General features: G+C 40.6%; 2 protein-coding genes across 2 annotated transcripts; one reads left to right on the top strand and one right to left on the bottom strand.

The window, feature by feature from the left end:
• Positions 1-20,403: 20,403 nt before the first annotated feature.
• Positions 20,404-62,094, bottom strand: LOC119731896. Its single transcript, XM_038205183.1, has 17 exons — positions 61,962-62,094; positions 50,455-50,543; positions 43,972-44,033; positions 42,978-43,014; positions 40,883-41,061; positions 40,301-40,399; positions 38,822-39,019; positions 38,445-38,555; positions 37,864-38,004; positions 36,356-36,556; positions 31,038-31,193; positions 28,438-28,615; positions 27,870-28,039; positions 27,489-27,563; positions 26,711-26,951; positions 21,927-21,980; positions 20,404-20,684 (listed from the first exon to the last, which is right to left on the bottom strand). The coding sequence occupies exons 1-17, from the start codon at positions 62,087-62,089 to the stop codon at positions 20,404-20,406; spliced, it is 2,400 nt and encodes a 799-aa protein (XP_038061111.1). The 5' UTR covers positions 62,090-62,094.
• Positions 53,935-55,343, top strand: LOC119732469. Its single transcript, XM_038205993.1, has one exon. It carries the CDS (start codon positions 54,052-54,054, stop codon positions 54,940-54,942), a length of 891 nt encoding a protein of 296 aa, XP_038061921.1. The 5' UTR covers positions 53,935-54,051; the 3' UTR covers positions 54,943-55,343.
• Positions 62,095-72,089: the final 9,995 nt, after the last annotated feature.

Here is a 72,089-nt window from a genome sequence, read left to right as displayed (position 1 = left end):
GAGTTTGTTTCCTAAACACCATTCTTTTATTTTTTGGAATCTCACTCTTTCATGGCTCCCAAAGTTAGTTTTGACAGTTGTTTTATAATACAACACAATTTTACAATACATTTAAGCGAAAAATGAAGTTAAGAATCAGCTTTTAGAACGTTTTTTTCCTTAAAGCTTCAAAACCGTGTGCAGATTTGTCAATTTTTTTTTTCAAATGAATATATTGCCTTTTATTATTCTTGTAAACTCTTTTTGGTGTGTTTTGCTGCCTTTTATGTGTATTCTTTAAGTATCTGAAGCCAAATTCAAATTTGTGACACTAAAATTCTTTTTTGTTTCTTTTATCGCTGTTGATAGACGAATCAACCAGTTTTAAGCGTGAATTAGAAGAAACTTTGAGAACGGAAGCAACTTTCAACTTTCATGATTTCATCATGCAAAACTATCCAGTTGATATCGGGGTACGAACTACCTTCTTTGACACTTGTACTTTTTAAGGTTGTACTTTAAAAGACTTATTAATTTTAGGTCATACCACCTTTAAACATACTTTTGCTGTGAAATATTTTTATGAAACGAGAAATTTAATTTTTGAAAGGACGTGATGCAAAATACAAATGTTAATGACCAAATAATGTCCTTTCGGCAGATCAGAATATTTCAAAGACATTTTGAGAAGTTGCTATCATGCATTTCATTGTCACAGTTTCGTAATTAACTTTTAAAAGTGTTTTTTTTTTACTTTTCTAATTATTTTTTAAGGAATAGTTATTTTGTTTGTTGCCTAGTATGGATCTATCATCTTAGCATTAACCACTATTTAGTGTTGTGATTAACATTATTAAGGTGCCTGGGGCAACAGTAATGCCAACATATCCAATGGACCAGCCAGCAATTTATGGAGCAGGTAAGAGTTTTATAAAATTTGAAGAAAAACAAGTTTCAAAAATGCTTGCTTAAGCCGTACCATGGATTCTGCCGTTTCATGTGTATCTATAGCTACATTTGTCATCGTCACTTGAAATGATACAGGGTGCTCAATGACAATGTGATTTCCGTTTTTGAGGTTTGTTTTTGATTTCAAAAAGCTGCATGATGGTTCCATAGAATTGTCTGTATTTCAGATCGTTTGCAGAAGTGACAATCATCAACATAATTATCACTAAAAATGTGTTAACCACTGCACTCCATCACAGCTTCTATTCCTCAGACTCAGTGTCTTGTGCAAGATTTGTGGCAAGGGTGATTATAAGCCTTTGTCGTTTCACAGCCTCGCCACCTGGGACATCTAGCCCGCAGCAAGAGGGCAAAGGCAGAAACTCGCCAGAAAATGAGCAAGCCAAGAAACCACAGATAATGGTTAGAACAAGGCACGTCTCCGGTGCAGAGGAACCAATAGTTCTCAGTCTCTGGGACTTCGCTGGTCAAGACTTGTACTACACATTACACAAGGTCAGTTGAATACGATACAGTGTTACGGGAAACAAAGAAATAGTCGTGCAGTTACCAACATGATTTCCTTTCAGAGGTTAGTGCATTGTCATGCATGCTCAGTGTATGAAACATATTATTACCAAGTTGAACTGTACAAGCTGGTTCAAATTTTAAATGCATTTGTTTATTTAGTTTTTAATCCTGTAGAATCCGAACTGAGATCTGCAACAAGCCGTACTTCAGATTTGTAGTTCAAAACTTCTACGCCATTGAGAACTCCTTAGAAACCACCAACATCAAGTATGAATAAAAAAGTTTAATTCTACTTCATTACACTATTATCAAATACTTTTTCGGACAAAACCTCAAAAATTGACAACCCATCAAATTTCTGACAACTTTGTTTTACCATTCATCTCCATGTTTTGCCATTTGGGGTTTTTTTGCGGGCGGTTGAAATTAATATTGATCAGTTGCTCTGTATTCTTGATTTCACCAAAACACTGCAACACTTTGGAGAGAACTTTGATGGATGCAGGGAAGTTAGGGTTGCATTCAGTCACCTGAATTCAATCTGAAATGAAGATATAACTTATCAAAGGGTTTTACAATTTTTTAGTAAACATAGAATCAATTAAATGTTGACATAATATGGCTGAACAATTCGGAGGCATGCATCATATACATGTACCTGCATATGGAGCAAACCAGCATTGGCTGACGTGCATATAATAAAAGTCAGGAATTCTGCTTTCATTAATTTTCAATGTATTGATAAACAGATTGCCAGACTAAGAGACCATATACAAAGCACAGCAAGGAAAGAGCCTTACATGGGTCAATTGATCCCGTTGCGCTGGCTGCAGTTTGACGACAAAAAACTTAAGGAAGTCGCCAAGAAAGATGGAATACCCGTTTTGACACTAAAGCAGGTAATGATTGTACTGCAGTCTGACACAGTATCTCTGCCCGGTAAACCACGTTTTGAAAAAGGTTGCTCAATTGTATCATTGCCTGGGGCGTAGCACGGTCATTTTTATTTGGGGGGGGGGGTAAATCTTTTTTGAAAAGGGCACTTGCACATCCGTTGTTAAATGTAGACTGGTTTTTTTCTCCGGACACTTGGCCTCCGTAAAATGAAAAAGCGGGGGATGGGGTGGGTACCATTTGTCCATGGGGCGCTGTTCAAACCCGGCAATAATGCACACAAAGGGCCAATACATGGTGGGGGGTTAAGCCCCTTGAAAAAAAGGGCATTTAAATGTTAAAAGGCAGTCTTTACAAAATGTGTGTGTGGGGGTGGGGGGGGGGTTAAATACCACCCTAATTATCCCCCCCCCCCCCCAGTGTCTGAATCTAACATGATCAATCTTGCATTGGAAGTAATGCCGTAAATGGTTTAAAGAAATCGAAATGGGCAAAATATACAACTAGAAGGAATAAAGGATCAGATTCCCATCACGTCAATCATCGGGACACGACGTCTCATCCTTTTACATCAACATCCCACATGAGAAAGGTATTCGTACTTGTTCCATGGCCTTGACCAAGACAGGACGCATGACTCCTCCCATCGGTTCGCTAGGTTACCCAGACCTTAACAAGATGTCTTTTGTACGCGAAGGTGTCAAAATTATATAATCACTTAGAAACATTTTTCAAAATGTTTTTGTGTGATTGTAATCGTTTATAATCTATATATGTGTTTATCCTTGGTTCATCACTGCAGCATTTTATTCCTCCAATTTTTGTAAATCTTATTATTTAATGATACCCATTACCATGTTTGTTCCCATGGCCATCTTTGCCAAAAACAAACTCTTCTATCATTCTACAACATGCTGATTGGCTATTCCGAAGGGAAGGTGGTTTCATTAATGTGCTTAATTTGTACGTCTTGGTGTTAGGTAAAGGATGACTTCGGTTTAAAAGACGAAACAGAACTATTGACGATGCTGAAGTTCTACCACGATCTTGGCCACATAATATACTTCGGCGGGGATGGTGACAAGAAAAGCCAGGCACTTAAAGATGTGGTCATTCTGGATCCACAGTGGCTGATTGATGCACTCAAGAAAGTCATCACCATTACACCTCCACGAAAACAGGTACACACTGCTTATGAAAAATCCCAGTGATTTTCTCAACATTTGTATTTATAACTGTCAGGTTGATTTGATTGAGTGAATGTGATTCATTGGGTGAAATCGGACACAGAATTATTAACATAAGCAGAACTATCACAGTAATGTTTGATGTGTCACATTCACACTGCAGTGTGTCAAAGGCCTTCAAAATATGACGTTTGAGAAGACAACAGTATCCGGTTTGTTAGTGACGTCATCTCAACTTAAAGATACATTCATAATAACTGTACCGGCAACTTAATTACTGGAACACGGGCTGCGCCATCGCCGTGCATGTCACGTCGACCGGCCACTGAGCGAACAGGCCTGGCGGGCCCAACGCGAAAAATTACGTTGCGCAGCATCGGTCAGCGGCAAAAAGGGGCAACATTCCCGATCTCGATATTTACAAAGCAAAGCCCATTAAATCAAAAAACTCAAAAGGCATGGCATTTTTTAGATAAATTGTCAAATATTGCTTGCAATTTGTATCTCAGAAGTCAATGATGTGAAACACTGCTTTATCAGTTAGGAGTTAAATGAATTTTGAGAGTATCGCAAAGTTATGCATCCCGTTTGTTGACACTTACAACTATTCCTAACTAAAAAGATTCAAGTTTTTCCAGCAACATTTTGAAGGATTTCCGGTTAAACTATGAATTACTATCGATCATTTTTATGACTTCCGATTCGAAATGTCTTCGCAATTCAAAAGTATTGATTGACGGGAATGTTACCACTTATTGCATGACCTTCCGTGCACAGCAACTCTATTCGGCGAGAATTTTGGTAGGTTGTACCCCGAATCGATCGCATGGGACGAAACGATATTAAAAGAAGTCTTTATTTTGTGCATGGAAAATAACACTTAAGCTGGATAGTATTACCTTTGACACTTTAGAGGCTTCTCTCAAGAAAAAAACGACAAATCAGGGAGAAATGGGGGAAAAAATTACCAGAATGTTTGTGCCCTTGTACATTTTCATTAGACCATTTTCGCGTCTTGCCTCGAGACTCTTTTTGCGCACACGCACAAAAGATTGTCATTTATTAGTGAAAAAGAATGTAGACTGGGTGACTTGCGTCATTTAACTTCATCATATAGCTTTTCTTTCAATCAAGACATTTGTTCTCTCAATGTAGATGTCAGAGCATTGCCGGGCTTGGGAACGTCTCAAAGAAAATGGCATTTTGGAGGATATGCTCATTGAATACATGTGGCGAGACATACTTGAGCACAAAAAGGCGCTGCTGGATCTGATGGACAAGTTTGACCTACTCTGTGAGCGAGTTGATCAGGTATGTCTTGGTTTAGGTACACAGTTAGCAGGGTTATAGTTCTCGTTCTCAAGTACATTTTTTCATACTCATACACATACAACAAAACGTTTCCTGTATGTGTGCTCATACCCATGGAAAAATGCTCATGGAATGATGTCATCCCGTTCGGACTTAAAAAACAATAAAAAATAAAAATTAAAAAAACACCCAAATTGTTTTCTACTGTTTTTCTTTTTTGGTTTCCGTTTATATGTAATGCCTAGTCTGACAGCAGAAATCTTCGGGAGCATTTTTACCCACTGAAATGCAGTAGTACTCGTGGAAAAAAGGGGGCTCTTTACCTGTTCACATACTTTTACTTGCTGGTGGAAAATCACTCATATTCAAATTACAACACTGATAATTCAGTGTAACAATTCACCAAAAAGGGAGTCTGAGATTAATGCAAAAAAAATAAACCTTGTATTCATGCAAATGTCTAAACTCAATTCAAATCCTTTGTGCAGATTCAGATGAAAATTGTCTGTACTCTGTTCCATTCTCACCTAAAGTAATGTAGACAGGTGGTGCATCCATACTGGAGCAGTCATGACACCACCTACTAGCTTTATGTTGAGTCCATTTTGGAGTAAATGAATGTAAATATATGTTTACAGTGACAGTTCTATTTTAGTATTTTTGTGTTTCCATAAAGACACAAGAGGAAGATTGCAGTGGCCCCTCTGCAGCTGTTACTTCACCCCCTAAATATCAGCGACAGCATTCAAAGACCAGTCCTAAAGATGATGTCTCGTACTACGTGCCTTCAATGCTGCAACGGCAGACACCAACAGGCAGCCAATCGCAACCTATTAACGCAAGCGTGTTCTATGTGGACTTCTGTGGATTCCTCCCAGGTTAGTAAAATCGCACAGGTTTTTGAAGTTTAAAATGGAATTATATAATTCAAAAATACAACGTAATTACAGACACCCCTACAACTGCTTTCTTACAGTTTAGAACATGCTATCCATATCTAATTTGCCATGTCGGTTGTCGGGATTGTCGGTGTGAAATGTAAAATTGTGGACACTGCTTCATTTCAAGTTGACTTTGTTGGCACCCTAAAGAATTCATCAACAAAAGTATCTTCTGAAAAAGAATTCTCTCAAAGTTTTAATCAGTACTCACCATGCACAAACCAAATTGCTATTGCCTTAGCAGCTCAGAAACGTCCTGCATATATTTGGCAATAAATTAATTGACCCGTCTCATAAAATAAATACTGCAAATATTTCCTGTTGTTTTCTATAGATGGGTTGTTCCATCGATTAGTTGTACGAGCATTGAGATGGTCTCAAAGGTTAGGTGGAACCAATCCTGGGCTACAGTACGATACGGCGAATTTCTTCGTAGATCCCCAACATGAATTCGTACTGAAAATGGTGCGCAAGAAAGATCTTGCATACGTCAAAGTAAGTAACTGGCTCATGAGTTCGTTCCAGTTAAGCCAGTTGAATGCATGTGTAGAGGTGTGATGATCACCTCATCTTTGACCAAATGGTTCAACGTGATCATTATATGAGACTCTTGTGGATTATCTCAGATTAGGTTATGTTTAGCACATACATGTACATGTTAAGGCTGTACATGACCTTTACCGCACTGTACTTAAGAGTTACAGGGGCAAGCAACCCTTATGCCCGTCTTTGTTGTTCAAGTAGCCCCTTAGCTTGGGTGCAGACCTATTAGAGTCTCTAAACATCGAGTCAAAATTACCGAATCCTGAGTCATGTAGGTTGAGTCGGAGTCCAAGCCAAGAGTCCAAAAGATCAAGTCCGAGTCTGAGTCACCGTTAAGCACCATATATTGAAAATAATATTTTGAGCTGCACGCATTGTGTATGTGAGGTACTAAAATGCATTTTTTTGGTACCGCATTGACTGTATTGCTTGCTCAGGAAAGGATTGTCTTGTAATTATATTGTTTTTAAAAAATGGTGATTTGTGGTAATTTTTGGTCGAGTCCGAATCCTCACTCCTCAGGGTCGAGTCCGAGTCCTCAGGGTCGAGTCCAAGTCTGAGTCTTTGTCATTGTGACTCGAGTCATATAACTCTACTTGAGTGTCTTTTAGCCTTGTAACAGGAGACGTCTCTTGTATCCAACCTTTGCACGAAGATGTTATGCATGTTATTGTAAATGCATGTATAACACTGAACTATCTTGGATCAAAATAATAAACCATAAAAAGAACTTAGTAGGCTCATTTTCAATCAGCTAGGGTTTTAAACATAAGTTTCTTAAATGAAAAGGAAATCCTATGTTTTCTCATTATCAACAGTTTTGAACAACCTTCCCTGATTTTCACAGGTGAGTGTCATGCGGGCACGAGTCATTCACACGAGGAGACGACGCTCAAAAGATGAGAAGACAAACATTAGGAAAACGCCCTCACCGGATGCCACATCCAAGGTACTTACGCCAAAACAAAAATGTGCACGTAGGCTTAACTAGACATAATTATTATAAACTTTCTAAGAAATGCTCCGCTAGTTCATTTTGTTCTGTATTGTAGTTGGTGATATTCATTTTGTTTTTAACCCTCTATCACAAAAATCATCAAAAGAATATGAAATAACCTGCCGTAATTTCCTAGGGAAATAGCTTAGAAGCAAACTTGCAGTACTTTATCTACAAAACTCTTGAAAGATTTTTTTTTTCCTTTTTGGTCACAAATTGTTTTCAGAGCAGGCATAGCAAGAATTTTAAAACGTTTGATCATTCATGAAGCATTTAGAATAGTTGAAAGCTGGATGCCAAATTCCTTTGAATTTGGGGCACTTTGACATTGATAGGGGATCTTGTTTTAGATTTAATTTAATTATGTCTGTTGTAGTAAGACTATTTTTAATTAAAACCTTGTAACACACATTTCAGGGACTTGTTTATGCATTATCAAGGTGCCCACAATGTCTAATCAGTTAACAAAATTCAACATTTGTAAATATGTGTTGTGCAATAGGTACATAGCTTTGTGGAAGAAAATCTTCAAAATTTGAAAAACATGTGGATAAAGAGGATCAACTTCTGCATTAGTGTCCAGTGTCCCAACAAACATAAGGTTCCCCACTTTCTACCACTGGATGAATGCTTGAAAAAGCCAGAAGTTGTCTGCCGCTTTGAGAATCCTCAAGCTCTCATCAGAACAGACAAATATCAAGCCATGTTCAAGCAGGAAAGCTCCGAGGAAGAAGCTTCCCCTTACGGTGAGTGGATGCCTTTGATGATTGTGCTGCTGATGATAATCATGCTGCAGTTGATATTATAAGCGGACATTATGGTGTGGGTACAGAATGTTGTGGGTAAAGAATATGCATAGCACAGGAAAACAAATGTTTGAAGCACTACGTTATGTGCCCATAACATTCCGCACATTATAAGCCATGTAAATCTCATGGAATAATATTAATGATAAGTGTCTGGGGTTTTGGCAACAAATTATTCTCAGACATATTTGTCTCCTTTATTGATCCAGTAATTTCTGTAATTATACTGGTGCCGACGCTTTGTAGATTATGCCGATGACTTTATACAGACTTGACACTTCTTTTGCAAAAAGTAACGTTACATATTATGTTTGTTATTTAATCAGGCAAATGTTTTAGAAGCCACGGGGTGCGGGCAAACATGAATAATCGGTGCATGATTCTTCGATTTTTCTTTTTTCATCCTGCTTTAATAAGTCAAATGGCTTGCCTTCATACTGCATTTATATAGTGTGCTGTTGTACCAGATGAAGCTATTTCTAATTTTACTTTGCGAACTGAATTGATTGAATTTGAAGTGAGGATTCTGAATGAATATATTCTTGCAATGTGTAACTTTTTTTCTGCACAGAGGATAGACAGCCCATGAGTGATGGTCATTTCAGAGATGTAGCAAAAGACCTGGGTGGAGAGTGGGAGGAGGTGGCCTCATACTTAAAAATCAAAAAAGAAGTCGTTGAAAAGATTCAAATAGACCATAAAAGGGTCAATGAGCAAATATTCCAAATGCTGGTACAGTGGAGGAAAAACCGTGCAAATAAGGTAGACAAGATGAGAACAGAGCTTATCAGTGCACTTAGGAAGGTAGAGAAACCTAAGCTAGCACACAAAGTGCAGAAGTACTGACCTGGAAGGCTAACTTGTTGTTGCAAACCTATATCAAATCTATCCACTCAGAGGAGCAGATCTTTATTTTGGATTGTGTAGTTGTTGTTTTTTTCATAAGAAATCTTCTCAGACTACGAAGAGGGATTTGTGAGAGAATGTTCATGCAATAACAGATTTGTCAATAACAACACACGAGAAAGTATATTTTAAAAATGTAATGTGAAATCATTTGTTTTTGACGCATCACACGAACATGTAAAACCGTATTCAGTATGGTAGAACATTTTGAAAACTCGTTAGTCTTCCATACAACTAACTAATCAAAAGTCTCAGATTTTCCATCATGTATATCGTTTCAGCCTGTTTCCATTTCATTTCCGTTAAATTAGAAAACACAGCTAGAAAGAGCTTGTAGTTGCATCATTCGAAACCCAGTGTATGACAAAAAAATATGAGATGAGGATGATAAAGACACTTATTTCATAAACTATTTATTATTTTCTTTTATCAAAGATGCTTACTACCTAACTCGTGATGTGACTGTGAGCAACCCATCGTTTAATGCCCTGTGTTCTTTCTTCACCTAATTTAATTTGAAATGTTTGTCTGTATTATTCTTTAAATTTGTCCCAATGGTACATTATCCATTTTAAAAATGGTGCTTGTGGTTAACATAATGGGCCACATGTAGCCCACTCATTGTCTTTAAGAGGTAATCCTATACAATAGCACTGCCCAACTCCGAGACAAAGACACGTATATTTTCAGCCAAAGTATATCTTTAAATACCACAAATGTATTAGCCCTTTATATCGACAACTAATTTTCCAGCACAGATATCTATGCATTTTATATTTCAATGATGTTTATTATACCTGAGGCATTGTTCTAAACTCTTTGTCTTCAAGCAAGCTTGAATCATAGTGGTTGGTCCATACACCACCCGAAGTATTGCACTTACGCTACGACGTGTACGCAGTTGCTGTTGCGCATGTAATAGGACTCCCACTGAAAGGTACAGCAAATGCATTCCATCTTTACAGTGTGTCAAGTCTGCTTGAACATAGGTTCGTTAATATCCTCCTCACGATCGTGGAACACAGTATGTGTAGGGCAAATGAATGCATCTCATGTGCCCTTTGGCATTCTGCCTTGTGGAATATGGGGACACAGATGCACTAGATTATTAACTCTTTTTTAACTTAATTAAGAATTGTGTCTATTTACATTTTTATTTAAATTATTGAGCACTATGTTTCCTAAAGCAGGCTCTATTTTAAGGCGATTTTATACATTGCATTTAAAAAAAAATGTTAACAAAAACATAATCTGTATCTTTAAGAGAACATAATCAATTTAGTTTCTTTTAAAACATATACAAAACAAAACTTGTTTGTTTTTACCAAACAAAACCCAGAATGGAAATCAACACAATTTTCAAATTAACCCTGCCCTTTTACTTCTTTCAAAAACTTTTAAAATTGTCAGAAAATCTATCAAAGGTTTCCAACCTTCGAAAAGCTTGGTGAATTCACATTGACGATTAATATTTAGAAGGTCCTCAACGCCAGCCAGCCTATTAGCACTGACAGCCTTGGCTTCGATGCTAAATTGAAATTCCTGTATTGATGGTAATAAAAGACAATTATTCATACACGGCACAATGGAAGACTTCGAGACGCTTGGTGGCAGCAAACAGACCGGTCCTTTTCAATTGTTTATGTCAAGTGCGCATGTCCAAAATGACGTGAACAATTGAAAAGGACCATTGTGCTTGCTGCCACCAATTGCAAGCGTTCCAGAAGTCTCCCATGCAACTTCATCTATCAAATTAGAGAATGCTAAAATGATCAGGATTTTTTTTAAAGGGGGGGGGGTCGTTCGGTCTTTCGGGGAAATTAAGCTAAAAGTGTGCATCCAAAAGTATTCAAATGGAATTTGAATGGAATACAAAATGTGAATCCCAGTAGTATATGCATAGAAATTTCCGAATATGACATTTTTAAGAGTTGTTGCCTGTGTGCATGGTGCATGAGGATATAGTAGAACTTGACCACTAGCTAATAGAGATGCACATCACAATTTAATTCCCAATTGTTTTACAAAGTGAAGAATTACTGAAAGCGTGTGTTGTTAGACAATATTACAAAACTTAATCGAGCTTTTGTTTAAGTCGAAATGAATACTCCTCAAAATCATAATAAGTCAATAGCACCCTCTTCAGGCCTTTCGGGTTAATTATTCTCAACAATTATTAACGAATATGCACGCACTACACACATTATTTCGACCGGGATAGCCCACCAAAGTCATTCGACTTATTTCAATTTGGGTTCACTTGCATGGGCGTCGCGAGGGGAGGGCAAGGGGGCGCTCCCCCCCCCCCCCCCCCGGACAAGCACAACAAAAGGAGAAAAAAGAGGGGGAGGGAGAAAAAGAGGCGCAAAATCATGTTGTTGTTAATTTAATGGGTATGGGGGGGGGGCAAATGTCCCTAAAAAAATGACCAATCAGGAAAATGCTGGAAAAATATGGGGATTTGGGGGGAAAATGTGCTTTTTCCCCTCTAGAAAAATTCCTGGCTACGCCCATGTTGGTATAGAGATGATGAAGGAAATCACAACTCGTCATTCGAAACACGTTTCTCTTGCAAACTTTTGTTGGGTCCCTCTGTCTTTCAAAATTCTCGTATAGGTACAACATCTGGGGGAGGGGATAAACAGGGTCAAAAAGAAAGTGACCAAATTTTAACAATATTTTAAAAACTATTTGGCTCGCTCCATTTCATAAAAAAAACATAGGGATGAAGTACATCTTATTGACTTCTAACTGTGAATGTTTCCCGTAATTTGCATAATTTATTCTCAAGTTATGTTTATTTCAATAAAAAAAATCACAAAACTCGGCTGTCCACCACTGATTATTTACCTACGAATTGATAAATACCCATTGAGTACAATGTAACATGACGTTTTCCCACCTCGTTGAATGAACGAAAACTTGCACAAAAAAATATACAAAAATTGCCATCAACATTTCACACTATAAGGTACCGGTTCTTTATATTAAAAACACAAAATCTGACATTAAAAATAATGTTTCTGTCTTAATTTCAATTATTGAAATCTCATTTGTATTTGAATGCTTGTGTGTAATCTGTAATTCTCACTTTAAGCTCGATATTTTTTAATGCCTGGCATTTCATGGACAGTTTATAAAAAAAATCGGTGCTTTTAGTAAAACGTGTATAACTTCTGATGACATGAACATTTTTTTTTCAAATGAGAGGAAGAACATGCTCTTTTAATGCAAAATTGTGAATCAAGTTTGATTGCTTTAAACAAACAATCAAATTCAAGTTCAAACACAAATGTTGGATTCAAGTTGATTCAACCACCACAATAAACTACAAAAATCTGACAGAGATGGTTCATTTCTTCAAATAATAATATCGACAATTAATTTGGCCAAGGATCCGCAGAGCCGTTTCCCCGTCAATCTTGCCAGGGCCCGTGAGACTATTCCTCTTTGCCTATAAGCATCACCAGGACTTTTCTATAGAGGGGGCAAAGCACATTATTTCCCAAAATCGTTGTACTTGCGGACGCCGATGTTGTTAAATGTACATTAAATCAATAGCATAATGACGCCACTCGTCTTCTCCTTCCCCTTTTGTGTGGCTTTTTTTTGGGGGGGGGGGTGAGCCCCTCCCCCCCCCCCTCCCCGCGCTTGCAACGCCCATGTCCCTGCAACACTATTACTCCTACTTTTGATCATGACAAATATTATGAAGCGAGTTGCATCACTTTTGTACAAGAGGGTGAGATTTAAACGCCATACGAAATACTTACTTTCAGAATCTACCATTTTTAACTTGGCGTTCTCCAATGTCGATACCGCGCTGGAGACGGGGCTAAAGCCACTTGCTGCGACCGGAAGCTTCTGAACAAATACAGGACCAGACCTGATGTCATTGCACACCTCCTATATCGACCTCGATCATTTGCAAGGACATAAGGAGTAAACCTGCATTCATCCATGATCAAAATTTTTTGATCATGTATAAACATGGTACATTTTATGGCGCGAAGTTTCATCAGCTTTGTGCAAAAGGTGAGATTTAAACGCCATACGAAAACAAATACCCACTTTCAGAATTTGCCACTTTCGACTTGACGTCTCTTCTCCAATGTCGATACAGCGCTGGAGGACGGGGCTGAAGCCACGTTCTGATCCTCCAGCGCTGTATCGACATTGGAGAAGAGACGTCAAGTCGAAAGTGGCAAATTCTGAAAGTGGGTATTTGTTTTCGTATGGCGTTTAAATCTCACCTTTTGCACAAAGCTGATGAAACTTCGCGCCATAAAATGTGCCATGTTTATACATGATCAAAAATTTTGATTTGAGTTATTAAGGATCAAAAACAGGACTTTTTTGGCACGTAGGGTAGGTTTTGTCAGACTTAGAATGGCGCAAAATAGACTGATGTTGCATTAGTGGTCTTTGTTTCAAAACCACTTAACCGAATCCGACAAAAACCTCACACAATAAATAAACATGTTTGTGCTCATCAATTCCATAACTGAATTTGAATTTGTCTTCATAACTTACGAAATTCTGTACATCCTCCAGAAAGACATTATTTAGGGACAACCCTGTACGCTGTCGAAATGTACGCCCCTAAGCAATGGGAAGACTAATTGTGTTTTATCGTTTAAGGAATAGTTTGGAATTTTTTTTTTTTTTTTTTACAATTATGGTCAATCAATGAATCACTGCATAAAAAAGAGTGTATTTTTTATATTGTTTTGATACAAATCAAATGCGGATCCAAAACAACATTTTCGTACGGGCGGGGTGGGGGGGGGGGAGGAAAGGGCTTGGGAATTTTTGTCAAAGTCGTTTTTGTTTCAGGGGGGCATGGCCCCCATTGCCGCTCCCGGATCTTCTTATGACAATATGTTTCATAAAAATGTCATTTTCTCTGATGCCGTTTGTTTATATTAAAGACCTTTTTTTGACCAGAACATAATTTCAGAGGTTTCCCAACATGAATGGTTGGACATTATGGTAAAACTTGAAAAGCCAGACTTCGACTAAAAACCACCAGGTTTTTGTTTTCGTTGGAATTGGTTCAAGTTTCTCTGTACATGTTAACATAAACACTAAAAATACACAAAATGTCTGAATTGTTGATCTAAATTCGTATATGAACGGTTTTGAACAGCGCCCCAGGCTTCAATTTATGTCCAGCTCCCCCCCCCCCGCCCTCAAATTTCGTTTGTTTTCACTGCCGTGTTAATGTTACAGTCTGGCGCAGCCACTCACTATTTGCCATATCCACATCCAGGAGTCTGACTCCTTTTCTGGCCACTCTTCTGGCTGTACTCGCAGAACTCTCCCAAAAATAGACTACAACAGCTGGAATGTCAACAGATTGGTTGTTGTACACTGTATTCAATATTTTGAGCGATTTTATAAAGTTATAAAGATCCAATCATTGCCAAGCTCGGCACGAGGGGATACACATGTTTACAGACACAAAGATGGTAGCAGCTGAAACGACAGACGAACGAAAATCTTTTTTTTGCCTGGATTTGAATTATTTATTTTAGTTGAAATCTAGTTGAACGTATTATATTATTATCAGAGCCATTACGTATAATATACATTAGAAGATTAAGTTTGAGTAAAATAAGAACGTTACTTCAAAGATTTAAAAAGAAATAAATTATATGGATTGTAAAACTATTTACAAATTGTCGGACATTTTGAAAAGTCATGTGCGTGATAAAGTGACCCTTACATACTCAGTCTGTGAGGGTGTATATACAAATTAAAAATAATAAGATGAATTAAATCTTAAAAAAAATATAGTAAAGATTAATACGAGCATGTATCCGTATAAAATGAGATTATTATCTGGAATAACCATCATAGCTTTGGTATTGCTACAAACACAGGGTTTATAGCTGTCCTTTGGCTGGGAGGACATTTTAAAAAAAAAAAACTTTGGGGAAGACTAGCCGGCATGGCTAGGAGGATTTTTTTTTAGAAAAGAAACATTGGGGAAGATTAACCGGCATGGCTAGAAGGACATTTTAAAAGGAATTTGGGGAAGACTAACCGGCATGGCTAGGAGGATATTTTTTTTTAGAAAGGAATTAAGGAAGACTAGAAAAGAAAAATTGGGGAAGATTAACCGGCATGGCTAGAAGGATATTTTTAAAAGGAATTTGGGGAAGACTTACCGGCATGGCTAGGTAGATATATTTTTTTTTAGAAAGGAATAAGGAAGACTAACCAGCATAGCTAGGAGAATTTTTTTTTAAGAAGGAAATTGGGGAAGACTAACCGGCATTGCTGAGGATTTTTTTTTAGAAGGAAATTCGGGGAAGACTAGCCGGCGTGGCTAAGAGGATATTTTTTAAGAAGGAATTCGGGGAAGACTAGCCGGCATGGCTAGGAGGATATTTTTTAAGAAGGAAATTTGGGGAAGACTAGCCGGCCTGGCTAGGAGGATATTTTAAAGAAGGAAATTGGGGAAGACTAGCCGGCATGGCTAGGAGGATATCTTTTAGAAGGAAATTGGGGAAGACTGAGGATATTTTTAAGAAAGAAATTTGGGGAAGACTAGCCGGCATGGCTGGGAGGATATTTTAAAGAAGGTAATTGGGGAAGACTAGCCGGCATGGCTAGGAGGATATTTTTGTTTTAAAGAAAAATTGGGGAAAATTAACCAGCATGGCTAGGAGGATATTTTTAGAAGGAATTTGGGGGAGACTAACCAGCATGGCTAGGAGGGTATTTTTAAGAAGTAAAATTGGGGAAGACATGAATATTGAAGGAAGTGTGCGTAAGGCCGTAAAAACGAAGCGCGGGGATTTACAAGGATTATAAGGAACAGATCATTAAATTATACACCGGAAAAGTTAAGGAGTTCATTGGTTTGTATAAGTAGTAAAGATGCCGGCATGTAAAAGCTCTTACCAGTCTTATTTTAGTAATTTTGACAAGAAAACCAGATATTTGTCTAAAAAGCGAGACTCGTCAGGTACAGGTCGCTTAAGCCCCTGTCACACTTTTGCGTATCCCAATTCCTTATGAGTTCCTTATCAACATTTTTCAATACGCAGCCGTACGATCAAAAGCGTCGAATTTTTTTGATAACTTTGACTTATGTGCGACGCACATCTAGCGAACAAGTAACGAATTCAGCACATCCACTGCTCATGAGATGCGTATGCAGTGCGCAAGTTCGCTATCTGTGCGTTTCTCACCAGTTACGATGCGCTGCCCGCTCGCAGGACAAGCGGTACTAATTCGTGCAATACGTCGGCATTCGATATAAGTTCGTTCAGCTTGCGTTGTATCTGCGCTGCAAGTACGCTATGTATACGTCCAATATAGGAGGTCAGCGTATTACCGCGAATGAACGGCTTATCCCCCATGAACACATAGCGTACTCGTACCGCGCTCGACCGATGCGGGACCGATGCGCTGCGTATTTATAACTTATGACCATAGATATGGAACTCTATATCTATGCTTATGACCTGCGGGGAGGGCCCTGTCACACTTCTGCGTATCCTAATTCCTTATGAGTTCCGCATTGACATTTTTTTTTTCATACGCAGTCGTACGCACAATACGCACCTCATATGCATCTCTATCGTTTTGTGTAAGTTTTATGTACGCAGGCATACGCATGGTACGGCCCAGTACGCCGGATAGTTTTGGGCATGCACAGAACTATGCTGCGTACGCTGTTACGCAGGTCATACATTATAAATACGCAGCACACCAGTCCCGCATCGGTCTAGCGCGGTACGAGTACGCTATGTGTTCGTGGGGGATAAGCGGTTCATACGCGGTAATACCGCTGACCTCCCGGCACGCACCCCGTCAGCATATGAGCCGCCTTTATTGGACGTATACATAGCGTACTTGCAGCGCAGATACAACGCACGCTGAACGAACTCATAGCGAAAGCCTACGTATTGCACGAATTAATACAACTGAATTGTTACTTGAACGCTAGATGTACGGTCGCACAAAAGTCAAAGTAATCAAACAAATTCAATATTTTGAGCGTACGGCTGCGTATTGAAAAATTTTGATAAGGAATTCATAAGGAATTAGGATACGCAAAAGTGTGACAGGGGCTTAACAGCGTACGCAGTTTTGTGCATGCCAAAAACTATCCAGCGTACTGGGCCGTACCATGCGAATGCCTGCGTACATAAAACTTACACAAAACGATAGAGATGTATATGAGGTGCGTATTGTGCGTACGACTGCGTATGAAAAAAATGTCAATGCGCAACTCATAAGGAATTAGGATACGCAGAAGTGTGACAGGGCCCTTTTAGGTAGGTTTCGTCTCGAGACTGTACATGCTTAACCGGCATTGGCAGAGTGGCGAAAGAATGAAGCGACTGGAACGGAGACCACATGCGCAACTCGTGCGTGCTGAATTGGTCTTCGCTCCAATCGCCCCGGAATCGCAGCTTAGCCGTTCTAAGCCATAATGGTCTTGGCCGAAGGCTAGGTCTACCCTATCTCAAACTTGTGAAGTATGATATCATAGTTCTACCCTATGCATTTGTGTTTATGTCGAATTTTGAGTGTTCCCCGTTGTTTTTCTTTACCTTTGACCTCTCCCTTCCGCAATCCTGTTGTTCACATAACAACCTCCCTTCCCATGCCTTCCATTCCCAAGACAACTTCCCTATCCTACTTGTATCAACCTCTGCCCCTGTGTACACCCAACCTTTCCATCCTCTTTTCCCAACCTGTTTTCGTCCTGCGCGGTTTTACATCCTGTTTGTACACAATTTTAAAAAGGAAGCCTGGTTTTTATAGCATTTGAATTTCACTAAACTGTTTCTCTCAATTTTTACTGTTTGTTTTGTATCTGTGTACTTTAATACCATACATGTTTTCCTAGCTCCATTCCCCTCAACCCGTCCCTATCACTCCCTCTCTTCGTATGCCCTTTCATGATGGTTATTCTTTTAATCTCTGTGTAATTTTATTTTTTTTATGTAACTTTTCTGCAATTCCGCTGCTGGCGGCGATATAATAGAATAATAAACCATTAATAATAATAATAATCACCGCAATCAAAAACACAATGAACACTTCGGTCTGCCATTAAAACATGTTTTATTCTGACGAAGTGCGGGTTACCAGTTTTTAGGAAAGGTTTGCAAATGTATAGGAACAATTTACTGATCATTGTTTTCGTGGAGATGGAAAAATAATTAGTTGCATTTGCTTTCTTCGAGTTAACGATTTTAATGTTAGTCTACAATTCTAAACGCTACTCTAGTTAAAGTCAATTTACTTCCCATACATACTTGATCATTATCCTTATACTGTATATCTCAGTCTTTTTAAAATAACGTTCTCCCATTATTGCTTTTATGCCATATTGTTTATGTCTTTATTTATAGCACGTGCTATTTAGATGATGTTTTTATTGTGTAATCTGACTGCTATTCAGCTATTGTCGATTTCAAAATGAAATTCAAATATATCGCTAGTACAACCACCTGCGGAATAAATAGCTCATTGTTTCTGATTACTTGGGCAGGTTTCCAGTTGAAATTGGGTTTGTAAACGGTTACTGAGCTCATTGTGATTTGTTAAAGAACTCTTTCTATTTTTTGATGGAAAAAAATACACAATAGTGAGTTCAGCTTACATCCAGACAATTGTTTCAGTCATACATTTCACACTATAATATTAAACAGACATCCAAAATTATTTGTGAAATATGTGGATTCATTTGTTTGTACTCCAAACTCCTAAGGCACTTTTACAACACTGTTGAATTACAGTGAAAATCTTCGAAGTTTGATGAAGTTTGTTGCAAAGATAAAAGGAGTGTTCCAAGATAAGTATTATAATGACGTCAAATTAAGAATAAGTTTGTCTCCTGATTATTCTGATATTTGATTTTATACGCATACATCAAAACAATAATTCACCAGATATATCGTAAAATATGTGTATGCATACAATTATACACACCATCCTTACAACATGCTATAGTGATATACCTTTCTAAAACAGCTTTAAAAGCAATATGTGAATTACAGTTGACAGTATGACATACTAATTTCATTAAACTGTCTAATATTAAACAGACATCCAAAATTTGTTTTAAAATATGTTGATTCATTTCTTGTACTCGTAACTCCCAAGGCACTTCCACAACACTGTTAGTATTACAGTGCAAATGTTCAGTTTGATTGAGATTGAGTTAGTAACAAAGATTACAGGAATGTTCCAAGTTAAGGTTGAATTAACATCATTTAGAGGTTAACTTTGTTTTCTCAATAGTTATTTGATTTCATGCGCACACATCTAAAAATGAAACACATTCACCATATATCGTGAATTAAAATATGTTTCTGCACAGTTAAGGCACACCATCCTTTACAGCTCACTGCAGCTGGTCATAGCCATTTGATAACGGCTTCAAAAGCAATATCTAAATGTTACATTTGGCAGCATGGCATATTAAATGCAATAGACTGTGTAATATTATACAGTCATCCCAAATTATTTGTTAAAATATGTCGATTCATATTTGTTGTACTCTTAACTCGTAAGGTTCTTCTACAACAATTCTTCAGTGTTACAAGTTAGTTACAAGGAAATAGGAATGTTTCAAGATAAGAATTAAAATGATATCATTTTGAAGTTTGTCTTCTCAATATTTGATTTCATTCATACACATCAAACCAATAATTCACAAGATCGTAAAATGTTTCGGCACAGTAAAGTATGGGGGACGAAAAGTGGACGTCTGCCTTTCTGCCTAAGCAGAAAAGGTGTGATTTAAGTACGGGGCAGGAAACAATAATATACACTACGGCTGTACCAAAGGACACAAATGTGTGTTGATAACTAGGGAAACTTCATACTCATACTGCAATGAGCCAAATGAGATTTATTTATGAGAATAAATAAAACCTTGACTCACTTGTTGTAACTTTTTAAGATATACACTACTGTCAAGTAGGTAACCCACGGATAATACAGCAACGCACTACACTACTGGCTTCAGCCTCCTTCCACCAGAGGAGGGAGGGGCAGGGGAACGGCGGAGGGTGGAAGTTGAAACCCCACCCCAACCCTAACTGCAGTCCAGTGGAAGAGGTGGTTGGGGTGTTGAAGTCGATGCATAGAGACACTAAAGCATCTAACCATTAAACTTAATTAAGATGTGCAATGTTGTATGGCCGTATTCTTTCTGTACAATTAAAAAAAAGGGCCGATTATCCATTAAAACTGTGTGTAAATAATCAACATTAGTCATACTGATTGTGGAGGTGGGGGTATAGTTAGCCTACCTCAAGCAACCCCTTGAATCCTGCTCTCCACTGCACACTACCTGCACTACAAATGTAGGGCTGGCTGTTGTCTTAGTAATTCCGCGCCTTCTCAGCCAATACATAGTTATCAATCGATTCAAGTGCCTCCGCCATTTCTTTTTTCATCTTCATCACTTCTCCTCCCTTGAACCTCTGCTTCCATGTTGTAAGCATGTCGAAAATCGCACCATCGACACCAGTTTGCGAGTTTGTCACAAACTTGTACGTGTCGTCTTGTGTGAAATGCAGGTAAGTGGCCAATTTCTCCCAGTTTTTGCCGAGCTCGTTGGCTATCTCTCTCATGTGGATGTCGTTAAACGGTTGCTTGTCCTCTGTTTCCACAAAGCAAACCATTTAAATCAATGAACATTACCACAAATATAGAGAAAGGCAATGAAGAACGGGGTGCGGGTGAAAAGGGTCCGAATGATAAGAGAAATCTCGAGGCATGTGCAAAGTCCCTGATGAGTGCATCATCCGTTGACCCTAAATAGACCTAGCTTGCTAATGTGGCAGTACGGAAAAAAGTTACTATCATCAATGGATCCAAACTCTGCCTGATACTCACTTCTACACTGATAGCAAAATAAAGCAGTTTCAGAATATTTTATCAACACAAATTAAGCCACCCTTGTACAGTGTATATGTATCAGGCATGCAACTGAGAAGTCACTAACAAAAGGAGGAAAATTATAGCTTTACATTTGCATTCCTTTGCGTGCAACTGAGTCCCAGTGAGCCCCACTGCTTCCAAAACATCTTTTGTTCGGCTTGGAACTCAGAGGAGCGCGTCCGGACTGGTGCGAACGGGTCCAGACGCGTTCCGACTTAATCCATGCTGCCTTAATCAGAAATTCCTTGTTGGTATTGAAATTAAAACATTAAATTTTTTTTGGTTGGAGTAAAACATAGTCTTTGGAAATGTGTCAATAGAAAAATCGAATTTGTTGAAGAGCACGGGGAACACAAATTCAAAGTTTGTAAATAAGCAGTAAATAAGTCACAAATTAATACCTGATTCAGTGGTCTCCTGGAATTGTGGATCACGTATTCCAAGGAATTTTTTCTTTTAATGTAAATCAAAAAGAAAATTCAAATACTGCTTTCTATATTATTTGTTGCTTTTTTTCTAAGGAAAACACAAGGTTACATGATTTGTTGCGGTTTCATTGCCATTAGAGTATACAGTCATAGACGTGCAACCGCTTACAAAAACCCAATAAATGGGTTTAGAGCATACATGTATATAATTATGGCCTGATTGTACCCATTGTAATTTTACTGAAAACGAGTTTTTGCAAGTAATGTCGTTCTTTAATTCCATTTATATTACACATTAGCAAAGACACGTAGGCCTATTTACCCGTGCAGAAATGCGGCTATATCTGCTCTTCCGATGTTCTTCAATGCTGTGCACAACGTGGTTATCTGCTCTTCAACACGGGTGGATTGGGTTTGTTTCCATGTTACAAGCATTTCCAGACTTTGCCTTTCGATATTGTTTTCGTTATTTTTCTCGACAGTCTGAACCTCTACCATCGTAAAGCTCAGCTCAACTGCCAGTGTTGCCCAACCTGCACCGAGTCTCTTGGCGACTGCCGCCAGAGTTTTGTCATCTAAACGTGGTTCTGCAAAAAAAAAGAGAATGATAGAAATAGGCTCGATTGCTTGTCGTCGTTTTCCACAAAGCAAACCATTTAAATCAATGAACTGTACCAAACATATAGCATAGGCGTAGCCAGCGGGGGGTAGGGGTGGGGGTGTTAGGGGGGTATTTCCCCCACCCCAATAGTTTGTAAAGACTGCCCTTTTCTATTCAATTGCCCTTTTTTTATTGGGGCTTAACATCCCCCCCCCCCCATTATTTGTAAAGAGTGCCCCTTTTTTTAAGATTTGCCTGACACCACGAAGTAATACCCAACTACATACCAGTAAAAACTAGCAATCGGAGAAAACGGCAACTAAAGTTGAACGCCTGTTACAACTGATAATGTAGTAACCAACGGATAACGTATCACCAACCGATAATGTATCACAAATTGACCGATATTGTATCACTAACCGATAATGTAGCAAAAATTGACTGATAGTGTAGTAAAATTTGTATCCGATAATGTATCATGTGTCGACGGATAATGTAACTACAAAATAACTGTATCCGGTAATGTATCACCACCGAACGGATACTGTATCAACCGATAATGTATCAAAAATCAACCGATAATGTATCAGTATTGGGAAAAGGTGGAAATATTGCAAATTAATTAAAGTCTAATAAGTGCCTTTACTATAATGAATCCCCACTCGGGAAAGTTTATCATTAAGAATATTTTTTTTTGAATTTGGGAGATAGGGAATTGCTCTGGTTTGGAGACGCTCTACTTCCAAGTGGGCCTAGGCTAGTGGCGTATCCAGCTTTTGATGTCGGTGTGTGTGTGTGGGGGGGGGGTAACCGCACTCGCACATCCGCGCCGAAATGTGGACAAGTTCTTTTCTCCGGACCCTTGGCCTTCGTATGGGCTAAGTGCTCCCACCAAGAGGGCGCGTTTTACCACTTTTGAGAGCCCCATTGACGTACGGGACCATTGATCTCCGTATGGAGATCAATTAACGGGACACAGCATGTGCGTACTGTACTGTACTGGTTCGCGCGCAAAGTTTCACACCACTTCGAGAATGTGCCAAGGCTATTAGCCGCAGCGTCTTCGCATGAGCGTCAGGCAACGTCGGCGCACGCATACGTACAATTTAACTTGCGATGGTCTCCCAGCTAACTTTACATCATTCAAAATATGCAGTGGATGAACCGAGAACACACACGAGTGGCGAGGCATGTGTATAGCAAAACTACCATCTAAAATGATCGTGTAACTTGAGCTGTCACAAAAGATACAATGTAAAAAGATTAACAATTCGTTGGGATTTAGGCGGCAATCGTCCTTAAAGGGAACATAGTCTAGATGCGATCAAGCTACATGAGTCGCTTGTCGACCCAAGTCGATTTTTGTTTCTTACAGATTTTAAAAGGGCACAATCACAGCATTACTGCTCATTGAGTGGTGGTGGGGGGGGGGTGAGGGGGAGGGGGAGGGGTGGGAGGGGCTCGTGCCATATTTTCAACGGGGAGCGCTGATAGAAACCTACAATCATGTACACTATATTACTGTATAATAATACTATATTACTGTTTAAGGGGGGGGGGGCACCGTTCGCATGTGACGTCCGTTGTTATTTGTCCACCCACTGTCTTCAGTTTGTTGAACCCACACAGTTTGCAGTCCAAACGTCACGAGCTTGCCGCTTCCTTGAGGCCAACACAGGCGCAGATCCAGGGGGGTCAACGCTCCCCCCCCCAGCTGTGTCCCCCCCAAAAAAAATGTTCATACAAATTCCTAAAAAAAATGCGAACCCCCCCCCCCCCCCCCCCCGCCGCTGTGACACCCAAAAAAATTATACTGGTATAATGTCCGCATGTTCAAAATACGGACGGAGGCAGCTTAGATAGGGGGTATTTGTACACCATTTTGTAATCCAGTGTTAATAATCGTCGGATCGTCGGATCGTTGAAATATGGTACCCCTTCCCCCAGTTTTTGATTTTTACGGAGGCCAAGTGTGGCCCGGAGAAAAAAACCTGTGCAAATTTTCAGATTTTTTTGCTGATGAGACACCCCCCCCTGTGAAAATTCCTGGATCCGCCCCTGCAACAGTAGCATAAATCTGTGCCGGGGACTGGGAGATGAGGGATAGCTAAAAAAAAAAAAAATCCCGGCCGTGAAATTCAACAAGAGAGGGGGGGGGGGGGCTTGCTGGAGACCACATGACATTGGGGGCGCTGTACATGATACAGATGTATCAGCGCATTTCAAGCTTTTTGTACTTTTTCTCCCTTTCTCAGTACTATTTAATACATTTCGGCGGTTGGAAAGTTTGAAAAATACCTCAAAATCTGCCTTTTTTCTCTAAATACGAAATAATGGGATGGGGTGATCCAATAGCCCAGACCCCTCTCCCCGGTCAAAAAGTGGGGCGGGATAATCGGACATAAAACAAACATTTGTGTACACCTTTTCCCCATACTGATACATTATCGGTTGATTTTTGATACTTTATCTGTTGATACAGTATCCGTTCGGTGGTGATAGATTATCGGATACAGTTATCTTGTAGTATAGTTACATTATCCGTCGACACGTGATACATTATGGGATACAAATTTTACTACACTATCAGTCAATTTTTGCTACATTATCGGTTAGTGATACAATATCGGTCAATTTGTGATACATTATCGGTTGGTGATACGTTATTCGTTGGTTACTACATTATCAGTTGTAACAACGCCTTCTAAAACAACACTTTGCGTCAAAGCGACAGAGTATTTTCAGTTGGGTTTCTCGTTGTGGACAATGGATGAATTGAATTTATTAAATCTGATGTTTTTCACCCGTTTGTGTATTCAAGAAATAAGAGGAAAAGATGAGTGTTAGTTCGTGAAACCGAAAAGGCTGCAAAACTGTAAATTTTCGTTTTCACGAAGTAGCACTCTTCAATGTACGAGGAAAGTGCAACTTCAGGTCAGCGCGCGCGCGCTCATACAACTTATTACTAGAAGAGTGTTACTTCGTGAACAAGTTTTTGCTCACTTATGAGTGCGCGCCATGCATTGCAATGGTAAATGGAACTTGAGTGTTACTTCGTGAAAACTTGCCACGGACAAGGGCGGATCCAGAACACAATTGTTTGGGTGCCAAAAAGAAATTTTGGTCCCCCAAAAAAGTGAGTCAATAAAATTACGGCGTGTGGTTCGGGGCCCGCTCAAGGGCCCCGAATTTTGTTTGGATTCTAGATGCTCTGTGGTGCGATCTGAGGCAATTTCTGACCACTTTAACCATTGTTTTTGCTTGCCTTTATTGCGAAATCACATTTAAAAAAAAATGGTTTCGTTTTTTTTCGGGGGGGGGGGCATGGCCCCCTTTGCCCCCCCCCCCCCCCGGATCCGCCCTTGGCCATGGATACTCAGCGTAAATATTAAAGTGAAGCTCTTGAAGCTTTGAAACTTTGTGCAATGGTAGGCCCTGGTGAATAATGTTTAAAAATCTGAAAATCTGAAAATCGAAATAAAATATGGTTTTTGTATGCCACCGGCCGTTCCGGGTGTTTTTTTTTATTTCACGCATGTATCGCTCTGAAAAGCGCCATATAAAAGTTTTGTCCGTTGGTATGCATAGTTGTCGGTTTTGAACAACGCTCCCATTTTCATGTGCAAGTGCCCTTCTTTTCCAGAAGTGTTTATACCCCTCTAATAAAAATGACCGTGCTACGCCACTGTATAGAGAAAGGCAATGAAGAACGGGGTGCGGGTAAATAGGGTCCAAATGATTAGAGAAATCTGGAGGCATGTGCAAAGTCCCCGATGAGTGCATCATCCGTTGACCTCAATTAACCTTGCTAATGTGGCAGTGCGATTAAAGTTACTATGTTCAACGGATGGACACTTCTGCCTGATACTCACTCCTACACTGATAGCAAAAAATAAAGAAGCAGTTTCAGAATATTTTATCAACTCAAAGCCACCCTATATAATATACATGTATATGTATCAGGCATGCAAATGAAAAGTCACTAAAAGAAGGAGGAAAAGTAAAGCTTTACAAGACTCTCTGCGTTTTTTTTTTAATTTTTAAGGGAATACAAGAGAAGTTTAACAAAGAGGAGATCAGCATATCTGAGGAAGACTTGCATGCCTGATGTATAGACCATATAATAGCAAAAGTCAACTGTCAACCAACCTCAAAATGTTAGTATAAATGTACAAGTAAACACAGACCGAATGATGAAGTCGAAATTCCCAACGCAATATTTTGCATGCACTTCTAATGACGCACTAAGCTTTAATACAAGTTCTTTCCAGTCACAATTTTGTTAATTCAGCGGAAATGAAAGGAAACAAGTAAAGATATAATTTGTTTTAGTATCATTTTTATTTTTATTCAATTTCGTTAGCGAAACGAAGTATTCCTCAACTTAGGTGCCATCGCAAGCCTGAAAACAAATCTGTAGAGAGGAGACAAGTGTGAGAACAAATTACAGTTTTAGAGGTGGGAGGAGAACCACAGAAAACTATTCTGGTGGAAACCCAAAGAATCAGATAGGGACTGAAAAAACCAGCTGGCGGGATTCAAACCCAAGTCACAGCATTGGAAGGCAAGGAAAGTACCTGAATGTCATCTTGATGTCTCCCTTGTAAGCGCGCCAGTTTGCGTAAGATGCACATTTGTATCATGACACTAGGGATCTTTTGTCACTCCCAATCCCCCCACGCACCGACACTGATTTGAGCCACTGCCTTCACTTACCGGGAGCGGAAGCTTCTTCCTCGTAGCATTCCTCCTTGAACATGGCTTGGATTTCATACGTTTTGATGACTGAATGAGATGTCTCAAAGACGCAGACAACTGTTGGCTTTGCCATGCATTCATTCAGTGGTAGAAAGTGGAAAACCTTCTTATCAGGACACTGCACACTAATGCAGTAGTTTATTCGCTTGATCCACATGGTTTTCAAGTCCTGCAGATGCTCTTCCACAAAGTCTTTAACCTGTTGTGAAACATAATTACATTCTACTTATTTCTGTTTTTGCCACATTGAAATTCCATTTTGTAAAAAGAGAAAAAAGAGAGACGATTCCACAATACAACAGTCTTACAACTATGTATTCTACACAAAACAACACTCACGAAGGGAAAAATAAAACTATAATGCAATGTTTTTAGCGTGCTTCATGCATAGTCCCCGGCCTCTTTTCATACAAATGCAAGGAACAAGTACATGTACACCCATACCCTTCAAAATGTGAGGTACCTTTTTTTAAACATGCACTTGTGGTACTGCAAGAAAAACTGCTAACGTTATAGTTTCCTACTAGTCTGTATGTTTTCTGAGGTGAAATTATTTGGTTTGTTTTCAGTGTAAGCTTTTTGTAAGCAGAGATCGGAGGGTGCATGCAAAAAAACCTTACCATTACCCACAACTATCAAATGCTCATTGAACGTGAGATTTTTTTATTCCAAAAAGTTTATGGCCATTTTTTTAAAACACTTTTTGGCATACTATATTTTGCAATACCTAACATACCTTGCATGTCACATCACCTGAAGGTGCTTTGACATGTCGTGGAGGTGGATACATTTCCACTCTCATGACACTCACCTACAAACACAGAGAAGGTCATGGTCATTGAAATACTGCTAAAGTATCGGATACAGCATGTGAATTCCACAAACAATAATAGATAGGAAGGGAGGTCGTACACTTTCCTCACGAACTTTCAAGGCTTAAAGTTTGCCATCCCGGTGGTCTCCCAAACTTTGCTGTTGTAACCTATGAGGGGTACCTGTGCACGGAGACCATTCTGTCTATATAAAGAGTTTGAAGCCCCTCCTTTGCTACATCAACACTATTTTTGTCTACAACCAGAAAATTAAACAGGTGCTGTTTCTAACACCATGTACTTACTTTGATGTATGCAAGGTTTGATTGGTGCACCATTTGCAGGGCAAACTTATGATGGTCATCTACATAGAAATTTGCTTGATCACAGAGCAGAAGGGGATTCGCTGATTTTGCTCCACCCAAATCTTGAGACCATCGCAAAGCTCGCACAACCAACCGATGGTACAATCCATCTGAAAAGAAATCAAATAAAGGGATTTGCTTAGATAAGGGATATATACCCCAGATGGTAGAGCACCGGAATGGCAATTCAGAGATTGCAAGATCCACCGCCGCTCCAGTCCGTTTCTTTGTCGAACTGTAAATAAAAAACGCAATAAAAGAGAGGTTGTGACTTACTTTAATCAAAGGTAGAACCTAGGACAGCATAACTTGTGTAAGGCATACGAATATAAAAAAAACCGGCAAAAAACATACAGCACACAGACATGCACACAGACATGCACGAAAAAGGTGCTCCTCCGTTTTTTGTTAACTACTGTATGGAGCCGTCAAAATCAGTGACACTGTTCTGTTTAATACCCCCCCCCCAACTTTTTTGCTGTTTAACGGCATGCCAGTCCTGACTTACCAGGGAGGAATTTTTTGAAGTCCACATAGAACACGTTTGAGTTATTCTCGGTTGTCTCCAGTTGGAGTGAACGTGATGTCTGCTGCCGCAACATTGAAGGCACATAGTAAGATGCATTTGTGGGACGAGGCTGTGTGGCCGTGGATGAAGCAGTGCTACTTTTCTCTTCCTCCCGAGGCTAAAGTGGAAAATATTTACACTATTCACAAGATGAAATATTTATATTATAGTAGTCAAATCCTAGCTGAAATACCTTTTGGACCTCTGAGAAGGCTTATAGTCCAGCGGATATGTGAAAAAAATTGTGCACTTTTGCATAAAAGCGTGAAACTTGGCACAGATGTTTATATTCATGCGAGAAAATGTTTTTGATGTGGAGCCATCTAAATGCCCACTTTGGAAAACATTGTGCCCATATTTCATGAACGAATAAAACGTCCCACAGACGTTTATATTCATGAGAAAAAATCCAGATGTGGAGCCATATCGAACATACCCTTTTAGGGGCGTGGCAACCATATAAGAAAAAGGGGGGCCGGGTTTTCATTATGCCCACCCTGGAAATATTGTTCCGAAACTCATAGAGAAATGGAACTTTCCACAAAACATTGACATTCATGAGAAAAAAATCCAGATGTGGAGCCATCTCGAACACACCCTTTTAGGGGCGTGGCAACCATGTAAGGAAAAAAGGGGGGCGGGGTTTTCATTATGCCCACCCTGGAGATATTGTTCCCATATTCATAGAGAAATGGAACTTCCACAGACATTGGCATTCATGAGAAAACAATTCCAGATGTGAAACCGTCGCGAACACACCCTTTTAGGGGCGTGGCAGCCATATTAAAAAAAAAAGTGGGCGGAGGTTCTCATTATGCCCAACACGGAAAAAATGTGCCCATATCTCATAAAAGAATGAAGCTAATTCCCACAGACATTAATACTCACGAGAAAAAAAATCACACGTGGAACCATCGTAAACACACCCTTTTAGGGGCGTGGCAGCCATAATAAAATGGGGGGGGTAGTCATGATGCCCCTATAAAAGAAAGTTGTGCCTACCTTTCATACATGGATTAAATTCCACTCGGACAATATATTCATCAAAATCTTTTTTTTTAATGTAAAGCCATCACAAACCTACCCTTTTAGAGGCGCGGCATCCATTATTAAAATGGGGGGGGTACTGTCAATATGCACAACGTGCAAATTTTTAACCGCGTTTCATATAATAAAATCACCTCAGATAGCTGTTTAATGTGTTAGAGTATAATAAAATCCACCTCAGATAGCTGTTTAATGTGTTGGAGTAGGGCCGCCTTTATAGTTAAAAGTAACTGTTGGCAAACCGTTTGTTTTTTACAGTATGCATTCTTGCCTCATCTATATTAACCCAGTTACTGGTTCTGTCGTCTGTAGAATTATTGTTAACCTTTCAACTGCTGCAATTTCTGAATTGGGGTATAAAGTTCAATGGTGGGCAAATGATTAGTAGCACCCCCCCCCCCATTAAAAAAATAGATGCCATGTATCTAAAAGGATAACTTTGTGATGGCTTCAAATAAAAAAAGAAAGATTTTTATGAATATATTGTCCGTGTGGAGTTTAATCCATTAATGAAAGGTAGGCATGACTTTCTTTAAAAGGGGGCATCATGACTACCCCCCCCCCCCCATTTTACTATGGCTGCCACGCCCCTAAAAGGCTGTGTTCACAATGGCTTCACGTGTGACTTTTTTTCTCTTGAATATTAATGTCTTGGGAATTAGCTTCATTACTTTATGAGATGTGGGCACATTTTTTCCATACTGGGCATAATGAGAACCCCGCCCCCCTTTTTTCAATATCGCTGCCACGCCCCTAAAAGGGTGTGTTTGCGATGGCTCCGCATCTGGAATTGTTTTTCTCATGAATATAAACGTCTGGGGGACGTTTTATTCGTTCATGAAACATGGGCAGAATGTTTTCCAAAGTGGGCACAATAATTAAACCCCCCTTTCTTTTAATGGCTGCCACGCCCCCAAAAAGGTACGTTTGTGGTGGCTCCGAATCTGGAAAACACTAATTATCTATATAATTATGTCTTTGTGAAGTTTCCTGCTTTTGAAACAAGTGAAAAAACCGTTTTCGCTGCGGGCACGACAATTAGTCCCGCCCTCTTTTTTTAAATAGATGCCCCGCCCCTTAAAATGGTAAATTTGCGATGGCTCCACATCTAAAATATGAATGAATATAAACATCTGTGCCAAGTTTCACGCTTTTATGCAAAAGTGCACAATTCATCGATATTTTGTCACATATCCGCTGGACTATTAGTGACATCAGTCGGACAACGCATGAATAGTGTTCATTGTTTTGACCGTACACAGGACGATCATTTTGCTTGTCACGCTCCACCCACAGTTACCTCCCACAATGACCAAGCCTAGATTATTCAACAATAGGCACTGTGCCTAGGGCCCACGAAAAATTTTGGGGCCTACGAAAAATCTGGGGGCTACGAAAATACCACATATAGGCCTACCCACACACACACCCACACACACAGAAAACTGCCTGTTACATTCTAGATTTAAAGTGTAAATGCTTACAAAACATACCTCTTCAAAACGCTTACAGAGAAGGTCAAACTTGTCCATCAGATCCAGCAGGGCCTGTTTGTGCTCACGGATGTCTTGCCACATGTGGTCTATAAGCGAATCCTCCAATATTCGTTTGTCTTTCAGTCGATCCCAAGATTTGCGATACTTTGCGGTCTCGATTGGGAACAAAAACAATGATTTCGTTCATTTAGATGTTGAACTCATCAGTAATTATTCAGGGTTTAAATAAATTCACAAGACATTTTCTACCTGGAAGAAATCAGGATTGACGGCAAGATAATGCCGGGTTAAAACAAGTAGTTTTTCACAATTGATTTTTTTTTTTAATTCCTTCCAAACCCATGTCAACCGCCAGATTGGATAAATCCTAGACACGGGTGAACATTTCTTACCACTGAATAATTGAAAGTGTAAAACAAACGGAGCTAAGTTCCCCTGGGTTGAACTTCGTGGCGTTTTATCTACTTTTTGGATTACAGGCAGATGCTTTCACTCAATTTGTTCACTGCATTGCACATGTCCTTGATTCCATATGAAGAAGCATGCTTCTTCTTTTGGAATTAGAAGTTTTCTTATTTTGGGATTTGATTAGGCGCAACAGTACATGAACAGATGCTGAGTCGAGCAACAAATACAGAAGCGGCAGCCCTTGACATTTACCCTGTTGCACAAAAGTGTAAAACGTACGTAAGAAACTTGGGTTGAACTTCACAAGGGTAAGATAAACTCAATTTATGCCAAACAAGGGTAAAACGACACACAGTTCAACTAGGCTTTCAAAAATTGAGGCCCAACAATGGGTAGCCTTAGGGTATACCCCGGGGTTAGGTTCAACCTTGATGAGGAAGCTGATTCAGCTCTCGCTCATAAATATGCGCATATACACACATCATCCCTGTCTGATGTGTGTGAGTACTCATAATATGGCATATGGGACGCAGATACTAAAATACCTATTTCTAACTGAGCAATTATCAGAATGGTATGACTCGTGCCTCGGACTCGGACTCGAGTCCGACATGAGTCCCATTTTCTGTGACTCGGACTCGGACTCGAGTCACGATGACAAATGACACGGATTAGGAATCTACCCTGCGGACTCAGACTTGGACTCGGACTCGACCTGTGTGACTCGGGACTCGACTAAAATAACCACAAATCACTTATTTTGTTCAATATAATTACAAAATGTTTTCAAGACGGTTCTCTCCTGAGCAAGCGATACAGTCTGTGCGGTGCAGAGGAAACGCATCTAGATATTTTACATACGCTGGCTTGTTTTTAATATATGAGTGTGGGAAATCAATGTATCGCAACATGTATCCCGGTGTCCACACTTGATATTGCTTAAATATAAGCTTGATACTGTTTGGTACCAGATTATCGTTTCCAGTTCCAATATTCGGTTCTTTGATAAAATTAGAGAAAAGCTTTGAACAAAAGTGAAACATTTACAATTTGAGGTTTTCACAGTCCCTCAACATTTAAAGGTGATTTGTGACTCGGACTTGTGACTCGACCTTCGTGACTCGTGACTCGGACTCGGACTCGGACTCGACCTTTATTACTCGGGACTCGGACTCGGGAGTGGTGACTCGGACTCGGACTCGAGGTTGGGTGAGTCGAATACAAGTCTGGCAATTTAGTCAGGTAAAAAACTAAATGCCCATGATTTAAATAGTGATGAATATGTTTAGTTATGACACTGCTAAAGGGCATGTGCATCATACGAATGCAAAAGTACCACGGCCACTTTTGAAGGTATTAAAATACGGCCTTGTCCATTAGCAGCTGGAATTACAATGAAACAGCCATGACACAATGAAATATTATGGAAGGTTGAGACAACAAGTGGCTAATAAAGACGAGGCTATCCCACATTTCATGTAAAATAATCCCAAGAGCAAGTTGTAATTTCTCTCCTATCAATAACCAAGATCTTTCAAACTTTTAAACACCAAACTAATATCAACTAACTGTCTTAACACATACCCCAAGTGTAACAACCCTGTTTAGAAGTTTGGGGTTAACTGGGCTACGATATACCATGGTATATTGAGGAATTGAGCATCTCCATCCTCACTGAAGTATCCCAATTTACAGCACAGCTTTTCAACATTAACATTTCGTAACCAAGTTCAATCATCTATTTCCACAGAATAACGGAGATTTTCAGCAAGTTCCTTGAATTAAAACAAGGTTGAACGAGGTAAGTGGACCTTTTAAGACTTGTATTGCCTTGGAGAAGGAACTTGAGCACAAATTGGGGTAGACAGAGCTAATTAACCTAAGTCGGCAGTCTGCCTAGAGAAAAACAACTCTGAATCCAATTCGGGTCGGATAGAGTTTAGTCGACAATCTACCATTTCTATCCTCAGCTAAGGGTAAAGAGTCCCACCATTGATGCCTCAGATGAGTCCAAGTCGAGAGGAGTCAGCCGCAACAAAAAGCTCAGAGTATAAAATGTGTGCACAATTTGGAATATAAATGTACAAGCATTACATTCACTGTGTGGATTTCCGAACAAAAAATGTCCACATAAACCAGGTAGCAGCGACGTTGTGTGGACTTGCCCACGTCCACACAATTTTTCCCCCTTTAAGGAAAACGAGTTTAGATGAATAGTTGGGTTAGATTTATCCGTGGCAAAATGAAGAGAACACTAAGGGGAATTATAGAAAAAAAAAACTTGGGTTGAAAGTATTTTCACAGTGTGAGTAAAATGAGTTTTTTCCCAGATGTTTTTTTTTTTAACTACACGAATAGAAAGGAATGTCCACGATAGGTATGTAACGTAAACATGCATGCGTATAATTGTGCACACCTCTGAACACCATTCCGGTAGCTCCCACAGCCAAGCTGATGCCTTGCATTCCTTTGGCCCCATTAGTGAGGCCGAGGGGGAAATGTTAATTCGGCATCCCAATTTCTCCATACTCTCTGCCATAGCCAGCGACCTGGTGGGGTCACTTCAACCTCAACTACTAGTGTGGAAACAACACAGGAGGCTGAATTTCAAAGGCATAAATAAACCCAACTTAATTCGTGTAGCGAGTAGGATCCTCATATTCTACTGGTCAGAACCGCCCGCTCCAAGATGACAAGCCCCTGCCAAATAAGGTGATGACCTGCCAATGTCTGCATGCTACAATGGCAGCTTGGAGCTTGTTATCTCGGCATAACAAGCAACCGTAATTCTGCACAGGCGAGCAAGATATAAGACAAACGTCTAAGTAGTCTCCTTCGATTCGCAAGCTGTAATGTTGGGACAATGGATAAAGACATTTCTGATGATATGGCCTGCTTCAAGTAGGCAACTCTAGAAGGACTGCCATCATCGTCAGGTAATTGCCAGACTTATTGTGAGCATTGCAGCCCTCCTTCGATTCGCAAGCTGTAATGTTGGGACAATGGATAAAGACATTTCTGATGATATGGCCTGCTTCAATTAGGCAACTCTAGAAAGACTGCCATCATCGTCAGGTAATTGCCAGACTAATTGTGAGCATTGCAGCCCTCCTTCGATTCGCAAGCTGGAATCTTAGGTCAATGGGCAAAGAAATTTCTGATGATATCACCTGCATCAAATAGGCGACACTAGAAGGACTGCATGCCATCATCGTCAGGTAATTGCCAGACTAATTGTGAGTATGGCAGCCCTCCGTGGATCCCTCAAGCGCACTGCACATTCTTTTGGAAAAAACAAGAACAAATTAGATGTTTAAGAGCCCTGCCAGCTGGAGTTTGTTCTGCAGTCAGGAAGTCACTCCTTGGGTCTGTATATAAGCGCCCAAAGGTGGATCGGCAATTGCTGTGAATTTGCCACACTCTATAGTTTCCAGAATTGTTTACTTAATTGAGTGTATGCCCCTTAGTTGTGTGCGTCCGATGACATCAGATATGACTTCAATGATCAGCTCCACGGTCTGATGCCATCATCTACACCTCTGAATACATGTAATTACACAAAAGGTCAGACGGGACACTCATTATCACAATGGCTTCACTGCAGGCCAAAACAAAGGTGAAAGAGGTGACCGGTGCTAATCAGATGTTGAGAAGTTGTTAGCAGACAATGTCGCCCTTGCAGCTCACACTGAGAAAGCTCTTCAAAGGGACTGACAGACAGCTTCGCCCATGCCCGCAGAGGCTATTGTCTTACAATCAGCCTAAGGAAGACCAATCAGTGCTAAGGATGCCATCCATATGTCCCGTTGATCAAGATTACTACACGAAGGTTACTACACGCACTGGAAGTGCTTGATAGCTCCACTCACCAGGGATTGGCGACTTCCAGCAATGTGTCCTAATGGAACATATGTTGAACGGATTTGGCAGGGAAATAAGGACATGAAAGCCTGTGACTTGGCCCATGGCCAACACTCGGGAGAATGTTTGTCCACCAGGCATGCATCCTTAGCATGTGCTCTACAAAAGCGAGACGTGAACCTTCTATAAGCAGTGCCTCAAATGCATACTGGGCATTGCCTAGCTGGCAGGATCGAATCCCGCACTGAGATATCTTGGTCCTTTCATCTTGGAATCCCAGCATATTCTCCCTGCTGATGCAGGGTCTCCTTCCCTGATGAGGGAATATTCGATGAACGGATGACGGTTGCAATGTTTGCTGAAGTGTATCCTAAACATCCAGCTTTCCATTGGCAACCACCACGTATGACATCCAGCCATTCGAATCGAGGACACGTGCAAGGAGGACATAAAAGCCTGTGACACAGACCACAACACTTTGGAGGCTGACGTGGAAGACTGGTTTACCTGGCGGAAAGACTGAACACAAGGGTAGCCGCATGGTCACTTGGGAGGACAAAAGAAATAGCCAGCTCGCTGCACAGAAGAGGGCCTGCAGTATGCAAAGATCTTCCTTCATCTGCTCCATGTGTAACGCCGACCTCTGCAGCCGCAACAGACACTGTGCACTTAGAGCGCAAATAACATCTATAATCTTCTTTCAAGACTTAGCTGTTCCAATTGTTATCTTTAAGTTTGATTCCCCTAAACATTTATTTCTTTATCTTATTACTGTAAAATTGACCTTGTTCGTTTCAAGACCAACCTTGCTTACCCTTTGTTTTCCTTGTAAAACCCACAGAAAGCAAACGTAAAGGTAATATAGCATGTAAATTAAGTGGTTTCCCGGTAGGACTGGCAGATCAAATAACCTGAGTAATGGGGGGGGGGGGAGGGAGGAGGGGGGGAGGGGGAGGGGAGTTAAGATGACTTTGTGATACCCACCCGTAAACAAATTGATTAACTTGTGTTGCAGGCACAAGATCTTCTAAGCATAATAGACTTACCTGTTCTTTTGGAGGTTTAACAGTGAGGATCTTCTTGAAGGAATCGATCAGCCAATTTGGATCCAGAATGACAACATCTCTCAGCGCCTGACTTTCTTTGGCACTATCCCCTCCAAAGTATATTATGTTGCCAAGATCGTGATAGAATTTTAGCATCGTCAGCAGTTCAGTTTCATCTTCAATCCCAAAGCCATCCATTACCTAGTATCCAAATGAAGACACTGAATTACTTTTTGTCTACAACTCTCTTCTCATTTCACCCATCATCGCAAATCTTGAACACACGTGGTATTGCTGCAAAAATCTATGTTTCCAGTTTTCATTGAATGAAATCGGATTTCAAAGGTTACCTTGGATACCGAAACGCCTTTTTGAATCTCTTCTCCGAATTCGAATTAAGCGTCGTCCAGCCAACCAGTATTATTGACTAAATGTCGGCCGGATCGGGATGCTGTGGCTTTTTTAATTTTAGAAAGAAGGAGCAGCAGGATTAACGAACAAGCAATGAAACTCTCTTGTTAAAAACATGTCCATAACATTGATTGTTGAAGGAGAGCATGCCTCTTTCTCACAGAAAGAATTCGTTGTGTTATTTTATGGGTGCAGGCCAGTAAAATGGCTCAAAATTATCTACGCGGCCACGATTTGTACGTCCTTATTTTTTTCGCTATAAGAGCATTTTGTGGGCCATTAACATGGAGGTTTAAAAAAACAAGAGGTGGGTTGAAGCCGTGCACAGGACTGCGAGCTCGTATTTCTGTGGAATTGGGCCCTAAAATTGCCCTTTTTTTGCAACGGAATGCAAGTGTTTTTAAAATGGCGATGGGCCGAAGGACTACTTTTAGGGGTGATTATCTTTAGCCGGAATTTTCTCCCCGAAGTCATCAAACTACCCTAGACAAGATCTGAACAGAAATTAAAAGATGATGAAAAATGCTTTAATTTGATGGTTGTCTCAAACACCCATACACGCAATTACCACTGAGGTCTACAAGTCTATGTCTCCTGACCTGGTCCGCCATCTTGAACGACCGTATTACGTTCAACAGAAAATCGATGTTTGAAACAACTGCCCAACATCTCCTGCTTTTTGTCGATTGCAGTTAATTAAAAAAGTTCAACGTTGAAGCGAGCCTAACATAACTGCTCAAATGTGCGCTCTAACAACCTTGTTAAACCCTAGATGGTCCTTCACATGCAATGTTTGCGGATTTTCACCAATCCCTGATTTGGAGGATGCTAGACATTCTACTACTTAATACTAAGTTCCAACCAACCAGCTGTTTAATAAAAGGCTCATGTTGAGTCAGCCACGGAAATAGCTAATCATAAACTGCATCTGATGAACTTGGTATCACCAGCAATTATACACAAACTACGGATCAGTTTCCCAAGTATGCCTGTTTGGAACACAGTTAACCTCTGCGAGAATTTGAACAATAAAGGAGTTCATTTCACATTTTGAAGGGTACATTGCCAGTACTAAAGCTATGTATCATGAATAGTACCTGCTTCAGTGTCATAATAGGTTTTCCACAACTTAACATTTCCTTCTCATCATCAAATATCAGCCAATTCAAAGGGATTCTCTCTCCCATGTAAGGCTCTTCTACTGCTACGTCCTCTATGTGCTTGCGTAGTTCTTGAATCTGTTTCGGGATATAATAATATCAATAAAGATGAGGTGCTTATATGGCACCTTTTACCAGTCCCAAGTCTCTTTTCAATATAAAAGCTGTTTTTTGTTTATCTCAGATTCATCTCATGACATTTACTCATGTCGTGCTTTTTTAATGGATATTCCATTGACCACTATAAAACGTACTTCATTAGTACACACTGTAGTGAGAATGATGTCACTTGAGTTTAACTGTACCTTTACATCTTGATATCTCCCGTTTCTTTTCTTTTCCTTCGGGGGACTAGTCCATAGTAACTTGTGCCATTTACCCGACTTGACAAAAAAACAAGGGTTGAAAAACACCGTTAGGATAAAAGTTTGAGTTTTTGTATTAGTCCTAGTTCAGTCAAATTTCATTTTATAGTTATTCCATTTGCTTTTTTTTCAGCATAAATATTATGTTAATACCTTTGTGTTGTCTTCTAGAGAGTTCTCTATTGCGTGGAATTTAGAAACCACATGGGTGTAGTACGGCTTGTCCTTGATCTCATCTCGAAGCCGGTCAAATATTTTCTGTATCTACACTTAAACAAAAGACAGGTGAGCTGAGGCCAGAAGACTTCTGTGTGGCACACTAGCCACGCACAAGTCTTTTGACATGAACAATGACTGGAAAAAATTAGTATTGCCCAACCTTGAGACACAAAATATCACCTGGCACTCCTTGTTAAATCAAATTATAAAAAATCGTTTCTCACTAGTACCGCCTACGCACTTGAATTTGTGTTAAACCACAATTGCTCATTCCCTTTCCGACATAAATTATACAGAAAGGTCGGACTTACCAATAGTTTACGTTGGTCTTCTGAAATATCCTTCTGACCAACACTGTTCCTGTGAGTACCAACAATGAATATTGGCGGGGAATTCTGCTTCAATTCCTTTCGAGAGCAGTTTTTCTTGGTGTAGGTGAAAATTGACTGCATCCAGAAATCCAGATACTGGATAGGGGTTTTCCTATATGGCACAGAACCACCGCTCCCCTAGTGGAATTATACAAAGATGCTATCTGAGACGCAATTACGGACAGGAAAACTTTTGTTAATACTATAAGCTCCTGTCCAGAACGTGATTAGAGACCTGAACAGTGTAGCTGAAGTTACCAGTGTATCCCATCCTCGTAAGTCAGAACATGAACCAGCATGAAGTATGGCTTGCTGGCAATTAAACGTCAGTAAGCAATACCGTAAATGCAAGTCTGTGTGAATTTTGGAGAATTTGGGATTGGGATGGAACATTTATTTGGTTTGAGCAGTGAAGGAATAGTAACTGGTGAGTCTCTCATTAAATTTATATTCTACAATTTCCCAGGTTGCTATTTGTTTTAAGGACACTGTACATGTAATCTGCTGTTCTGTTTGTCATACCAACATGTACATGTACAACCAACACATTCACTGACTTCTCATGCTACAAGAACTTGTACATGTATAGTGATATCTGACAATCATTTTCAGGTGTGAAACTAATAAGAATTATGCACATTCTGCAATTACATGTACATTTGAAAAATATTGTGAACTTGGATTTTTTGTGGGAACTTGTATGTACTCGTTCTTAACATAACCAAATTGGTAGGAAGTCAATCAGTCCCTATACAGTATAGTTAAAGTACTAAAGAAGTTACACAAACAGGTATAGGCAAGGCAAAGTCTTTAGTTTCCCGACACACGGTGCTCTAAAACATGCCAATCATGGTAGTAACTGCGTGTCTGCTTGATTCACCCGAGCAATATCAGCATTTTTGTTTGCTATCACTGAACCATAACCATTTTGAAATTTAGCATATCTTTAATAAGCTCAAAGACATGGTTTGTTCTGGATATATATCAGATCACTATATAAAAACTATAAAACTATTTGTGAGTCGATCAGAATTGTATGTAGTCTACGGAATAGCCGCTTGCACACAAGCGTCTATGATATTCGCGCAGATTCGGTGATTAATTATGCATAACAAGACTGCGTCCTGACCTCCAGATTCTGACCATTCAGCGGGCGTCTTCTATCGCGTCTTCCTTAACCCGTTGTTATATTACAAAAACATGGCAGCCAAATTGACCATTCAACATCTCAGTGCACGTTTTGATCAAAATGACGTCACTATTTCAAAAGTCGACTCTGATTGGCTTGCGCGCGGGATTGCATACAATTTGCACGCAGGGATATATCAGACGTTCGTTGTGTGGTTCTGTACACGTGAATGTCTGAATGATCATCAGACCAGTTTTAGTGAATCTTGATACAAAATAAATTGTGCTTACATCGTTACATGTTGCATTATCTGGTAGCGTAACTGGTTCATCAAGATCTTGGCTGAGGTTGAAAACAACCAGGTAGATCGCCCGAGAAGACAGAAATGTCTGCAAAAAGATTAAAACGTGTTAATTTAAAAAAAAGTAGGCCTCCATCTAGTAATTTTATATGATGTTTAAGACTTTTGATTGTTAAATTTGTTAAGTTCTATACAACTGATACAAAACAATTTTCCAACAAGTTCAAATAAACATTAAGCTCCTTAAACATTTAATTGTGGTCTAAAAAGCCACGCCCATTTTCAAATTGAAATGGACTGTTTTAATAGGGGTGAAGGACGAGGTTGTTCAACTTGGCCCGCACCATGCAATCTTCAGTATTTTTGAGTTTAAGAATGAAAAGGATTCAAGCAGTAAGATAGTATGATGATAAGATTAACATACATCTACTTGTTACACCAGTACAGTACAATTTGCTAGTTTTCCCTGAAGGCATTTTTTTGTTGTATAATGTTTACGTGCCATAGCTGATGCACAACCATGCAGCACAGAATTACATGTCAATATTTAACCCAAACAAATGTTACTTACCTGGTGCGTTGTGTAGTACAAATCTTGGCCGGCAAAATCCCAGATGTTAAGAGTGGGTCCAACATCTGTAGGTTTCATGTCCCCTTTCCTAGATACAACCTTTTCAATGACTTCGTCGTGAATCAACGACTTCCTGCTTGTGCCACGTGGTTGCGTTTCAGTTGCCTGGTTTTGTGAAGCTATCATACAAAGAAGTCATTGTTGAATACATTGTAATCAGAAACATCACATTGCTTTATGTCCCAAATGCACAACTGTGTAATTCATGATTACAGTTGCAACAGTAGTTGTGGTCATTGTGGGGTGCGGTATTTGGAAACTGTGCAGCTACGTTTGTGGTTAGGACGTGGTCCCATTTGGGGGTCTACACAAAAAATCCTGGCGACGCCCATGTCTACACACTTTAATTGTAATTAAATGTGAATAATTATATAATTCTGAACATAATATAGGTTTTTCCGGCGAATTTCCGATTTTTTCTAATCAGTTTCATTATCTGCCATTCAATTTCGCGTGAGTCTTGCACATGTGGTCCGATTGCGGTTTCTTTTTCATTTGGGGTTCATTCAATATCATTTTTAGGCAGCCAAGATTTTGCTGTGAATGTTCGTGTTCGTTTTCGAGCAGCCTATTTCGTTTTGGTGCATTCAAGACATAACTTGTAGCAGTCTGAAATTAAGTCTTTGCAACCTTTTGACGGTTGACGCATTCAAATTAGCGAACATCTGTGCGCTTATAACGTATAACCATGCTTTTCGTTTCTTATTCGTTTATGGGCAATCACTTTCATCGTTTGGTCATTTAAATAAGTAAGATTTTTTTATTGATATTTTTTTTCCTATTTTTCTCCGAGGTTCATTTCCCCCCCCCCCTCCAAAAAAAAAAAATCTTGATGACTGTACAATTTACAATGTTACAAATCAACTGATATGAGGGAAACAAGATGCAACGAAATAATGAATTGAAAGGGACTAAGATAATTTCTTTTTCACTGTTGATCTTTTCTACATACTTGTTTAAACGTTTGATCAAGGGGCTTTTTTACGTTGACGATTTTTTGACGTGTAAGACATCGGGACACGTATGTTTGGCAATGGTTGTACCGTCGGGAACACTTCTCTTGCGTTATTTCTTAAATGTTTTGTTGCGTATGTCTGACAGAACACTTACCATATTCACAGGACCCATGCAAAGACTTCAATGCAAACCTTGAAAATACATCTTTGTGTCACATTTAATCTTATTGGCATGTTTTATTTTCCATTTTGATGGGTGTTTTTGGTGCCTTCTCCGTTTTTATGCTAATGCAAAGTTTCTTATTCATTAGAAAACACGGTTATTTCAGCAAAAAAAAAATGCTAGAATTTTGGATATTTTGCTGTCATCAATTTCTTTAATTTGGTGATTATATGATGTGTCAGTACTTGGCAGTAAGCCAATTACCAACCCTTTCCCACAAATGTTTTCAATTAGCAAATTTTAGATGAATAATTTGAAAGAAAAACCCTAAACTGAACAGTGTCTTCCTGAAATGACATCACAGTAACAGCATTAGTCCGGAAAGCATGGACACTTTTAAATGTTTGAAGAAGTGGACATTTGCAATAAGATTAACCCAAAAATTGTTGTCAAATGCGTAGTTTTCTTACATTTCACAGAGTTGCGCAAAAAGAATTCATGAGAAAAATTCCTTGCACATACCGTCTAATTAAGAAAGAAAGTTAATCTACGGTTTGAAGTCATCAAATACGATTTACGCTAAGGAATACGGACACGTATGAAGTCGTAATGATGTTGGCAAAATGTAGAACATGTTTGCCCATTAATGAAAACGAATGCCCGATCAACTCCTTACTAATGGTTTAGACGAAATTAAATGAACAACGCGATACTTTTAATATGAATGCATCTTTGATAGGGACGAGTGAAGCTAAAAGGCTATAGAATGCTTGGATAGTGAAATTGAAGGATTCTTTTTGATTGTCGAATGCCGATCTGTACGATCTTTCAATTTCAATCTAAATCGAATGAGCCAGGCGTTAAATTAAATGAAAACTTGGTGAAATTGGCCGGGAAAACCTATATTATTACTAACCTGCTGATGATGAGTGAGGTTGGTGTGCAGGGCCACCCTGGTCATCAAGCCAAAAAAAAATTTAAAAAGAAGAAGAAGAAGCAAATAAGCCTTTACAAACTGATCATGAGCTGCAAATTAACTTCGTTTACGGGTTATCATTGTCACATTCAATGAGCGAATTGCCAGCTTTGGGGAAAATATTAATACCAGTACCTGCCAAATGATTTTTGGCACTGTTCCTTGTACCTAATAACACCATACTATAGAAAAGTAGATGTATCACCTAAACGTTGTTGTTCGATAAACTGTATAACATTATGTGTATATTTATACCGGTGGAGGGCTAACGCACTATCACCACTGTCGTCCACCGTGCTTCACAGTAGCGTACCGCCAAAGTTTGACATGATTCTTTCTTTATTAGTGCTCACTGTTTTGTTTCTCACTCAACATTATCTCCTTTACTTTAAACCCATATCCTGCTTCTATAATAGCCTGAACGACTATTTATTCATAAATGGCTCAAATTTGGACTGTATTTGTGCCACATACCCCATGCTACCCCGCCTTGCCAACAACTAGGAGAAATTAAAAGTTAAAAGGTTGATAACCCATGACCTCGAGAAAATGAGCCGGTTATTTTTAGACTAAATAAGAGGATAACTATACATTTGCAGACACAAAACTAACTTTTCCTTGTTATTCACAGGTTAAAGTGCACTCTGGTATTATTGTGATTTAAGCTACATATTAGGAAAACCCATCGATTCCCATTGCAAGTATGGTAGGACTAGTAGGGTAGGACTATCCTTCTTGTTTAAATGAAAGCTGAACAGCTCACTTTTTTTAACACAAACTCTGTTGCAACAAAAATATGTTTCTAGTGAACATAAAACTTCGGTTGCAACTTAGCATTCATACATTTATTTAAAACTACATAACAAACATTTCCAGCTGAGGTTTTACTAACAGTCAACTTTGTCTTTTTATTGCTCTGCTGCATGTAACTTACTTTCTGACTTTCTCTTTCAAGACCAATCATCAACTCGTGTTGACTGAGGCTGGTTGAATCACCTATAAGTATACACAAAAAACGTTTGTACCAATGCCACCAAAACAGCCTAATGGGTTCGATCTAGAGATTGATAGAAAAGAGGGATTGATGTTGTGAACATAACTATAACTGTATATGCAGTTCCTTAAACCCCGTAAACATTTAGGCTATCAACATCGTAGCTTAAATTTTTAATGAAAGCCACTTTTGCCCATCACAGGCTTTGATGAGAAACATACTGGCTTTGTTTCAAGGGAAACGTACTGTAGGCCTATATGGACTCCACATTGGAAATCAGATTCCGGCAGCCAATTACCTACACATGTCTTTTGTCAACGAAATGTGTTCATTATTCTTTTTGAAATGGAGACAATGGACAGATCAACATTTGTATGCCTATGGCACAGCCGTTCGCATATACATGTATCTCATCCATAAAGGTGATAAGGTGGTATTTACGATACCGAAACGTACAATCAGTAAATTAATGTTTCATATTACACTTTGTGCAAGCAATTCATATGCTCAAGTCTTAAAACTATTCTTGGGCCAAGACTACATGCCTGTTAAATTTGATGCAGTGTGTGTTTAGTGTAAGTGTAAGTGTAACTGTGGGTAGGCATTACATTCACTTTGTGGACTTCCGAACAAAAAAAAGTCCATATAAACCAGGTAGAGGCGACTTTGTGTGGACTTGGGCAAGTCCACACAGTGTTTCCCCGTTTCTGAAAAACAAGTTTAGAGGCATTTTTGGGTTAGGTTTATCCGTATCAAAATGATGAGCATTACTAAAGGGGATCATAGAAAAAAAATTGGGCGAAAGAGTTTTCACAGTTTTAGAAAAATGACACGAAAAACTACACAAAACCATTATAGTTAGTATTATAACTATGGGTTAAATAGTGAAGCCACTGCAGCAGGTGGTGGATTCTCCTCTCTGGCGTCTTTGACATTTCGGAGTAGCGACAAGAGGACTTCGGCCAGGTGTCTTTATCGTTTGAAGTAGCAACTGGGCGAGATCACCAGCATCATGAGTCTGATACTGCGGGGCAGTCATGTCGCTGGCCAAGTCGTCTGGTTCTTTTTCCTGCCACTTGATTCCCCAACCACATGACCCAGAGGGTGGGAGAGTACCTGCACAATGCTCTCCCTACCTAATCCTTGTGCAGGCCACTTCGGCAACCTTGACTCCAAGTCGCAAAGCGAAAAGGTTTCTTGTGGTACTGGCAGGCTTGAGAAGCTGGAAGCCGGTAGCAAGAACTTGCATTTGCGCGGCCCAAGAGTGATGGTCGCAAAGCTTATATGGGTGACAGTGCTGTGAGGTCCTCCCTGGGTGACCAGGCGGCCTTTTTTAGGGATGCCCCGCCTGCCTCAATACGAGGACGCCTCTAGAAAATGTGAGGTAAAAAGGTTCACCCTCAACTAACCTGGCTGGCTGCCCACGGTCAGCGGGTTCTCCACTTCAGTGGGTGCAACCAGTGTTGGAGGTCTCGAGGCCGGCCTCGGCCTCGAGGCCGGCCTCGAGGCCGATTGCCATGGCCTCGGCCTCGGCCTTGGCCTCGGAGGTGCAATGCCTCGGCCTTGGCCTCGGCCTCAGAGCCTTCCGGCCTCGGCGAATTGGTCGAGGCCGGCTCGAGGCCGCCTATTTTGATGTGTTTTCTATTCTAATTAATTTTATTTGTTTACCGTATCAAACCCTCCAGATTCTGCCGCAGTGGGTTCCGTGAAACGAACGCATACAATGTATACGCACGAATGAACTGGAAATGGTTGCATTATACGTACTCACGTACGTAGCATCTTCGCCTAGCCTGCGCTTCGGCTTTCCAAGTGCGTGCAAGCATTATAACTGTTACCGCGTGCCAGACTACATAAGTCTAGCACCATTCCCATTTGCGTACAATAACATGTGGTAGTAGACTAGTCTGATCGCAGTGTTGTACAACATTTTCTCGTTTCGCCTCTGTACCCCGACCTTTAAAAATAATTTGCGGCAAGGTGCGGCAAGCTTAATCATTTCTTTTTATAGGCCGATGTTTCAGTAAAAGTCTGAACTTTCTGGGTACGATCGTGTGTAGAAGTCCGTACCATTTTTCCCCATAAAGATATGATAAAAACAATTACGATTTATCAAGTAGATTTTATTTTTACACGGCAATTTCAATGAAAGTTCCGGCTCACACGGTAATGTGTGGCGCAAATGGTCAATATGGAAAGCGCGATTTCAGAATTCGTTTTTCCATCCAAATGAATGCAAAGTTCTGAATGAATGTTTTAATAATAGGAGTCAGTATTCCTCGTGGTACCAGGATACGTTTTTGTATTTTTAGAGCCATGTTGATACTTATTACAGTCGACTCTCGTTAGTACATGCAAACACTGTTAATACAAAATTCTGGTTATAACAAACATAGAACCTTAGTCCCGACTGTGCATTTATGTGCACAATGAATGGGACTGATGTTCCTCTTAATACAAAATTCTGATATAACAAACAATTTGGCTAGGTCCAAACGAGTTTGTATTAACGAGACTCGACTGTACATGCATAAGCACGGTTTGAAATTGACTAATTTTGCGTGGTTACAGATATACGGCCAAAACCTCTGGAATCCCTACCTCTTGCCATGATCTTAAAATTTTTCGAAGCCATTGGATTCAAATCGGATGATCCGAGAATTCATGGTCACTTTGATGAACTGAGTGAGTGATATCATGCACGCATGTTCCGTGTTACTTGGAGCGGGATTGGCCGTTGCCAGACTTTGTCTGGTACCGCGGTATTAACGGTGATAATGCGTGGACACTTATCCCGTTGTACGAGCTGGATTGGAACTATGCTTTGCCCGTGCGTAACGGCGGGCCATCTGGCATTGTCTGGTCGCATCGCGGTGTTTGCTCGGGCGCGCGCCTGGACAGTGCGAAAGTCGGGGGGGGGTCGTAACTTTTTGGTAATAAGTGGTAAAAACCTGACTCAAAAATCAAGTTGTTGTTTATTTAATGGGGATTCCTATGATATTAAGCATTTTGATAGGTTTTTAAAATAAGATTTATAAGACATGCTAAAAGTAAACGATGTAAATCTTACAGAATAGAAACTCAAAAGTTGGCCATTTAAATTGTTGTATCTCCAAAGGGCAAACACCTATGAGACTGATTCAAACGCCATTGATTTGTTGTGTAATTTGCTTTCAGTGATACAAAACTTGAGATTTCTTTCTTTAAAAAATTAAATTCGCCGGACTCCCTACAAGAGGAAACCCATTGCAAGCTGTAAATTTGTAAGCCAGGCACTCCAAAACTCAGTGAATTCAACTGAAAAGATGTTAAAACTCCAACATAATCTTAGCCTTGTTTTAGTGATTTATATTTTATTACGTGTTTTGATAGCTGGCCTCGGCCTCGGCCTTGGCCTCGGAGGCGGTGGCCTCGGCCTTGGCCTTGGCCTCGCGGTTGTGGCCTCGGCCTTGGCCTTGGCCTCGGAGGTTGTGGCCTCGGCCTTGGCCTCGGCCTCGGAGGTTGTGGCCTCGACTACAACACTGGGTGCAACCATAAATCAAAGCTACAGATCGCATGTTGGAACGTACGAACTCTCCTTGACAACAATCCCAACCTTCCCAAGAGAAGAACTGCTTTGCTTGCTAAAGAACTCGACGCCTTCAGCTTAATGTCAGTCGACTCAGGGAGGTCAGTGCTAGGGAAGACCTCTCAAGTACCTTCAGTCAGCGCTTCTCCCCAGCTAGCAGTTCCACTGCCGCTGAGAAGTGGCAGAACTTCAGCTCATGCCTTTACAAAGCTGCTAAAGAAGTATTGGGGCACCCAAAGTGCAGGAATCAGGACTGGTTCAATGATTCGGACTCCTGCATTTTAGAGCTCCTCAAAGCTAAGCGTAAAGCCCACCAGGCCTGTCTTGCCAAGCCGAGATGCCAGAGAACCAAATCTGAGTCCGCCAGAGTGAAGGCAGAACTGCAACGCAAGCTCAGAGACATGGAAGACAAGTGGTGGGATCAGAAAGCTGAAAAAAAATCAGAGAATGGCAGACATGGGGGACACCAGAGGCTATTATTAAGCACTGAAGACTGCCTTTGATCATGGAGGAACACAGTCCAGCCCTCTCCTTGCACCTGACGGCACTACCCTCTTGACTGAACAGGGTGACATTCTTGAACGATGGCGGATACATTTCGATCAGCTCTTGAATCGAAGATCAAATGCTGACATCTCAATTTTTGAGAGAATCCCTCAGCGTCCAGTGCTTCTCAGTGCTGATGACCCTCTGCTCATAGATGAAGTGCAGCAGGCTGTACGAAGCCTTGCCTCCAACAAATCCCCGGAATGGATGGTATTCAGGCGGCGATCTACCAAAATGGAGAACAGATTACCAGTAATCTATATGATGTGCTCTCAGCCATTTGGAATGAGAAGTCTGTACCACAGGAGTTCGAGGATGCTGTCATCATTCCCATCTTCAAAAAGAAAGGCAACAAGCAAGAGTGTGGCAACTATAGAGGCATCTCACTCCTGTCAGTCGCTGGCAAAGTGCTTGGCAAAGTAATTCCGGAGCGCCTCAAACCCATCTTCCATGCAGTCCCCCCCGAGTCACAGTTGCGCCAGCTGCAGGAGAAAGCTCTGGAGCAGAACATGCCCCTGTACATCGTGTTCATTGACTTCACCAAAGCCTTTGACACAGTGAACAGGGAGTGTCTCTGGTCTCTCCTGCGTCGATATGGCTGTCCTAAAGGCATTGTCAGCCTCATCTCTCAGCTCCACACTGACATGATGGCTCAAGTCTCTCTCAACGGCACACTCTTAGACCAGTTCACTGTGATTCAAGGTGTCAAACAAGGCTGTGTGCTGGCTCCCTCCCTGTTCTCCATCTACCTCAGTGCTGTCTTAGAACTGTGTCCAAAGCACGGTGGTGTTTATCTCAGAATACGTTCAGACGGGAAGTTGTTCAGCGCCAGCCGTCTCAAGGCCAAGACCCTGACCAGAATTGTTTGTGCTCGCGAACTGCTTTATGCAGATGACTCTGCCATGGTGTCACACTCTGCGGCGGAACTCCAGGCCATGCTTGATGCCTTCCACTCAGTCGCCCAAAGCCTCGGTCTTACCATCAACATCAGAAAGACCGAGTTCATGCTCCAGCCTCCTAAACACACTGCCTACATTGACCCAGAGCTGTCCCTTGGTGGGAATCCACTTCAAGCTGTGCACAGCTTCACTTACCTCGGCAACACAGTTTCCAATGATAACAGCCTGGACAAAGAAGTGGAAAGGCGCATAAGTGCGGCCGCTGCAGCCTATGGGAAGCTCCAGTCAAAGGTTTGGAAGAGACATGGCATCCGGCTAACAACCAAGTGCAAGGTGTATCGTGCAGTAGTCCTCACCTGCTTGCTCTACTCCTCTGAAACCTACACTCTGTATCGTCGCCACATCAAGAGACTCCAGCGCGTTCAGATGTACCAGCTGAGACATCTCTTCAAGATCTCCTGGCAAAACAGGATTAGTAATGTGGAAGTAAGAAGACGAGCAGGCATCCCCAGTGTTGAGGCACTACTCACTCAGAGCCAACTGCGACGGAGCGGCCATGTAGCCCGCATGGACGACCTGCGGCTTCTTAAGGCTGTCTTATATGGTGAACTTATCAGAGGCGCAAGAAATAGAGGCAGACCCAAGCTGAGATTCAAAGACTGCCTCAAGAGACACCTGAAGGCCTGTGCCATCGACGTCGACTCCTGGGAGGTCACAGCAAGCGACCGTTTACGGTGGAGACCTGCTGTCAGAGGTTCTGTTACCCTCATTGATGTCCGCCTGGCTGAAGAGACAGCAGAGCGCAGTTGCAAGCGTGCTGCCAGGGCTGCATTAGTGGCCAACCCTCATGGTCACATCTCTCGCTTTTGCTGCCGCCACTGCGGCAGACAGTGTTCTCACCAAATTGGGCTCTATGCCCACGAACGATATTGCTGAAGTCGTCATACTCCTCAGGAGTGACAGCCAGCCAGAGCCATAACTAACCAATATTTTATGGCAATGTTTTAAACTGATAGAAATAGGTAAATGAGCACAACTTTAGGGTATAATAAAAGCCATTTTGGATTGTTAGTATGTCCTCAAAAAAAGTTTTCAAAAATTCAATTGATAACAAAATATACCCAAATATGAGAACAAATATATTACACTACAGGTAAAAAAGGCACATTTCTTCTAGAAAATCCAGCTTGGCATCCATCCTTTTCGGAGTCAGCACCCCAAAAATTAGTTAAAATAGCTTTGTTACCAACTTCTACTCAAAAATGCCTCTTCATATCATGTAACATTTAAAAAAATTATCGTCTGGACTACAACTCCTCCTTGTAACTAAACTTACATATATATTCAAATCAACAACAACAACATCAGTTTTTAACTGTAGCGGAAAAATCACGGTTTAAGTGTGTCTACCTCTTTTACAGTGCCATGATTGTGCAGAGCTGATGTTTATGGTGCAGTCCGTAGTGATGCCTTCTGTTGATAATTCTTCGCTGTTAAACCTGTAATTAAAAGTCATTCTGGCATGAAACAAATGTACAATCTAGAGGTTCATGTGTGAGTAATATAATATGTCACGTTCCACTCAAATTCAAATAGTTGAGACACAAACTTCCATCATGAATTACAATTTTTTCGCATTGGTGGAGTATTTTCAACGCTTCAAGTGCCTGGGGTTTATTTACGGCATTTTCTACTGTTGCATTACATTTGGATAGTAACTACGTACATTTCATTCCATTTATTCCTCCCTTTTTGGGAGGAGGGGGGTCGCCACCAGTAGATCCAACCCCTCCCCACTTTCAGGTTCCTTTTTAGGTTCATGTAAGTTTAAGTTTGAAATTCTACATATATAACTGTACTAAGACTATGCTGTCATCATGACAGCTTGTCGGGATTAAATAATGCATGAGCACTGATTTAGGAATTAACCAATAGTAAACTTCCATGTCTAAGGGTCACATGACTAGTCGCATGATTTACTAAGAGTGAATAGTGCAATAGACTAGAGACGTGTGCATTTACATAAGGGAAACATGGAGAGAGAAGTGTGCAAATACAGAGAGAGATGTTTGCAAATAGTTAGATTAGAGTGCAAAAGTGTTTACACAAAATCTCTCGAACAACCTTGATGGAGTGAGTGACAAGCTAAAAGGTTACTGTGTCACAGGTAATTTACACCACAGGATGTCTTACCGAGTCAAATATTTAGCTCGAGTCAATTCGAGTCACGATTATTTGAACACTATGTATACCAAAATTTATAAAAGGAGGCCATAACTTTAGCAAGCATTAGGCCAAAAAAGTCTCCGGTTTCTGGTATGGAGCTTGCCCAAAAAGTGGTGCGGCGACGCGGCTTTTTTTTGTACCTGATTTTTTTGCTTAAAATGTCGGCTGATGACTGCAAATGGTGTCCGACTAAACTTAGTGCAAATATATGGGAGTCCAGAGAGGCCACATAAAGCTTATTCTCGACCATAACCCAATCTAAAAACACGTTAAAATTGTGCAGCAGCAGGACTCCAGTCAAACCAGTGAGTTTGGCGGTTTTGAGACATCATCTTTCATTGAAAAAAAACGTTTTCATTTTGCCGACGTGCAAGGCTACGGCGACGCACGCGCATACCAGAAACCGGAAACTTTTTTTTGGGGGGGGGGCCTTAGAATCCAAAAGCTTTATGAGAAATCGCCTTAAACCAATGATGAAACAGCGATTTCGAAAATGTGTAGTATTTTTTGCGTTCTAGAACTATGAGGTGGGAGTCTGCTATTCGCAAAGTAAAGTGAGCATAAATCTTGCGTCGTAAGTCATTGCAAATACTTTTCGCAAAGTTGCAGTTTTTTTAGGACTCGATTGAGTCTTTTTAGCCTTCGCTCGAGTCGAGTCTTCTGATGAGGAACTCGATCGAGTTGAGTCGAGTCATTTGCTCGCAGTGAAGACTCGAGTCGAGTCGAGTCATTTACCCTTAGGGATGTGACTCGACTCGAGTCACCAAAAATTGTTGAGTCATTGACTCGAGTCATTACAACTTTCCTAGACCAGCCAACCTGTCCCATTATGCCAGGGTTTGTTTGAAAGGATTGCAGATTTTTTAAACAAATTTGTACCATTTTTTGTTCAAATTTGCTGTTTTTCTCATCAAATCAAATTTACGACCATTTTTGCAAAATTCTGCCAGAAATCTGTCTCAAAAGAATCAATTCTGTCAAATTTTCTGTCAAACTCTCGTTTTTTTTACAAAAATTTTGTCAAAGTTAGCCGAACATCGGCTAAAACGGTCACCTTGCGTCCAATGCACATGTCAAAAAGCTGCAGGTTGTGGGTTCGAGTCCTGGCGGGGTCATGGGGCGTGTGCCCTTGGGCAAGGCACTTTGTCACTAATTGCTTCTGTCCACCCAGGAGTAAATTGGTACCAATGAGGGCAGTGATGGTAATTGTGATTGAATTAGCTTCCTTGCGCCTAACAGGCAGCATCCAACTGTATACTCCCCAGGGAGCTGAGATGGTATTTGGAATGTTTAATTGGCCCAATGATTAGGGGTAATAATAGTGTGAAGCGCTTTGATCTTAGTTAAAAGCGCTATATAAGAACCTGTTATTATTATTATTATTATTATTATTACATTCAAGGCTCGCGCTACGCTTCGCTCGTACCCCCCGCCCTGCAAACAGGACGCTGGGATACTCTGATAAATTATCGCTCTGATTGGTTAGATTTGCGTGACCTGCGAACTCCACGTCATCAAGGTCATGACTCCTCTAGGTTTGAAACGGCCGTTAAAACTGATTCATTACTCTTTTATTCCAGTTTAGGATATTTTTTTTTTTCTAGTTGAAAGCAAAATAATGTAAGAAATTCTGTAAAACTTATCTGTGTTGTAAATTTACAATTCCCGTCACTCGCTCAGGCTCCGTTTTGAATCACGAACGGTCTGACTGCATTATGCGAAGCTCAAATTTGTGTCCACGTGGTCCACAATGAAACAAAAATCACATCCGGTATGGAATGTGCGCAATTCTATGGAAAGTTTTCGGATAGCATTTGCGCACATTGTCTAGTTGCGCGGTCTTGAACAGCTGCAGCCAGATGCTTTATACATAGATCATAGGCCACTTCCTTCACAAGATTCTGTGTTGCTCATCAGAGTATCCCAGCGTCCTGTTTGCAGGGCGAAGGTACGAGCGAAGCGCTGCGTATCACGACGAACGTATCACGACGAACGTTGGGATTCAAGTTGTCGACCTCCCCGTGGTGAATCCTGTCAACTGGCGCAAGTCAGGCGAACGACAACTACCAGAGTTAGTAGAACTTACATCAATCAACTTCTTACCACTCGTCTACACTCGTCTACACGATGGATCGTCAGCCACAACAGACTAGAACCAACCCGCAGCACGTGCCCTCATCAGGGCAGGCACCTGCGGATGCCGTACGGGCTGGTATCTCCCTGCTGCAGCTGAATACATACAGACAGCACCTCGAAGCCCTACGAGCAAAAGTGTCGGCAAGGAACAACTTGTTGCGTCGCCTGGCTGGTACATCATGGGGTGCATCAACATCCACCCTTCGCACAGGAGCTCTAGCCCTGGTTTACAGCTCTGCTGAATATGCTGCGCAAGCGTGGTGCAGGAGTACCCACACCAGAAAGCTGGACTGTGTACTAAATGACACCATGCGGCTCATCACTGGATGTCTCCGTCCTACACCCACAGATCTCCTCCCAGTCCTCGCTGGAATCGCACCACCAAGGCTACGCCGCGAGAATCTGACAGACAAGCTCACAACCAAATCCCTTGCCGATGATGACCACCTTCTTCACAAAATTATGACAGAATCCCAGGACCTAGGTGGCCAACGCCTCCGATCGCGTCGATTTACCATTATGCACGTCATGTAGCTAAAAGCACGGGTTGTAAGATCGCTCCTGAAAAATCAACGAAATTTAGTCGAAAACCGCAAAATATCATACTTTTTATCTGCACCATAACATCTTCACTCCTTGGTGACCATGACTGACTCCCCTGATGTCAGTAAATCGACGCGAAGCGGAAGAAAACGAGGGAAAAACGACCAACCTTCACCAGCTCCCCCAGCAACTGGCGGTGAAATCCAAGATGGCTGCCAGTTTTGCCGTGACGCCCTGTCCGATGTAAACAACAAGCTGGACAAAATTCTCCAATCACTTGACAACATGGGAGTACGTCTTTCCACTCTAGAAGCCAGCTATCAACAGACAAATCACCGTGTTGACATTAACAGCAAGGAGATTGATGATCTGAAAACATCGGTGGAAATGGTCGAGGGGAATTGCCGGTCACTCAAGGATCTCATCGACAACAGAAGCCAGTGTAACCACCTGGAATTCAATAAACTCGATGACCAAATCGATGACCTCCAAAATCGAAACCGACGGAACAACATAGTGATCCATGGTATCCCCGAGAGCGCAGGAAACGGCCAGTCCTGTGAGGAGTTCATCGGGAAATTCCTGGCTGACCACATGAAGCTTGATGGAGGCTCTGAAATAGAGATAGAGCGAGCCCACCGCACTCCTGGACACCGGCCACCAAGCACGGGCCCCAACCAACGCCAACGCCCGCGGCTGATTCATTGCAAGCTCCTGCGGTATACTGACAGGCAACACATCATCAAGAACGCCGCTCGCCACCTGAAGAACAACCCATTCCAAGGCTCCAACATCTTCATAAGCGATGATGTCACCCAGAGGATCCGTGAGCAAAGACGTCGACTTAGGGAACAACACCTACAATCCATTCGGCAGGACTCACGGGTACAATTCGCCTACATCCCCATGTCAGTACCAGCAGTCATCAGCTACAAACTCAAGAGCGGTTCATTCAAGACCTTCAGAATGGGGCAATCTAACCTGATATCTTAACGCCATCAATAAGGTATATAACATCTTGCTTTAGCTACATTGTAACTTACTACTTAAGTTTACTACTTAAATATGGTAACAATTTCTTTCCTCTTATTCACAACTACTACCATCCTTAACATCACCAAAATCGTGCAATATCTGGCAGATCACCTTCTTATAATATCATTTCAATGTCTCCTTAAGTCACCGAATATTTGGGGTTTAGTGCATATAATTATAACAAAATAATGTGTGAATTTATGATCATTGTCTACCCTAGTAAACACATCATCTTCCATATTTCATTGGTATTGAAACATGTTCATAGTTTCAGTATCTTGTTTACATTGAAACGTTGCTGTGGACGCCCTTCACTAGCCCTTAGTAACGGCTTTTATTCTGGCCATTCCATTCCATTAATGTCTTATCGTAATTTAAATCCTTATGTCTAGTTCTAGCAGTAGCTATTTAAGTGACAGCAGTAGTTTCAATGAAAGTTTAAGTAGTACAGACGCACACCATTCATCAGATAGTGATGTCATAAATCGCCTCAACGATTACGTCTTTAATCCCGTACCGTTGGATACTGAATACGCCGAATTCCTGCAAAGTACATGCGGGTCCGAATACCTTAGTGAAGACCAGGTGCAGGCCAAATATACTGAGAAAGGTGATTCCTTTTCATTGTATCACGCAAATATAAGAAGTATAAATAAAAATTTTGATTCCCTGCAGCATTCGCTTTTAGAAATAAGGCACGATTTTCAAATTATCGGCCTTACTGAAACATGGCTGAAGTCAGACCCTGATCCCCTTTTGGTCATGCCAGGTTATAACATTGAGTTTAAAAACAGACAAAATCAAACTGGCGGAGGTGTGATGATGTATGTTAAAGATTCACTGACTTATGTATTGCGCCCCGATCTGTCAATTCCGACTCAATCCCATGAATCCTTATTTATTGAGATAAAAACAAAAACAAGTAACATTATAATTGGCTTGATCTACAGACCCCCTGGTTTATGTCTTCAGACCTTCACAGAAGACCTCGAATCAGTTCTGGAAAAAATTGCATTTTTGTGTGGCATTTGATACAATAAATCATGATATTCTAATTAATAAACTACAAACATATGGTGTCAGAGGTACTGCACTCGAGTGGTTTAAAGATTACTTGAGAAATAGGAAACAATTTGTTGTCTGGCAAAATAAAAAGTCCAATTACAAACCAATCACATGTGGTGTACCTCAGGGCTCAATCCTAGGACCTATCTTATTTCTTATTTATATTAATGATATTTGTAATTCTACTCGACTTCAGACGTTCATCTTATTTGCAGATGATACAAATATATTTTACAGTAGTAAACATTTGAATGATGCTGTTGACATAATGAACAATGAGCTTACTAATGTATTTGAGTGGTTTGTATGTAATAAATTATCTTTGAATTTTAAGAAAACACATACGATGGTTTTTACAAATCGAATTGTAGATAAAAGTATTCAGATTCGTTTTAACAATCATCATATTGAAAAGGTTGATTCCTGTAAGTTTTTGGGGGTCATTATTGATGATAAGTTAACGTGGAAAAATCATTGTCAGAAAGTCCTTACACTTATATCTCGCAACCTTGGTATTCTTAGAAAACTTAGATATTTTGTCCCATCCCGTGTTCTATTTTCAATTTATAATACGTTATCCTTGCCTCATCTTCAATATGGTATACTTGCCTGGGGAAATACTCATAAAACCTACCTTGATAAATTGCTCGTTTTACAGAAGAAATCTTTAAGACTGATTAATGGTTCTAGTTTTAAGGATCACTCTGCCCCGCTATTTGTTAAGTTCAACACCTTATCTGTATATGATCTTTATAAATATAAATTGTGTGCTCTGATGTATAATTTTGAAAAAAACATACTGCCTTTGAATATTAAATCGTTTTTTGTAATGAACACAGATATTCATCATTACGACACAAGATCGTCAAATAAGCTTCATCTTAATAAAGTTAGAACATCTCTACACCTCTCAACTGTACGACACCAGGGGCCCCTCCTTTGGAATAAAATTCGATCCCTCTGCCCAATGACCTCAATTAGAGCATGTAAATTGTATTATAAAAAACTACTTCTCTCTACGGTTAATGTCAATGGTGATTAAGAGCAAAATTATTACTTTATTGCCAAGTAAATTATTAACAACACATGTAAAGTCAAGGATGGTAAATTTCCCTCAAGTAACTTATTCTTTTTTTGTGTGTAAAGTTTTGCATGAGCTCGTGAATTTAATGTAATGTAATCACATATTATTGATATATCCTATGATTATTCATGAATTGTATAACTACATGTATTCTTTGTGAAGGGGGCAGACCTAGTACAAGCTTCGGCTTCTTGTCTGGCCTCCCCATACTATTATTTCAAAGTTTCGTTAAAATGTTTACCTGATGTATATTATTCAACTGAATTACCTTATAGTATGGAAATAAACCTGAAACCTGAAACCTTTCTCCCGACATGCAGCCGCCCTCAGCAGATCCGACTTTAGCCTAATACAAGAGTGGGAAAAGGGCTGGGAAGGGACGGTTCGCCCAAGGCAGTTCACTGTTCCCCCTGGCACCAAAGCTCCTGCTGGCTCGGAACTACCCCGGAGGAAGTGGGTTACACTGAACCGGCTGCGAACTGGGGTTGGGAGATTCAATGCCAACATGCACCGCTGGAAACTCCGGGATTCACCGGCATGCACCTGTGGTGCAGATGAGCAGACGGCAGATCATATATTATACCACTGCCCCGACCTCCAACCTCCTGACGGGATGACTGATCTGTCGTGCCCAAAAGACGCACAAATCAACTGGCTTACGCAGCTCCAAGAAATAGCCTGATGTACAGTACTACTAACTCACACGAAAGAAGAAGAAGAAGACGACGAACGTTCAGCCAGAGATTGGTGTGTCTGGGTGCCAGACTATGTGGGTAACGGACACCCCAAGTTGCTGTGAAAAAAATTCACGCATGAGTGGGTCTACAACTTGGGCCTGTCGTGAATATTGGCGTCAATATTTGCGACATGGAGGCCATGTCGTGAACATTGGCGTCAATATTGGCGTCAATATTTGCGACATGGAGACCATGTCCTGAATATATTTGCGTCATATTGGCGTCAATATTTGCGATATAGAGGCCATGTCGTGAATATTGGCGTCAATATTGGCGTCAATATTGGCGTCAATAGTTGCGACATAGAGGCCATGTCATGAATATTGGCGTCAATATTAACGTCAATATTTGCGACTTGGAACCATGTCGTGAATATTGGCGTGAATATTGGCGTCATTATTCACGACTTGGGTCCATGTCTTGAATATTGGCGTCAATATTTGCGACTTGGGTCCATGTCGTGAATATTGGCGTCAATATTGGCGCAAATATTTGCAACATGGAGGCCATGGCGTCAATATTGGCGTCGATATTGACCTCCCTCCTTCAACGGTCAGACCATCCTCCTTCAACGGTCAGAACAGGGCCCAATTTCTTGGCTCTGCTTATTAACGTTACCAAAAAATCCTAGCTTACTATAGCAGAAAATTCTTTGATTACGGTGAGCGTATTGCACGCGTTGGGGAGGAATTTTGCTTCTGTGCATGCGTATATCCCGTAACCAAGGATTCTGTGCTTACGGGTTAACACAGAGTTTTTCTGCTAGCGCGATTAGCACAAAATTTGTAGTCGTAAGTGCGGAATTCTGTGGTTAGCAGAGCAGGGAAATTAGGCCTAGGAGAGTTTGGGCCGGGGAGACCTAGACTAGTTCCGGGTCCATTCACTGCGTATTTCTAATGATCCAAAGTCAGTGGGAGCGGGGATTAGTCTGAGATCCCATAAATATAGGCAGGTTAAATTTGAACGTATTCGCGCGCTTACATCGCCTGACGCTCACGCAATCACGCTGTGGCTAATGGGCTAATGAGCTTTAGCTTTGGCACATTCAGGAAGTCGTGCGTACTTCGCGCGCGAACCTAGATGGTAGTACGCACACGGGGCTCCATCCAAAGGGCTGTCAAAAAAAGGTTGAAAAGTAGTACAAACGCGCCCTTTTTGTCGGCGCTTGGAGCCCATACTGCACACAGTGCTACGCAGCATCCCTACATTTACCCATACTGCACTGTTGGACTTTCCTTCAAAAAACAAGTACTCGTTACATCGCCTTTGATGCCGTGCTGACATCTTATCACAATATAGATCACGCAACACACTTTCCAAATTTGGCTCAATTATTCCAATTCAAAGGTTACGGATATGCAAATTAGGCATGGACAACTTCTAGCAGATGAGAAGCATTGCTTCCGCATTGGGACACATGGTGCTCAGGGGAATTAACCGTTATTCTGGTCATTTTGTCTCAGCCATTCAAAGCACACAGAGGTCTTGATGTTTCCATATTTTTTACCCCACTACCATCCAATGGATCCACCATCAGTATTTATATACATGTTTACATCATATTGGTATAGGATCAGTGAGGCTATATATGTAGTATTATTAATATACGGACATCGTGCCAGAGTTGTAACGAGTCACTGATATTTGTGACTCGAGTCGAGTTGAGTTATTTTAAAGAAGTGACTCGTCGAGTCGAGTCTTTAGGTCAAAGAGGTCGAGTCGAGTCAAGTCAAGTCAAAGTGTGCAGTCGAGTCGAGACGAGTCGAGTCAAGTATTTAGCTCGAGTCAATTCGAATCACAAATATTTGAACACTATACAGGGTGGATAAAAAAACGAAACCGAGATATTATTGCTAATTTGAACGAGAGTAGGGCACATATGAATCAAAGAGAGATATCCTCTGTTAGGGTTAATCTCCCCTTTAAAGTAACACCCTGGTCATGAAATTACATTCACGGTTGACTGAGCAGTGACACATTTTATGAAAGGGTCTATTTAGAGACTTGCACCACTTTTCAATTGTGGTTTTTGTTGTGTCATTTGTCACAGAGTGAAAGGCTATGGTTGCCAATCAAGGTAGGTGGGGTAAAAGAGATTTCATCATGAAAAGTGGCGCAAGTCTCTAAATAGACCCTTTCGTGAAATTGTTCCCTGCTCTGTCAACCGTGAATGTAAGGACATGGTTAGGGTGTCATTTTAAAGAGGAGATTCATACCTAAAAGTGGATATATCCCTTTGATTCACGCGTGCGCTGCAACAATATCTCAGTTTCTGTTTTTTTATCAACGCTGTACAATAAATAAACACAAGACAACTACATGTGGTGACACCACATTTGACTCTTAATGAAAATAAAAAGGGGTGCCAGATGAAACTAATGGGGACACTGATCAAACCACGTATGTATATGTACACATTAGTCGCGAACATTTTAACGTGACGTGAACAAAAACCAGCACCGAGGCAAGTTATTGCAACTATTGTTGGCAGATTTTGCTAAAAATTATGGGACTCGAGTCTTATTAGCCTTCCTCGAGTCGAGTCGAGTCATTCTGATGAGGAACTCGAGTCGAGTCGAGTCATTTCTCCCAGTGACTCGATCGAGTCGAGTCGAGTCATGTCATTTGCCCTTAGGGACTCGAGTTGAGTCGAGTCGATTCACCAAAAATTAAGACTCCAGTCAGACTCGAGTCGATTCATTGACTCGAGTCATTACAACTGTTTTGGAATCGGTACTTTCATTCCTTTTAATAGTTGTCTTTCCTTTACATTAGTACACATTAGTACACTGAGGCTATTACATGGTGCAGGCTAGGTGACGGTGTGTCAATGGTTCCGGCCTGGTGTGACCAAATGTTTGCCCCGTTGTGCCCATGTTTTTGGGCCTAGGGGTGCACACCGGTAAATCCACCCGCCAAGCTCATAAATAAAAGTTATACCCTCAAAATATTCTATATTAGAGAGTTCTGAGCGCCGTAAAATTGGGGAATTGAAGAGATATGGTAATGAACCGCTGGCCCGGACTCGGGGCTTCCAATTCTGAGCATTTTGGATGCTATTGAGTTCGAAAGTGGCGCTATTTTGCCATGTTGTGGAAGGATCGTTTTTCAAGATGGCTTCTTTTCCGCTTTGGGGAAAATAGGGGTCGTCTTCTTTGAGTGAGAATATCTCGAAAAGTCAATGGTCAACCCCCAAAAAATGAAAAGAAAACGAAAGATGACATGTTGATCATCATTTTTCTGTTCCGCTTGAATACCTGTGAGAGTTCTGAGTATATTAAAAAAAAATTTGAAATATGGGCATTTAGCACTAGTGTCTATGTGAATTTATTTGCACTGTTGCATCCCTAGTGTGCCCAATGTGCGGGCCTGGTGTACCAGTTGATCAGGCTTGTGTGCCCATGATGGCTTGTGCCCGCGGTGTGCCCATGTTTGTGGCCCTGTGTGCCCTCTCATTTGGAATTGTATGACCTTGAAGTGAAAATGATTGTCGTTAGGATATGCCACGTAACTTTCTAGACATGATCTGCTGAAACCATTAACTTAGATTGTTTTAACCATAATTACCTTGACTTTTACCCTATAGTTTTAAAAACAATAGCCTTTTGGGGACTCTAAAGTTCAAGACCAGCCCGCAAACCCCCTATTGTCTCTCTTGTGTTGATGTTTTTTTCAATAATTAGAATAATAATATAATATGAGTTGTACACAACCTCAAGAGTAGACCTTCATATATCCAGGATTTAGACGTCAACACATAGCACTTTCACCTTCCATCATGGACCTCCCATTGCCCGTTTTCTTGTTACTTTTGCATCTTTTTGTTTTGTTGTATTTGTTTTACCACATACCTGAAAAGTGGACCTTCGCACAATCGTGGACCTTTTTGTATATTGTCCTCTATTGTCCAAGTTCAAGTATATGAATGTTCATACATGTACACACATACAGAAGGTCAAGACGACAGAGTATACCCCTTCGGCTTCGCCGGCGGGTAATAAGAAAGAGACAATGAGCCCGTTGTCATCTCTCATACTCCACTAGTATGCAATACACAACGGATTTCATTCCCCCTTGAATGTACTACATACCTTTCATGAACGAGACTCCTCATCAGGCTAGTTTTTCCAACTCGTTCTTGACCAACAATCATCAGTCGCGTGCGATGTACTGTTTCACTGCCCTTTTCGAGTGCTTTTTGGTAAACTGCCCGATTCATTATGTCAGAAAGAAAACCTAGAAAAAAGATTGAAAAAGGCTGGGTACACGTAATTCTTAACTTTCTCAAACACATTTTTGATACTTTAAGTTATTTCACAGAGGTGAGCGGATAAAAATACATGTAACATGGAGGCAACTATTGTTGTCATAGTTCGACCAAGCTTGATCTTGAAATCAAGTTTGCTTGATAAAAATGCATGTACATGTACATCCATGTGCCATATGTTCATTTATTTGGCTCTTCCGTAATATAAACTGTAGCATAAAAAAGGTTGTGAAAGAGCAAAATGCCTTCCAACTTAGAAATGTAGTCAGTATGGCTCTTTGAGCAGCTTTTTCATTTGGTTTGGCCAGAAAAAGATTAAGAAAAACACTGAAACGTCGATAAACTTTGACTGCAAAGTTTCTCATAATTGTTTTGATGCAGTATACATTTATGCATAGACGAGGTAAAAACAATTTTTGTGGGTTAAAATCATTGAAAATTTGCCAGGTTTACACAGTCTTTTCAGAGATGGATGGAAGTGAAATACATGCATTGTACAATAATGCAAAAGCATTTAAACAGCTATACACCTTTTTGTACGTTCTTCCATTTTCTGACAACTGGCAAAAAAATTACTCTAAAAATATCGTGAAAGTAACATTTGCATTCAGTAAAGAACTTGGAACATACATGTACTGTAGAGTCAGGCAGTTTAGCTTCATGAGCAGTTATTACATTTACTTTTGGCTAGACAACAAAATTTGGAAAACACTAAAATGTTGATTACCTGTGGTTCTACTTTTTTCATAATTTGTTCGATGTGATGTGCATAATGCAGAGAGAACAGATTTTGTTGAGATAATACATTATAGACGAATAAAAAGTAAACACATGTTCATATCCCATTTTCCCCACAACTTGAACTATTAAGGCCAAAAAAAAAGTCTCCGGTTTCTGGTATGGAGCTTGTCCAAAAAGTGGTGCGGCGACGCGGCTTTTTTTTTTTTTACCCGACTTTTTTGCTTCAAATGTCGGCTGATGACTGCAAATGGTGCCCGACTAAACTTAGTGCAAATATATGGGAGTCCAGAGAGCTTATTCTCGATCATAACCCCATCCAAAAACACGTTGAAATTGCACAGCAGCGGAATTCCAATCAAACCAGTGAGTTTAGCGGTTTTGAGACATCATCTTTCATTGAAAAAAAAACTTTTTCATTTTGCCGACGCGCATGGCTACGGCGACGCGCGCGCATACCAGAAACCGGAGACTTTTTGGGGGGGGCCTAATGCACTCGAAAAATATTTAGAATTTGCTAAAGCAGACCTACATTATCACCTATAAACTTACTTAAATACATTAAACATTTGTCAAATAACTACCTAATTTAAAACTAGTTGTTACCATGCATGGTTTATCTCAATTATACATGTATATGGTTGATCTTAATTATGTTGTTTTCACAGTTTTGTTGGAACTGCTTCTGTACATATGATATTGATATTCAATATATGATGTAATTTTGTATCTGAAAAGAATTTAACACATAGGGAGTACGAACTAAATTAGTTACCCATAGAGTTCAAGTATGAATTTCAATGGTGAAACACGAATACAATCAAAGACAAATAATCTTACTAATGAGTGGACCCAAATCTACTGGAATTACATAGGACAGTGAAGAGGTCGTAATGTAGTAAAAAATGTATTTCCAATAGGGCAACCAACCACCACTCCCTTCCAACCTGCGGACAGTCAGGATCAATACCACCTTGCCTCCTATACATGAGTCTGTTCATACCGTTTTATTCTGAAGAAGGTGAGTTCCCGAATTCCCTTTTGGTTTTGTATGAGTTTTGTAATAATGATGTTGTTGTTTTTATTAATTTTATGCATGACAAATTGATGTTTTACACCTTCACTGTTCTTGTACGTGTTTTGGAAGAGTTTAGCATGATGTATATAGTTGTTACTATTAGTATTATTTCTATCAGTGACCAGCAGAGTTCAAGTATGAATTTTAATGGTGATATACGTATACAAGCAAAGACAAAGGAACTAACTTATGAGTAAATTCAAAGCCACTGGAATTACGTAGGACATTGGAGAGGTCGTAATTTCGTCAATAATTATGAATTCCCAATGGGGAGTACCCGATGTTCCCCAATGCCTATGTTCTCCAACACCTATGTTCCCCAAAATCGTTAGAGTTAGGGTTAGGGAACATAGGTATTGGGGGACATAGGTTTTGGGAACATGGGTATGCACCCATTCTGAAATAGGTGAGTTCCTGCATTCTCTTTTGTTTTCCTATGTTTTTTTTTTGTTATTAATCATGTTGCTGTTATAAATGCTGTTAAAATGTTATAAATTTGCCTTTATCGTAAATTATTATTTAATACCGACATTGCACTTTTAGTTGTAAAGGAAAAGTCTTGCATTCTTTCTATAGGTGTTAATTTTAGTATTTGTTCTTGGAGGATTCATTGTAAATTAGTTTGATTTTTCATCAGTTAATTCATAAGTGTGCACCGATTACATGCGATTTTGCTAGCTAGCGATGCAATGTGAATTATACTCGAGCTCGTCTAGGGGCTAGACGTTTTTATGGTTGAATGCGCGATTACCCGCTGCAGCGATAACCCGCCACCGCCAGAGAGCGCCGCATCACGACCGCACCGTTACGTTGAGCGCGAATCACGTGTTGCCGGGGCACCCTATACGAAGTTGTTTGCTTGGAGTTCATGCATACATTACTGGTCGTCAGCCAATTGCGAATATTCTTCATGTTGCGGTCAGGCGCGGATTTCCGGAGAGGGGGGGGGGATGTAGGGTTCGACTTAGCAGTAGCCCGAAAACCAAATGCTCGTCAAAACAGCGGGGATTCCCATACTATTTGGTAAGGAGCCATGTTGGCGAGTCAAAAATTATTGGGATATGGCAAAGATGAAAGTACAGGAAGAAAGATATCATTACATTCAGAAAGCAAACCGTTATAAATGTGTGTATAGTGAACGGTTAAAATGAACGGTTTATTCATAAGTATTCGCCAATTTATTGCAATTTTCATAGTGATTTAAAATATTATTCCTACCTTGTAATCATATATAGTTGTATATCATGTTTATCTACTCTGGTGATTGTTGTCTTTATATGCAATTTAAAAGACACAATAGGACTTACTTTTTACTAATTAATAGAGAATTAGTGATTGTGTTTGGGTTCTCACAATTTTGTTGACACTACTTCAGTACAAACAATAACTGCATTCAAATAATTATGATGTTATTTTGTATCTGAAAAGAATTTTACACGGAGGGAGTAAGAACTAAATCAGTGACCAGTAGAGTTTAAGTATGGATTTCAATGGTGATATACGTATACAAGCAAAGACAAAGGTACTAACTAATGAGTGAACCCAAAGCCACTGGAATACATAGGACAGTGGAGAGGTCGTAGTTTCGAAAATGTGAATTCCCAAGAGGACAACTAACCGCCAACCTCTTCAAATGCCATGTAACCTTTCCTCCTCATCCATATCTGACGCTTAACATCAACCTGTCTGTAAGGGTATGAATTTTCATTTCACTCCCCGCACCGTGGATCTAAGGTCCATTTAATTATATCAAGTGTTGATCGTTATTGTCCAGTTTAAAATGTTCTTGTTTTCTCGTTCATTATCTTGATAGTTGTCTCTTGGTGGTTTTTGTAAAGCAACTTATAGTGCTTTCACTTTTCCCACTCTATTTCATTCGTTATGTTTAATAATAATAATAGCCAGACAGAGCTCAACCAAGATCTCAGGGAATACCACCGTAGGATCTGTGTCCATGAGTTTTCCCTGATTTTGACCCACGTGACTAATAACACTTCTGTGTAAAAAGTACCCGGGTACCCCCCAAAATCGTGTAGCATCTCTTGAGACTTTATATTTTCTGTCATTTCCCAAGTCACTGTTAAGGTTGGTACATATATATCATTGGAAACGATCAGTGATGCTCAAGTTCATGATTTACAATTGATGAAAATAAACATGCACATTGCACTTTGGTAGGTAGTATTTGTTTACCAATTTCAATAGGACATAAACCTTACTTCAAGTTAAAATTCAGTGAACACAAAGGCAACTCATCTTTCTTAGAAAGTTCAAATCTCGGAAATCAAACCAAAAAAAAATGGTTAAGAAAAGCACCTGCATTTTTGGCAAATATATATGTCACACGAGCAAGACTGCTCTTTTTTGGATGTACAGGGGTTGGCCAGCCATTTTCATCAATTATTCCATTAATTGTGGCCAACTATAAAATATAGTCCCTGGTTGAGACTCGATCTAGCTTCTTGACCTGTCGAATTCGGGATAGGCTTCATGTAGGTGGTTGAGGGCATTCTGACTTCAGCCTGCGGCCAGTCATGTTCATACCGTTTTATTCTGAAAAAGGCGAGTTGCCTTCATCGATAATTATTGTTTTATACTGATATTGCACTTTTATTGCCGTGCGCAACTGCTGATAATGTATATTATGAGTGTGGTTAGACCTCATCAGCCCTAAACATGAGAAATTCCCAAGCCCAGATTAATTTAAGTAGCTTTAGAAACAGAACAGTAAGTTGTGTGGGTGGATTTTTTATGTAAATTCTATAAATTTACTCATTTGTAACCTACCAACTGTTTTCATTTTGCCGCATGGCTACGGCGACGCGTGCGCATACCAGAAACCGGATTTTTTTTTGGCCTAAAGTGTTCGCCTTTTGCGGGCGTTGAAGAAACCACATTTTTTTACATTGGTGATTGGTCACCGCGCACTGTTCCCGAGACACACAACGTGTATAGCGTACATGAGAACGACACGAAAAACGTGTTCGTACTCCGTCACGTCCGATGTAAGCAAGCTGGGTTTTTTTTTTCGTCTTTCCTTGGGAACGGTAAGACATTAGGTTGGTTTCTTTTTAACCAGATGTTTGAAATAGTCTAAGTAAACAATCCAAAACATAACATCTTCGGGGATTTCAGGACCTAGTGCCCCTTTAACAATGTCATTTTATGCATACTTTATGTGTTTGAACACTCGTGGTTTGTGACAAACTATATGTGAACGGATCGTTGAAATGCCAAAAAAAGTAACACAAAGGCTGCCTGCTAGATGTATGTGGTGTATACGGAAGGACTTGTCCCTCAGTTTGCACGATGTACCTTTTATTGAGAATGGAGGATCCTATGTGGTACTGGCCAGAGTATTGCGTGTGGTATGCAAATTGCAAGGTCAATTGGACAAGTTGTGGAGCTGTCTCACACATCTTTTGCGCATTTGGGCCCCAAACTTTTCATAATGGAGTGCTATATAACTTTTGGACTAACACGGCTAACCACCACTTAATCAAGTATAATATTTCGTAGTCCCAACGACTTAAACAAAATATCATACTTTTGTCTGGGCTCAATACTTTGTCATTGTCTTATGCGTTAGGAAAACAATTGAAGGTCGTATACAGTCGACTCTCGTTTATACGAGCTCCTTGGGACTTCTGACAATACCTCGTACTATCCGACGCCTCGTCTTAAGCGATGGGGAATTTTTTCGCGCACTCGCCGACACATGCACCATGGATCGTTTATGTAGCTAATGCATAGGCCACATGCTTTTGTTGAAATTGTAATGAATTTGGCTTAAAAATGTGAAATCATGTTCTCCATGAAATTATGATGCATTAGAAATGAAGTAACGACGGTACATGTACATGACTTTCGAACTCCAAATAAATTACAAATATCTTACTTGATTGAAAGTATATCATATTTCGAAACATCGAGAACAGTAATTATAACGTCATATATCCTGTCATTTTACAGAAAATGGGAATTTCATTTCATTTCTTTGACAATAAAAACAAGACATCCCACGGTTACAAAACAAACGAAGCTTTGCTGTTTTTTCCGGAGTCCCTGAACCCAAAACTTAGAACAGTCAAACAACCTATTCCCCAGACAAATCTGAAGATTTAAAAAAAAAATCACAACAAAATCATGTATTTCTTTATATTAAAGTTATTGAAAAGGAATTGTGTATTGCAGGACTGTCAACCCCGCAGCGATTATAAATCAGGTGCAATGTCGGAGACATACTGACTATATGAAGTATAATAAATTCATAAACACCAGACATTTTGTCAACGACAGTGCGCGGTACGCGCGCGTATTTTACAGAAACGAGTAATTTTCGTATTTACGAATTGACACCCTGGTAGGCTGTGCGCTAACTTTGTGTAATAGTTCACGAGTTAAAGGATCAATTTTTTTATACTTTGTGGGATGAAAGGACTTGGGGAGCAAGTTACCAACACATACTTTTTAAACTTTTATTTTGCCCGTTGCCATGGTTACGGGCCATTATGTGTTTTGGCCATTTTGGGCAATTTTGAGGCTGCAAAAATTCATATTTTGCGTTATTTTCAAAAATTATCCAGCCAACCTGCGAAGTAATGTCACAAAAGTATTTATATCACGACAAAGGATCATCCTTACCCTTACAAGAAAAAAATAAAAACACTTCTGAAAAATCTCCTTTATATTATTTTTAGGCCCTATGCAGCATGTTTTTACAACTAGCAAAATTACATTTTTTACCCCATTTTTATCCTTCCAAAATGGCAATTGCCAGGGCACTCAGAATAAACTCCCTACGGCTATGGTTAGTTCAGACATTGGTCTTTTCATATCTGGTGAGAAAAGTTTGGGTTATTGTATAGCCTTTGAGCAGTAGCGCTCCAAAAAAGGTAAATTTCACAAAAACCTTTTCAGTGTTTTCCTTTGTTTTGAGTAATAACTTATATAATTGGTATTATTCATGAATCTAGCACATTTTCACAAACAGAATCAGATTGTGTATCATTTTTAGACCAGTGGATGAAGAGTAGGTCGTGTACTCCTCCCCCCCCCCCCCCCCCCCCCCACACACACACACACCTGGCTAGGCTCCGACCACTCCCCATGTGCCACCGAATTTCAAACTTGAGGGTTGCATAACGAAACAAATGTAAATAAATACTTTGCAAGTGAACACTTTAGAAATAACATAGACTTCCTTTTCACAGCCTCCCCTTCCCCCACCCCGGGGGCATTGCTTGGAGTTGAGGGTGGGGTGTGACCACCCACCAATAACTTGGCATTGTCGGTAAAATCATTGTCACACGGGCAAAAGTCATGTGTTTGCAAGCCGCATGAAAAATAACGGCCATACCCATTTTCCTCTTATTGAAGTGCACCATTATTCGAATAAAGTCCAGTCCTCTCCTCCCAGCTAGGCCCCTCCCTTCCCTTGCCACCAAAATCAATTTGCAAGTGAACCTTTTACAATCTACGCCAACAGCCGTCTCACAGCTAGCCCACTCCCAAAGCTCAAAAGAGAACCACGCCCTCCCTCAACAAGTCGATAAGTACATTTTTTTCGGATTACATACATGCATATGGCCTTATGTATATGCATATGGACACAGGCATGTACACTGTACACATTTTTTTTATATTGCAAGTTACTTTGGAATTACAGGAAAGGTGTGGTGAACAAAATGACGTTTATTTTATTATTTTCAAAACGGAAAGATCTGGCGATTTAGACAACAATTAACTCTCATTTGTTTATATTGAAATACATGTACTTTTAAACAAGGATCACTCCATTGAAAACTCCGAGAGAACACAGCATCAATTTGATTGCATGAGTGAGATTTGAGGCTTTGCATGGTGGAGATACTAAATAATGAAAGGTTTGCGGAAACACCATGTGCGAATAATTTCTCAACTAAGAGAATGGTTCTGAAAAGAACCAGAGGTATAAATTCGACGTTCCGGTCAGTATGCTCTGACCGTCTTCAGGAGAGTGCCTACAGGAAAGGTGTGTTGATTGCATGAATTTCACTCTGACTCGACTTGGCTACATACATGTAGTTTTTTTACTGGAATTGTCATCCAAATTTGTATTTGCCTGATCAACATGAACAATTTTGTGACTTTTAACAGTGGTCACCATGGCACCCATTACATGGAACTCCCTTTAGCCAAAAACTCTGGATTCTTCTCACCAGTTTCACTACTGTGACCCCTACCAGCTGTAGGGTCCCTAGGGTCACTGACCCTAGGGTCTGGACACAGGCATGAACAGTGTACATGCCTGTGTCCAGATCACCCTTCCCATCCCCACCCCTGCGACATACACACCCCTTCTCCTCCTCGCTTTTCGGATATTCCAAGTTGCCCCGCGTTGTAAAAAATTCATCTTACATAATTCAGACTTTCCCAAGGCCATTTGGATGTATGCAATCTGAACAAAATTGTACTTGTTGACTTGTTGGGGGAGGGCGTGGTTCTCTTTTGAGCTTTGGGAGTGGGGTGGCAGGGGAAGGGACTAGCTGTGAGACGGCAGTTGGTGTAGATTGTAAAAGGTTCACTTGCGAATTGATATCTAGTATTTACAATTTAATTTAGGCAAATACATGTGCAGAAATCAAAGTCTGAATTTGGTGGCAAGGGAAGGGGCGGGGCCCATGTGACAATGATTTTACCGACAATGCCAAGTTTTTGCTGGGTGGTCACACCCCACCCTCAACCCCAAACGATGCCCCCGGGGTGGGGGAAAAGGAGGCTGTGAAAAGGAAGTCTATGTTATTTCTAAAGTGTTCACTTGCATAGTATTTATTTAAATTTGTTTCGTTATGCAACCTACAAGTTTAAAATTTTAAACTGGGCGGGGCCTAGCCAGGTGTGGGGGGGGGAGTACACGACATACTATTCATCCACTGGTCTAATAATGGTACACAGTCTGATTCTGTTTGTGAAAATGTGCTAGATTCATAATTATACAAGTACAATTATACGATACCAATTATACAAGTTATTATTCAAAACAAAGGAAAACACTGAAAATACACTTTTTAAGGTTTTTGTGAAATTTACCATTTTTGGAGCGCTACTGCACAAAGGATTAATAATAACCCAAAATTGTCTCACCAGATATGAAAAGACCAATGTCTGAACTAACCATATCCGAAGGGAAATTATTCTTACTCTACGGTTAAGTATTCGGCCCACACCTTCGTTCTTCGCTCTATTTACCCGTAGAGTATTACTAAATATGCAGAGTAGCACCGTTTCAGGCAGGTGGGTTCGCATACGACAGTAGAGTTAACGGTGTGTAAGGCGGGCTGCAGGGGAGCGTGAGCCCAAAGGCAACAAGGTTAAACCCACTTAAGTAAACCAGAGGAATCGGCTGTTACCATTGGGTAAGCCGACCTTGATCGGTACTGCGTGGCGCCAGTGGAGGATGAACCGGATCCGGTTGCGCCGTTGGGGGGGGGGGGGGGCAGGGATGGCTGCACAACGGTTCTGGCATCAGCTTGCAGCATGGCCCTGAAATAATGGGAGATGAATATCTTGGAGGATGTCCAACGTCCCGCCTGCATGATATCTGCAATTAAGGAGCACTCCTTGGGGGCCCAAGAGGTCGCCACGCTGCGAACTTAGTGGGCATGTACTCTGTTCGGGATAGGCCAGTCAGACGATGGGAGTCGTAAGGCCCTCACGACCCAGCGAGCGATTGTATTATATCGCAGGATGCTGGACAATGTGGTGAAACTGTGGTTATGAATAGAGCCTAGTGGTCACCACGCAAAGGGGAGGGCGTTAGCCCGCCACGCCTTTAGCTCCTGGGATCCGGAACAGTACCCTGGGAGCTGGCGGTTGAGAAATACTGCGAACAGGTCGATAATGCGGACGGTCAAATTGTGCTAAGATCGTCCACATGGCAAAGGTTCGGATGGTTTACTCCATGGGACGAATCCTGCCCCTGGAAAGTACATCGGTTGTGGTGTGTTCTCTGTCCGCCAGATGGACCTCTCGGAGATAGATGCCATGCTGGGGACACCAATACCGTAGTTGTCACGTGAGTAGGCATAGGCACAGGAGTATATTAGTATCACCACCACCACCAGCGATGCAGCCGGGTATTCTGTGAACACCGTA

The sequence above is a fragment of the Patiria miniata genome, unplaced genomic scaffold (assembly GCF_015706575.1).
Source record: "Patiria miniata isolate m_02_andy unplaced genomic scaffold, ASM1570657v1 HiC_scaffold_24, whole genome shotgun sequence".
In the NCBI taxonomy this organism is placed as follows: Eukaryota; Metazoa; Echinodermata; class Asteroidea; order Valvatida; family Asterinidae; genus Patiria; species Patiria miniata.
This window is presented reverse-complemented; position numbering and strand designations above follow the sequence as displayed.

What these genes read in the sequence shown, in the direction of transcription:
- LOC119732469 (XM_038205993.1), top strand. Translation starts at nt 54,052, where the DNA reads ATGACTGACTCCCCTGATGTCAGTAAATCGACGCGAAGCGGAAGAAAA.
- LOC119731896 (XM_038205183.1), bottom strand. Translation starts at nt 62,089, where the DNA reads ATGAATCGGGCAGTTTACCAAAAAGCACTCGAAAAGGGCAGTGAAACA. An exon ending in TCTGTAAGCGTTTTGAAGAG is followed by an intron (nt 28,616 to 31,037) that starts GTATGTTTTGTA and finishes TTTCCACTTTAG; the next exon opens with CCTCGGGAGGAAGAGAAAAG. An exon ending in CAGGTGATGTGACATGCAAG is followed by an intron (nt 26,952 to 27,488) that starts GTATGTTAGGTA and finishes GTTTCACAACAG; the next exon opens with GTTAAAGACTTTGTGGAAGA.